The 72,089-nt window shown below is 45.3% G+C and overlaps 1 protein-coding gene across 2 annotated transcripts; it reads right to left on the reverse strand.

Annotated features, from left to right (window-relative positions):
- Positions 1-16,629: 16,629 nt before the first annotated feature.
- Positions 16,630-36,913, reverse strand: LOC137327006 (claudin-14-like). 2 transcript variants are annotated; one of them, XM_067992380.1, is made up of 3 exons: positions 36,780-36,913; positions 24,081-24,254; positions 16,630-19,296 (listed from the first exon to the last, which is right to left on the reverse strand). In XM_067992380.1, exon 3 carries the CDS (start codon positions 19,165-19,167, stop codon positions 18,460-18,462), a length of 708 nt encoding a protein of 235 aa, XP_067848481.1. In that variant the 5' UTR covers positions 19,168-19,296; positions 24,081-24,254; positions 36,780-36,913; the 3' UTR covers positions 16,630-18,459. The 2 variants fall into 2 exon arrangements, with proteins under 2 accessions (XP_067848481.1, XP_067848482.1); XM_067992381.1 differs by lacking the exon at positions 36,780-36,913 and adding an exon at positions 25,200-25,230.
- Positions 36,914-72,089: the final 35,176 nt, after the last annotated feature.

Consider the following 72,089-nt stretch of genomic DNA (forward strand, 5'->3'; position numbering starts at 1 on the left):
AACTCCTTTCCTAACAGCACTGTTGGAGAACCTTCACCATACGGATTGCAGCGGTTCAAGAAGGCGGCTCACCACCACCTTCTCAAGGGCAATTAGGGATGGGCAATAAATGCCGGCCTCGCCAGCGACGCCCACATCCCATGAACGAATAAATAAAAAAAACTTTAAAGTAAGCTTGGTGTAACTACCCAAATACACTGCAATTACTCAGGGATATAGAGGGATTACAGGATTAATGTGAAAGTACTGACCAATTGCATCAGGAAAGGAATCTTGGGAGTCAAAGTAGAAAGATTCTTCAAGACATCAAGCCAAAGTCTAACTGCTGTCAAAAAAAAGCTAATGGGATGTTAGGTTGCATACAAAGAGGAATGGAGTGTAAATGAGAGGAAGCAATCCTCTTTATAGAGTCTTGGTCAAAGCCCATCTAGAATATTGTATGCAGTTCTAGAACACACACCACAGAAAGGATGTAGATGAGCTGGACATGGTATAGAGAAGAGCCACTAAGATGATAAAGGGACTAGGGAATAAAGCATGAGGACAGGCTCAAAGAACTGAGGATCTTCTCATTGGAGAGGAAAAGACTGAGGGGAGAATATGATTGAGGTTTTCAAATTAATAAGGCTCAGAAATATAGAAAACCAATCAGAACTGTTTGTATTGGTGCAAGATAGCAGAACAAGGGTCATGAATATAAACTGAGAAGAGATAGATTCAGGTGGGATGTAAGGAAATATTACTGAGAAGGTGGTTGGTTTCTGCCAAGGGACGTTTTTAGAAGCAAGCCGCTTAGATGTTTTCAAGGTAAAATTGGACAAGTAGCTTGAAGAGAAATACATTGTTGGACACAATTGCTAGGACAACAAGAAGGCAGACTAAACAGTCCTATCTACAATTAACTTCAGAGGCTCTGCTCCCAGTGTGTAGCCTCGCCAGCAGTCAGTGTAGTTCAGAAAATCATGGCTATGTTTCTGCAACCCTATCTCCTGCTGCTAACGAGGCCTTGCACTGGGAGTCACCCGAAGGTCTCACCCAGCTGTGAGATTTTCCGCTGGGTAAAAATTTTACTCTGCACTCCTGGAGCACGCTGGGAGCACACTCACGAAATTGCACACATCCAATCTGCATTTTTTGTCAATTAAAATTAATGAATAGAAAACTGGGGGAGCTGAGAGGATGTAACTTCACAAACAGGCAGTGCAGACGCACATTTCATAACCCCATGTTATATGTTTGTATAAAAATTAAAATAGGAAGCTTTATTAAATAACCTCTAAATGTGCAAAGCAACTGACAGGGTTTCTAACTCTGTTCTGCAAATTGTAAAACAAACATAATTATTATTTTGCACTTAGATAACATGATTTCATTGCTTTTTTCAGGTACTAATGTACCTTAAATAAGTTTGCTCAATGGAACAATCTAATAAATGGGGTAAAACAATTTCACCAGGATATCCCCGGTAATAGGCTTAAATAGCATCATTATGCAAATATACAGCATCAGTACATACAATCTTTGTCCACTAACTTAGATGAAATAATATTTGCATTTTAATCAAGAGTAAAGAGGAAAATGTAGAATTTCCTTTTCTAAAACGAGCTTTTCTAAAAGTGCACTTTTCCTTTTGAGGCTTAGAGATGTTCACAAGTTATTTAATTATGTGAAAATAAGAACAAGAGATTCTCAGCAAGAGTGAAAAATAAAGGGAGCAGAATCCAGCTTTCAGAGCCTGTGAGAAGGAACGACCTTGTTTGCTACATACCAATGTCATCAGTGTTCAATTAAAGTCATTCGGTGCTCTCTGGACCCAAAGTGGTTGCAGGCATGCTTGGGTGTAAAATGTTGCAATAAAACTTCATAGAGGTTTGATTGAGGGCTTGCTAACCTGAACCATAAGCTGATAGACTGACAACTCGGCCCCTAGTGAATTTCTGTCTTGCAGCCAGAGACCACGCAGACGTGCCCCGAGTTTTGCTCAATGAATTTGGACCTTCTAATTGCCAGAGCTGCGAACTTGTGTAACCTTATGACTGTAGCTGTCATTTTATGTTAGTGTGACTTGAAACACGGTCAGCTATTTAAACCACGCAATTACTAATTAACCTTGCACTTTATCAAAATAGTCACAATCACTGGGCAATGATTATTTAACTAATCCCACTCTTTTATCAGTGACACACTCTGTATTACACCCTTAGTATCAGATTCAAAACAGAGCCCTCCAATACATCAGCTGACTGAAAATCATTTTGATAAACTCAGTCCCAGTGTAACTTCAGCATGGCAGAAAGAGATGATTCATAAAGAAAATTATGACCGTTTAGATCCTGTGATTGTATTCACAATGACAATTACACTGTTAGCCATGGAACTACAATGCAATTCTATGCCATTGTATTAATTTCTGATGAAGGGTCACAGCCAATACATTAACCTATCTTTCTCTTTCAGATGCTGACTAACCTGTTGTACATTTCCTGGGGGAGCTGGGGATTAACTGGGGTAGTCGGGTGGCCAGAGACGAAAATGGCGTTGGGGTCTAATTTGACCCCTATTTTCATGCATTCATCAGGTTCCCTCCTGTTTCGGATAGGAGCCCCGGCTGCTTGGATTCAAGTTTGCCCGAAAATCGGAATAGTGGAATGGATGTCAAAGAAAGCAAGACTAGCAGTTCCACTACCGCCCCATTTTTAAGCACAAAAGGGACAGTAGCGAGATGAAAAATCATCCCATAATGAATTAGAAACAGAGAACAAAAAAAATTGCAAATGGGGACATGGATTAAACAAGTGGATGCAACTGATGATAGATGACATTCAATGTGACAAAACGTGAGGTGGCACACTTTGACACAAGAACGGAAAAGAAAATCATGCGGAGTGTAAAACGGGTGGGCGTTTCACTATCGCATATTTTGCACTACTGTCCAAGACAAATTTGACGCTCAGTGTGCTTAAAAAAAATGACGGGAACTGACAAGGTAGATAGGAAAGGACTCTTCCCTCTAGTAGGGGAACCTGGAAGAAGAACATAATCTTAAAATTAGTACTAAGCCAGTTAAAGTGAACCCAGGGGAAATATCTTTACACAAAGGATTATTACATAGAATGTACAGCACAGAAACAGGCCATTCGGCCCAACAGGTCTATGCCAGTGTTTATGCTCCACACGAGCCTCCTCCCTCCCTACTTCATCTAACCCTATCAGCAAATTCTTCTATTCCTTTCTCCCTCTAGTGTTTATCTAGCATCTATTTGCCTTAACTACTCCATGTGCTAGCAAGTTCCACATTCTAAACACTCTCTGAGTAAAGAAGTTTCTCCTAAATTCATTATTGGATTTATTAGTGACTATCTTATATTTATGGCCCCTAGTTCTGGCTTCTCTCGCAAGCGGAAACATTTTCTCTATATCTATGAGAACGTGGAATGCACTGTCTCAGAAAGTCATAGATACGGAATCAATTGAAGTGTTTAAAGTGAGATAGATACTTACTTCAGAAGTTAGAGTACTAAGGATTATGGTGAAAGGGCAGGAAATTGGAACTAACGACATAGGCCTAGATTATGTTACAGCTATTTAATCCTTGGTGCACTATGCATGAGTTATCTCATCCAGGAAAGATTGGTCTGCCAGCACAATCGATGATGAAGCTCATTGAATGGTAGCATTTGACCCAGAAAAATCACATCAAAAATTGGATGCAACCACGTCAACCTTCAGAGATTTAGGCATCAATTGGCTGAAGAACTAACTGGTTTTCAGAAATCCTGATGTTGATTTTTTAATGTTACGTCTGTCTCTAAAATGAACAAATAGGACCTGTGAGATCCAGATCAAAAGGTCAAGTGAAGTATTTTGTGGGTTTTTGCAGGTGGGTGATGTACAAGGCAGATGGTTTTATAGACAGATAGAAACAGATACTAGATGCAGAATCCTGAATCACTCTAGAGCTGTAGTTATGGCGGATGTAGAAAGTGCATTGTTAGTGACCGTGGAGTTTGCAATGTAGTCCACAATGATTGAACAAGGAAAAAATGCACAAGTGGGCAATGTGGTGGTTAGATTATCATGGAATATTTTTTGTACTTTATGGTCACACACCATGTGTTCTGAAGGTGTTACATGATTTTTAAGTCGCTTATTTACTTACTGGTACTCATGTCTGCAAAGGCACAGAGAAGAAGACACATGCACGCAAGTAAATTCCACAGCGTGCTAATAACAGATTATTATCCCCCATGCATAAAAGAATCTTCATCACAAAATATATGCACCTGTCACAAATATCATTTCAAAGAAGAACTGCAAATGCTGGAAATCTGAAATAAGAACTGAAAATTCTGGAAAGACGCAACAGGTCAGTCAGCATCTGTAAAGAGAAAAGGCAGGTTATGATGTTTCAGAGTACACACCTGAAAGGTCAATGACCTGCCTATTCTTATTACGTGATGTGGAGATGCCGGTGATGGACTGGGGTGGACAAATGTAAGGAGTCTTACAACACCAGGTTATAGTCCAACAGCTTTATTTGAAATCACAAGCTTTCGGAGCTTTCCTCCTTCGTCAGGTGAGTGCAGGGTTCCATAAAGGCACAGCATATATAGTCAGAGAACAATGCCTGGTGATTCCAGATAATCTTTCCAACTGCCCGTTATCACACCTCGGCAGAGGGATAATCACAGCAATCAAAGGAGTGGATGGTGTTCAGACAGGGGAACATTACATCCAAGACTACTGAATACACAAGCGCTCAGATCACAACGACAGAGAGAGAGAGAGAGACACCCGAAAGGCAGAGAGAGAGAGAGAGAGAGAGAATGACCAGTTATGAATGACCAGAGAGAATGACTCTCTCTCTCTCTCTGCCTTTCGGGTGTCTCTCTCTCTCTCTCTCTCTGTCGTTGTGATCTGACCGCTTGTGTATTCAGTAGTCTTGGGTGTAATGTTCCCCTGTCTGAACACCATCCACTCCTTTGATTGCTGTGATTATCTCTCTGCCGAGGTGTGGTAACAGGCAGTTGGAAAGATTATCTGTAATCACCAGGCATTGTTCTCTGATTATATATGCTGTGCCTTTATGTAACCCTGCACTCACCTGACGAAGGAGGAAAGCTCCGAAAGCTTGTGATTTCAAATAAAGCTGTTGGACTATAACCTGGTGTTGTAAGACTCCTTACATTTATTCTTATTACAGAAGCCGACTGACCTGCTGTCTACTCCCAGCATTTTCTGTCTTTATTGCAGGTACCGTCTCATCTGTCTAGTAACGAGTTACTAATGAAGTCAGACACTTTCCTTAAAGTCAGCATCGTTACTACAAGAAATTGTCCCATGACTTACATTTACACTAGCAAGATGGAACCTCCCCGTCCAGCTCTGGTAAGGGGAAACCTTTCTGCGTCCAGGCTGTAACACACATCTAGTGTACTGCACCAAAATGCTAGCAAGCTCACTAGGCATAAAACAGTACCTTTGAGTAAGGAGACATGCAGGGATACCATGATAGCCAACATATTGGGCTCAATTTTGAAATGGTGACAGGTTGGCGGTGGGTGGGGGGTGAAGGTGCACGTGGCAAACCCGAATAAAAAAAGTTACCGTTTCCAATGTGATTGCAATGTAATTGATTAAAGTTCTTTCTGGGTTTCGCGCCGGGCATCCAGCCTGATTGACAGGCTGGCTGCTGACAGGAGCTGCAACACCGAGATGGGGGAAGAGAAAGACAGAGAGCGAGATGTCATTTGGCACTGGAATGGGAGATTGGGGTGGGGTGTGGGGAGAGTGGAAGATCGGGGTGGGGGGGAGAGAGGGGAAGATCGGTGGGGAGGAGAGAGTGGAAGATCGGGTGGACATGGGGGGGTGGGGGGAAGAGACGGAGATTGGGGGGACATCGGGGGGGGGAAGAGGGGGAGATCGGAGAGGGAGACATTGGCATTGGAGCAGGGTGGAAAGGTAGGTTGATTTTGTGTTTTAACTTTGTGCAATGGTTTTTTATTTAATTTATTTTGTTTCTTTTTGCCTGATCCGGCCCCTCACGTCTGGTTTCACCAGGCATGAATCAGAAGCTGTGGGAAAGCCACCCAGTTAAGTTAAAAATCGTTCTAACTACCTAATATGTCACAAGTAAAGTGCCTTAAGTACCTCAATGAGATACATTTGGTTCTTTAACTATCATCCTGCCGGCTTTAATTGTCAGCGGGACTTCCGGATTACGGACTCCTGCGCGCACACAGGTGCGTCTGTGGGAAACTTGGAAGTCGGCGGGTTGGAGCCGGCTTCCGAACCCGGTCTGCATTACTGCAATTTTCGCAGCCCCCCCGCCCCCAACAACCCGCAATTTAAGTTTAAAATTGAGCCCATTACATCATTTGAAACAAACTTTACTCATAATTGCAGGGGTGACAATTTTGCCAATTATGCATTTTTGGTAAATTTCATTTATTGACTATTTTTTGCTAGCCATAGGCAATTGATTTTTTTTAAAAATGCAGTTAAATGCTGGTATTAGTTAATGAATGCTAACGGCATTGCTGGTCTCAGTTTAAACTGAAGCGCATCTTAATTTATGAGTGTTTTCCACTTGCTCCCAATATACTGCTCAATTAATCTGAAGCACTTTGCAATAAATTCCACTAGAGTACTGAAGGGAAAAAAAGTTCACAGCACACTGCCAAATATAGTTCACCAGTTGTATTTACCAGTCTACTCTTCAACCTAGTACTATATATAGTACCAGTGTACTCTCCTATCTAAAACTATATTCAAGTCTATTTTTCTATCTGATACTATGTACCATCTACTCTTCTATCTAATACTATATATAATATCAGCCTACTCTTCTATCTAGCACTGCATACCAGTTTAATCTTCTATGCGATGCTATGTACCGGTATGCTCTTCTATTTAATGTTATGGGCTCGTTTTTAGCAGGCCTGCGGGTTCCCAGCGGGTGGTCCTCTGGGAGCGTGGAAAACGCGGACGGCTAATTGCGTACGTCCCCCGCGCGATCGCGGGATAATTGAACTGCTTAAGCCCTGCTTCCGGGTTCTCCGCTCCCCAGCTGCGTGCCGGCGGGCTGCGCATGCGCAGTACCGTCGACGCGATGTAGGAGCTCCACTTAAAGGGGCAGTCTCCCAAAGCCCCTCCTGCTGCAATCAGTCGGCTAGAGATGATGGCTCACCCGAGGGGAAAGGCTGCGCCACGTTTTTCGGACCTTGCGCTGCAGCTGATGCTGGAGGGCGTGAGGAGGAGGAGGGACACGCTGTTCCCTGCGGATGGACGCAAGTGCCCTGCCGCCGCCACCAGGAAGGCATGGGCAGAGGTGGCGGCGGAGGTCAGCAGCAGGGCCAACACCCCAAGGACATGGGAGCAGTGCCGCAAGCGGTTCAATGACCTCACTAGGTCCGGCAAGGTGAGTACACCAACGCACCCTCCCACAACCCGTCCCCACCATCACGCCAAACAGATCACAACCCCTCCTGCAGAGCCACCACAGCGCTCCCGCAGCAATCCTCACAGCCACTCACTCACCATCCTCGCCGTGCCCGCAAGTACCCACCGTCCCTGTCCCCACCCGAACACTACCACACACCCCAATCCCCATGCAATGGGATGGGCATGTGGCACACGCATCCTCCCATCCATCTGCCCCACGCTCAACCCACCCACACCGATGCTCGATGCGTCTCACTATGCAATACGCACCCACTCACGCATCTGTGTTTTGCCTTGACAGGAGAAGAGGAGCAAGAACAACAGGGAAAGGGCACGCACCGGAGGGGGCCCGCCGCACCTGGTAGACCTCACAGAAGCAGAGGTGGAGGCGCTCGACCTCGCCCGCACGCCACATTGCCTGTCGGTCGCAGATGGCGAGTCTGTCGCTGCAGAAACGGCCGGTAAGGGAAAGCTGACACTCAACACCCATGATCGCGAGTGACCGTATCATCACCTGCCATCAGGCGCACCGTAACGTTGGTGCACATGCCTCATAGTGCCCTCTGTTCTCTTGCAGGGCCGTCTGCGAGCGCTGCGATTGAGGAGGGCGATTCCTCAGAGGACATGGCGGTCTCTGAGGGTGCATCGTCACATATGAGCCAACCATCCACCAGCGCAGAGACACGCACCTCGGTGGGTCCCCCTCGCCAACTAGTTGGGGTTGCACTTGGTGATTCACCGCGCACGAGTGAGCATGAGCAGACCCTGGTGGCAGGGGCAGCCGCGGAGGGTCCGCGTCGGTGGGAGCACTCATCTCCAGGCTCTGCTCAGCCGGACCCAGATGCTGAACCCAGGGGGCCACCAGTGAAAAGGAGAATCGTCGAGGGGCACCAGCTAATTGCTGAGGTACTGGGAGAGGTGCCGCGTGCATTGTCCACAATTGCGCAGGCGATGGAGGAGTCCAACTCCTGCATGCGGGCATTGGTGGCGCAGGTACAGGAGGGTACCGGCGACACAGTGTCGCGGGTAGGTGCGGGAGCGTCTGCGGTGGAGGACAGGCTGGCCTCCCTCGAGCGTCACGCACAGCTCCACATCGAGTCCGTGCAGGCCCTGACAACGGCTGTACGGATTCAGGGTGAGCAACATTCCGCCGCCATAAACAGGCTGACGGATACACTAGGGGTGGCCTTGCAAGGCCTCACACATGCCATCCAAACTGCCGTCCAGCAGGGTGGAAGGGGTGATGTGGGCTGAGGCCACGAGAGGGATGATGGTGACCGGGGACATGGAAGCGGGGACGCTTCTCAAGGCGCCCACACGTCCCACCCGTTGCCCCCCTCTCAACCAGTACCCGCAATGGTGCCTCCTCTCCAGGTGGCCGAGTCTGCCCCTGCACAGGTGCAGGAGGAGCAGTCTGTGGAGGTGCTCTCACGGGCACCGAAACCCAGGGGCCGTCCGCCCAAAGCATCTACCCGGTCAGGGCGAGAACAGGAGCAACCTGCCACTACCTCTGCTGGAGCCACAGGGGTAGCACCACGTAGGGGTACCCGCAAAAGAAATCCAAAGGCGTTATAAGCACAAAGGGAATGCACCAGGGTGTATATTAATTTGTACACTTTTTGTTTATATTATCTCACATTGTACATATTAAACACTATATTCTCACCACTCCTGCCACCTCTCGTCCATTCTTCCGCGGCCTGTGCAATAGGTGCGTTCCGTGCAGCCCATCATGACGGCGAACACCTGCTGCCGCCCATTGGGCACACTACAGTGGGTGCAGGAGTACTGGCAACAGTCTTCAGTGGAGGGGGCTGGTATGGCCCCTTGCATGTGCAGGTGAGGAGATGCGAGCGCCTCGCACTGTCTGACTCTAGGAGAACCGTTGACGTATGAGTGCCTCCCTGGCCCGGCGAGCATCCCGGTGAGTCGTGGTTCGGCGCATGGGTCGTCCACCATCCTCTGGCGCGTCCGCGTCCTCCTCCTCCTCCTCCTCCTCCTCCTCCTCATCGCCGTCCTCAATGTGGGTGGCGGGTGTGGATTGGGCCTCCTCCAGCGGCACCCCTCTCTGTAGTGCCATGTTATGCAGGGCACAGCAGACAACTATAATTCGTCCCACTCTGAGTGGCGTGTATTGGAGCGCTCCCCCAGAACGATCAAGGCACCTGAAGCGCATCTTGAGCAGCCCTATGGTCTGCTCAATTGTAGACCTGGTAGCAGTGTGGCTGTCATTGTACCGACGCTCCGGCTCGGTGATGGGGTTCCTCAGAGGCGTCATGAGCCACGTGTGTAGGGGATACCCCTTGTCGCCGAGGAGCCAGCCGTTGCCGGCGTTGGGTGCCTGGAGGATGGGCGGGACGGTGGACTCCCTGAGGACGAAGGCATCGTGGCAGCTGCCGGGGTATCTGGCGCACATGTGTAGGAATCTCTGGCGGTGGTCACAGATGAGCAGGGCGTTCATGGAGTGATACCCCTTCCTGTTGATGAACAGCCCTGGCTCGTGCGGAGGTGCCCGTATTGCGATGTGGGTGCAGTCGATTACACCCTGCACCCGTGGGAATCCAGCCATGGCATGGAATCCAACCGCCCTCTCCATCTGGCTGCGCTCGTCCATGGCGAAGTTGATGTAGTGCGAGGCCCTGCGGAACAACCCATCGGTGACCTGCCTTATGCACTTGTGTGCAGACGACTGACAGACCCCGGTGATGTCCCCGGTGGCACCCTGGAAGGATCCGGAGGCGAAGAAGTTGAGGGCAGTGGTGACTTTGACGGTGACAGGTAAGAAGATGCTGCTTGGTCCATCAGGGAGCAGCTCGTCGTTAAGGAGGCTGCAGATGTCGGCGACTACCTGGCGATTGACTCTGAGCCGACGTATGCACTGCTCCTCGGAGAGGTCCATGAAGCTGAGCCTCGGTCTGTACACCCTGTGCGGAGGGTAGTGCCTCCTGCGACGCATCTCTCTCTGCGGTTGCCCTCCCTCCTGCTGTGCAGGTGGGTGTGCCACAGCACCGTGTTGGGGGGCTCCACGTCTCCGAGGCGGACGGCGTGGACTGCGAGGCTGCTGGGGCTGGTCATGCTGTTCGTCCTCCGAGGATGTCAACGCACCACCCATCTGGCAGGTGTTGGTCTGAGGGGTTGTGCAGGGTAGGTAGGTGGTTCCTCGCACTGGGGCTGCGGTTTCACGTCGGTCTGTCCTCTGGCTTGGAGGGGGGTGGTGGAGGGCAGGGGTTGCCCTACGTGACGCGGTGGCCTCCTGCGTGGGTGAGGGCTCTCCCACCCGCTGTGGAGTGCACCTTGGCAGCTGCCACAGGCTGCTGGCTGGAACACGACCGGTTGAAGGGAGACTGTTTCCCCCACACTGCGTTGAAGCTAAAATCCCACACTTCCTGTTTTGACAGCTGCTTCAGCTCATTTAATGACCTCAACAAGCAAGGTAAGTACACTCAAGTGGAACCCCGCTGGCTTTAATTGCCTGTGGGATTCCCACCAGTGGGGCCTGCGCGCGCAGCCCCGCACGTCAGCGCGGCACCCGGAAGTGGCCGGTCACGTGACTGGATATCGGGATTTTCGGGGCCCCCCCGCTGGAAACCCACAGGAAACCCGACGGTAAAATCGATCCCAATATGTCAGTCTACTCTTCTATTAGGCACTATATACCAGTCCATTCTTTGATCCAGTACTATATATTAATCTTCTCTTCATCCAGTGCTATACACCACTCCACCCTTCTATCCATTACTATATATCAATCTACTCTTCTAAACATTCTTCTGGGAAGCACAGTTTGTATAAAAAAAACTTCTTTGAGAACTTCAACTCATATCGCACAGAATTCGGCAGAATGTATTGGACTTATAATCTTCCAAACATCTTTAGATACGGGGGTAGTGCCAGAGGACTGGGGAATTGCAAATGTTACACTCTTGTTCAAAAAAGAGTGTAAGGATAAACCCAGCAACTACAGGCCTGTCAGTTTAACCTCGGTGAAACTTTTAGAAATGATAATTCAGGACAGAATTAACAGTCACTTGGACAAGTGTGAATTCATTAGGGAAAGCCAGCACGGATTTGTTAAAGGCAAATCGTGTTTAACTAATTTGATAGAGTTTTTTGATGAGGTAACAGAGTCGGTCGATGAGGGCAATGCAGTTGATGTGGTGTATGTGGACTTTCAAAAGGCATTTGATAAAGTGCCGCTTAATAGGCTTGTCATCAAGATTGAAGCCCATGGAATAAAAGGGGTAGTAGCAGCATGGATACAGAATTGGCTAAGTAACAGGAAACAGAAGGTTGTGGTGAACGACTGTTTTTCAGACTGGAGGGAGGTATACAGTGGTGTTCCCCAGGGGTCGGTACTAAGACCACTGTTTTTCTTGATATCCATTACTGACTTGGACTTGGGTGTACAGGGCACAATTTCCAAATTTGGAGATGACATAGAACTTGGAAGTGTAGTGAACAGTGAGGAGGATAGTGATAGACTTCAAGAGGATATAGACAGGCTGGTGGAATGGGCGGACACCTGGCAGATGTAATTTAAAGCAGAAAAATGTGAAGTGATACATTTCAGTAGGGAGAATGAGGAGAGGCAATATAAAATAAAGGGCTCAATTCTAAAAGGGGGTACAGGAACAGAGAGATCTGGGGGTATATGTACACAAATCGCTGAAGGTGGCAGGGCAGGTTGAGAAAGCGTTTAAAAAAGCATACGGGATCCTGGGCTTTATAAATAGAAGCATAGAGTACAAAAGCAAGGAAGTCATAATGAACCTTTATAAAACACTGGTTCGGCCACAACTGGAGTATTGTGTCCATTTCTGGGCGCCACACTTTGGGAAAGATGTGAAGGCCTTAGAGAGGGTGCAGAAGAGATTTACGAGGATGATTCCACGGAGGTGGATAGACTGGAGAAGCTGGGGTTGTTCTCCTTAGAACAGAGAAGGTTGAGAGGAGATTTGATAGAGGTATTCAAAATCATGAAGGGTCCAGACAGAGTAGATAGAGAGAAACTGTTCCTATTGGTGGAAGGGTCAAGAACCAGAGGATTTAAGGTGACTGGCAAAAGAAGCAAAGGCGACATGAGGAAAATCTTTTTTACACAGCGAGTGGTTAGGATCTGGAATGCACTGCCTGAGGGGGCGGTGGAGGCAGATTCAAAAGGGAATTGGATAAGTACTTGAAAGGAAAAAATTTGCAGGGCTACAGGGATAGGGCGGGGGAGTGGGACTAGCTGGATTGCTCTTGCATAGAGCTGGCGCGAACTCGATGGGCCGAATGGCCTTCTTCCCGCTGTAACTTTTCTATGATTCTATGATTCTATGACAGGTGTTGCTACAACTGCCATTCTGTTGGGCACTGTTCTGAAGAGGAGAATTGATTTGTTATATGTAAAAATATTCAAAAATTCTGAGGGAATGGGTTGGATTTGAATAAATAGTTTCTAAGTTATCTCGTTGTTGTAGCAGTTCTTACTTAATTTCTTGACAGATTAATTCAATTATACGGTGGGGGGGGGAAACTTTCAACAGCTGGCAACTTGTTTTTCACCAGAAAGGTGCGAAGTGATACATTTTGGTAGAAAGAACAAGGAGAGGCAACATAAACTAAAGGGTACAATTCTAAAAGGGGTGCAGGAACAGAGACATCTGGAGGTATATATGCACAAATCTTTGAAGGCGGCAGGGCAGGTTGAGAAGGCGGTTAAAAAAGCGTAAGGGACCCTGGGCTTTATAAATAGAGGCATAGAATACAAAAGCAAGGAAGTTAGAATTAACCTTTATAAAACACTGGTTGGCACTATTAATCACAGGTACTGTTGCAGCACTAGAAAGGGATGATGCACTTGTAGGTTCAAAGACAGAATCTATTTGCTTAGAATTAAGGAACAATAGAGGAGATATTAGCTGCTGGATGCATACTGAAGGAGATAGAGCAGCAAATTGGCAGGCAAATTGCAGAAAGGTGCAAGAATTTTAGAATAGTGACAATAGGGGACTTCATTTATTCTAATATAGACTGGGAAAATAGCAGTGTAAAGGGCAAAGAGTGGGAGCAATTCCTGATATGTGTAGAGGAGAACTTTCTTGATCAATATGTTTTCAGCGCAACGAGGAAGGGAGCAGTGCTGGATTTAATTCTGGGGAATGAAGTGGGGCAAGTGGAGCATGATTCAGAGGGGAAGCACTTGGGAAACAATAGTCACAATATCATTAATTAGTTATGGAAAATTCAACATATTAGATGGGCCAAATGGCCTCTTTCCATGCTATAACCATTCTACGATTCTATGATTCCATGTGGGCAGCGGACAATTGAAAATCGGGGGTGGGGGGGGCACCTTGGCTGCCCATTGATGCCCAAGGCACGGCTGATGCAGTTTTCAGATGAGTCTGTAAATAAACAAGCATGTCCACCTGCCTGTTTTGGGCATAAAGCTACTTAATTATGCAAATTGGGATCATACTCCAGTTGTATGCCCCCAATTGCAACTTCAGCTTACAACAGAGAAGTAATTTTTAAAAACTTAAAGATACAATATAAAAGTTAATTATATTATAACATGGCTTTAGTTTGTCATAATTTCAAATGTCATATCTGAATAAAGAGATATGAAAAATAATAAATCCGAAGGTGAAGGGCTTTATAAAAACACTCAAGAAGAAAAAGTAACATATTTTTGCCTCAAAATTTATTGACCTTTTTAAAAAAAAATTGTGTATATAAAATCCAAAATATATAAATATTGTAACCTTTATTTAACAATCATAATGAATCTGTGTTTATGAATTTAGAGAAAAAATCTATGCAAAGAATGAGCATTTGAAGAAAAAGTGGAGATATGTAAATTGACAATAATTCGCACTATGGACATTAATGTCATTTTCAAAGTCCTCCCATATTATTATTCCACACTAGTGAAAATAAGCATCTTGATTTATAGGAATGACATAGGAATAATTGCAAACAGGATCTCAGTCTGTATCATCCATACACCTTCTACATGGAAGATACTTGTTATTTATTTACTTTTTAAAAAAGTACATTAAATGCTTCCCCTGCAGCTCAGTTAATATCTGTACAATCCAATGTGAAACTGAGGTACAAAGGCCAGGAAGTTTCCAGGTACGATTCCTGGTTTGTGTAGTTAGCCAATCTTGGCCGCACCAGAAGAGCTTTAGTTAACCTTAGCCCTGGAGTAGAGAAGGGAAAATAATTCATTCAATGCACCCATTCCAGATCACTACCTTGTGATCACTGCTGGAAAATGCGTGATTGAGCAGGTGTGTGTGTGTGTGTGTGTGTGTGTATATATGTATATGGATATTGGGTAAGGACAGTATCGGGCTTGACTATAGTGCTCACGCATAGAAAATGGTCAACTGGGCAAGGGACCGGAGAAGTGTGAGATAATACATTTGGGGAGGGCAAAGGAGTACACAATAAAGGGGACGATACTGAGAGGTGTAGAGGAACAGAGGGACCTTGGAGTGCATGTCCACAGATCCCTGAAGGTGGCAGGACAGCTGGATAAGGTGGTTAAAAAGACATACGGGATACTTTCCTTTATTAGCCGAGGCATAGAATGTAAGAGCAGGTAGGTTATGCTAGAACTGTATAAAACACTAGTTAGGCCACAGCTTGAGTACTGTGTGCTGGACCAGTTCTGGTCACCACATTACAGGAAAGATGTGATTGCACTAGAGAGGGTGCAGAGGTGATTTATGAGGATTTTGCCAGCACTGGAGAAATTTTAGCTACGAGGTAAGATTGGATAGGCTGGGATTCTTTTCATTGGAACAGAGGCGGCCAAGAGGAGATTTAATTGAGGAGTATAAAATTATGAGGGGCCTAGATAGCGTGGATAGGGAAGACCAATTTCCCTCAGCAGAGGGAGTCAGTGGCCAGGAGGCACAGATTTAAAGTAATTGGTAGAAGTATTAGAGGAGAGCTGAGGAGAATTTTTTTCACCCAGAGGGTGGTGGGGGTCTGGAACTCACTGCCTGAAAGGATGGTAGAGGCAGAAACCCTCAACTCATTTAAAAAGTACTTGGATATGCACTTGAAGTGCTGTAACCTACAGGGCTACGGACCAAGTGCTGGAAAGTGGGATTAAGCTGGATAGCTCTTTATCGGCTAGCACGGACACGATGGGCCGAATGTCCTCCTTCCGTGCCGTAACATTCTATGATTCTATGATTCTATGACCAGACGACAGCCAGTTCCTGTGGAGTCTTACCCAGCAAGGAGTCAGAGCCTTTAGAAAAGTGGAGACATAATCAGGGAGCAAATTGATTTGTCTCTTATTTAAAAAATAAGAACTTCCATAGAATAAAGCAAATATCTTACCAGAATCAGTGCATTACAGGATGGTTTTAGTTATGAAAATGCTTCATAATTCACTCATGAATCTTTCAAAGCTTATGAGATGAACCCAGAATGTACTAACTATGTCTGTGACGTCATATACAGGCTTGTTTCACAGAGAAAAAGAATGCTCTCTTTCACTTTGCAATCTTATATTTTCAGATGCTCAAATAATCCACAGGATTTTCTGTGCCATCACCACCCGATCAGAGTCAGGAGATGGAGCCTTCCACCAGCTCCCCGGCATGCACCATCACTACCAGGATTTCCTGGCAGAAGTTACGGCAGATGGTGAATAGGATTGTCCAAGTATGGGCAGAAATATTCAAATCATGTGTTAATAGTGGGAATACATCATACAATGTACATCCCATCATTAACACCGTAGCAATGCAGGGCATCAGGAATGCTGCTATATTTCAGGCGTCAAACATTGGGGTGGTGGGGGGCTTTCAATTGAAAGAGCCACCTTGTCTAGTGCAACCGATTTCAGAGTGATCATTTGGACAAGAAAAAGCAGGGGAATTTTTTTTTAAAAAGGAAAGTTAACTGGAAAGTCAGGTCACAGAGAATTTCCCTCTGCGTATTAGCGGTACTATATGAAGATCTGCAGTTTCTGAAGCTCGTGATAGAAGTGTGCAAGCTGTAGGTGTGAGGGAAGACTGCCAAAAAACAGAAAAGCTTAAAAACAACTAATCATTTTCAAAAGGTATTCAGAGGGCACAGGAAGCCCGAGATGGTGGGAAACAGGTCACACGTGGGAGGGGAAGTGGCAGGAACAACCTGAAGAATTAATCTCTCAGAGAAAAAAAAGCACACAGGAAAGTTTCACGAATTGTTTATTTAAACACAGGAAGGAGGGAAACTGAAGCAAGGAAATAAAACAAAACAATGAGTAGTTATTCCAAACTTACTGTTATCCAGGAAGAAAGTTAGGAATGTTGGCAGTATCCTGGAGATGGGAGACTATCCGAATAGTGCAGTGGTAGATATAGTCATAGGTATCTGCAACTTATGGAGCGAATGTAGTTTCTTCTAGTGGTAGAAGTGTGTAGCTGCATGTGTCACGGTGATGATGCCCAAATAGGGAGTGTGTGACATATGTAGAATGGCAGCCATTTCCCTCCCACCCCCCACCTGAGGTAGGTGGTGCAAATACCACCAGGACCCTGCCACAATTATGTTAATGAGCTTGAACCCAGAAGATCTGCTGGATACAGCACTACAAAGCCCACCCCGAAACTCATCCAGCAGGTTTCCCACTGGATCGGGAAAATTCATCCTATGTTGCCTCCAAGTGAGATGCGCAAGAAATAATCAACTAACCTTGAAAGGAGGGAACTCAGAGACAACCTCGTGGAAGTATACAAGGTAGTAAACAGTGCAGATAAAGTAAACCCAGAATACTAAACTAACCTGTTATTGTATGACAAGGGGGCACAGGTTTAAAATAGTGAAAGGCAAATTTCAGGACTAGTGTCAGGAAGTTTTTCACACAAAAAACATGACATGGAGTTCCATGTAGAATACTGGAAGGAAAAACCCTGGAATCATTGAAGAAGCAGCTACTTGCTGTGATGGGACTGTAGGGTCTTTCTGGATGAATAAGCTGATGGGCTGAAAGATCTTGTTAGAAACCAAACATAAGTTCTTTCACACCTAGTTCATTGTTTTTTCCTCTATCACCCACCTGACCTCTCTTGACCCTTAACTCAAAAAGTTGCAGCTGACTTGGGTTTTGGATGCTCATATGTTTTTGTAGTACAGATACGTGAAATATAAATATTACTATGTTCATAAAGTAGTCTTATCAATTTTTAAATGAGACTTTTGAGAAAACAAATTACCTTATCTCAAATTCTAAATGACTCGTTCAGACAGAAAAGTATCACAAAAGCAAGCTTAGAAATCAGTGTGTGACCTGTTGAACTGTGCCGAACAAAATTAACACCGCAAGGCAACATATTCCTTTTGATACCCTTCTAGTTTCATGCAAACTGAAAATCTGGGTTGAAATTTGGATTAAAAAAATTAACCTTCAAATCTGATTTTTCTAATAAGCACCAAAAGCCAATTTAAAAATAAAATACATTTTCTATTCACAAACTTTGCACAAATTTTACACAGAACCTACTTTTAAGTTAATAAAATATACATAGACTCTGAAACCTTTTAAGTTAATAATTAAATACATATACTTGTTTTAGTTTCCAGAAAATCTGTACAGCAAAGCAATATGTTTCCTGTTAATCTGGCATAAATATTACTTAATTAGCTATAACCAAGAATGCATTATGGGCACTTATACCCAAAGACCAGGTCAGATCACAAACCAAATGTCAACATTGCATTCAATGCCAGTAATTTACAGTTGTACAGTATAGTCATAGCTATATTGAAATGTATTTTTTTACACAAGGTAGGATCAATGAAAACATGCTACTCTTACGAAACCCACTGCCAAATGAAGTGATTTGGTTCTTCACTTAAACTAGAACCCTCCAGTACATTTTTTGTTTTTTTCATGAAGTGCAGAACAAATACAATGTAAAATACATTACATCTTGGAGCTTCGAAATAAAGTGTTTCATTTCTAGATCCGGTTTTATAAAAACAAAGGAGGGTTTGAATTAAAGTCTCTCTTTGTTATACTCACACATAGTCATGTATACGATAACCACTATGTGAAGCTGATGTTTGTGAGGTTGGGTGGTTGCCCTTATAAACAGCTGGTAGTCTGCAATGGGGTGCAGTCTGTACGAATGAAGGCTGTTGTCGGTAGGGCCTGTCATTCCTCTGCTGAGGACAAGACAGACAAAGGAGGGCCCCTCCAACAAGAGTCATGCCCGTTGACACAAAGCCAATGTACAAAGCCTCTCCCATTTCATATTTGGTTCCAGGTGGAAGCATTGGGTTGTAGAAATCTTGTATTAGATCATTTGTTGACCAAGACACTGGAATGAGGCACATGATGCCAGCAATGATGTAGCAGACTCCTCCTAATATCGCAATGTGATTCTTGGATGAAGATTCTTTGAAGCACACAGTGCACTTCATACCCATGACAGAAATGCAAGTGGCTAGCGCGGAAAGCAAGCAGGAAATTACCATCATAGCACGTGCTGCCTGGAGGTCTCGGGGCAATGCCAGCTGCGAACGGTGGACTTGACACTGGTACATGCCGGTACTTTGCCAGACACATTCCATCCAAAGTCCTTTCATGAACTCCATGGCCGTGATGATATCGGCGCCCACATGTGCCGTTCTGCGCCAGTGTGGTAAAACAGTGGCGATCAATGTTCCAAATAGGCCAAGGAGGCCGAGAAAAAACCCAATGATCTGAATTCCCATGTTAGCCATTTTGGTCTAAACTTTGCCCCGTTTTCTTTCTTCTTGACAGTAGTTACAGGATACAGCAGCAACACCAGCTTTCCTGAGAATGTGCTGTTTCTGTTGTGTGTAAAACTGATGCCAACCTATTAACAATAACTGGAATAATAAAAGTTAAACATTTACCAAATGCAACCTATCAGAATTGCATACTGCTTAATAATTAGCATATTTGCTTAACTGCTTAATAATTAGCATACTTGCTTATGAATTTGTTTCTACTTATTTGAATAGCAAGGTAGCATTATATCTGAAACCATACTTAAAGTTTTGATAAAAATCTCTTAACAGTGGATGTTGAACATTGGTAAATTGGAGCTCAAAGGTTGATTGTTTTTAAACTAATATGTACTTTCTAATCCTATTAACTAAGCTCAGAAAATATCTAAGCAGAAAAAAAATTAGGAGTAGGAAATGACATAGAAACGTAGCAGAATATAACAACCAGGAAGATGGACTGTCTAAAGAGATTCTTGTAAATATTAAATAAGATGATCAAATCACAGAGAAGCAAGGGAAAAGAACTGTTAGATTTAAGGTTTTACTTTCTTATTGTACTTCTTATCTCAAACAATACCGTGTATGACTGTAACCATGGCTCCTGTAGTTCCTGATCATCCTTGGCCTCTCCGCACCTAAGACAACATTGCCCATTCTGTCCTCCTACAAGGTCTACTTCCAAAGTACTTATTTCTCCTGACTTCTTTCTGACTCAAAGTAGGCCCTACATTGCTGCCAATGGCTTCTTACATAAGAACATAAGAAACACGAGCTGAAGTAGGCCATACGGCCCCTCGAGTCTGCTCCGCCACTCAATAAGATCATGGCTGATTTTTGACCTCAACTCCACTTTCCTGTCCGATCCCCATATCCCTTGATTCCCCTATATTCAATGACTCAGCATCCATAGCCTTATGGGGTAGAGAATTCCAAAGATTCACAATCCTCTGCGTGAAGAAATTTCTCCTCATCTCAGTCTTGAGTGGCCGACCCCTTACCCTGACCCCTAGTTCTAGACTCTCTAGCCAGGGGAAACAATTTCTCTAGTAAGACTTCTTTACTCTTGTACACCAACCCCATTGCAATAAAGACCAACATGCCATTTGATTTCCTAATTGCCTGCTGTAGCTGCATTCTAACTTTTTGCGTTTCTTGTACGAGGACACCCAAGTCTCTCTGAACACCAACATTTAATAGTTTCTCACCACTTAAAAAATATTCTGTTTTTCTATTCTTCCTGCCAAAGTGAGTATCCTCACTTTTCCTCACATTATACTCCATCTGCCACCTCCTTGCCCACTCACTTAATCTGTTTATATTCGTTTGCAAACTCTTTGGGCTCAATTTTGAAATGGTGGCAGGATGGCAGCAGGGTCGGGGTGGTGGGGGGTGGGTGAAGGTGTGTGTGGCAAACCCGAATAAAGAAAACTTACCTTTTTCGAAGCAATCGCAATGTAATTGATGGTGATTAAAGTTGATTCTGGGATTGACAGACTTGCTGCCGACAGGAGCTGCAATGCCGAGGGGGGTGGGGGGGGAGAGAAAGAGAGAGAGAGAGAGACGTCATCCGGCACTGGAACAGAGAGTGGAGGGCGCTGAAGATCGGGGGGAAGGGAGAGGGGAAGATCAGGGGGTGGGGGAGAGGGGGAGATCAGAGATGGAGACATCGGGGGCTGAGAGGGACATCGGAGAGAGAGACAACAGGGGCTGAGAGGGACATCGAAGAGGGAGACATCGGGGGAGAGGGGGACATCAGAGAGGGAGACATCGGACATTGGGGGGGGGGTGCAGGTGACATCGGTGGAAAGTAGGTTTATTTTGTTTTTTAACTTTGTGCAATGGTTTTTTATTTATTTTATTTACTTTGTTTTTGCCTGATCCGGCCCTTCACGCCTGGTTTCAGGCGTGAATCGGAAGCAGTGGGAAAGCCAAAAATCTTTAACTATCATCCCGCCGGCTTTAATTGCTGGCGGTACTTCTGCATTCGGGAAGCACACGCACACACAGGCACATCTGTGGGAAACCCGGAAGTCGGCAGGTTGGGGCCGGCTTCCTCACCCGCTCAGGATTTTCCCGATTTTTGCAGCCCCCCCGGTCCCCAACGCACCCTCAATTTCATTTGAAAATCGAGGCTTTTGTATCCTCCTCACAGATTGAATCCCCGTCTAGCTTTGCATCATCAGCAAACTTGGATACATTACACTCAGTCCCTTCATCTAAGTCATTAATATAGATTGTAAATAGCTGAGGCCCAAGCACTGATCCTTGTGGCACCCCACTAGTTACAACCTGCCAATCTGAAAATGACCCTTTTATCCCTACTCTCTGTTTTCTGTCCTTTAACCAATCCTCTATCCATGCTAACATGTTACCCACAGCTCCATGAGCCCTTACCTTATGTAACAACCTTTTATGTGGCACCTTATTGAATGCCTTTTGAAAATCCAAATATACTACATCCACTGGTTCCCCTTTATCTATCCTGCTAGTTACATCCTTAAAAAACTCTAATAAATTTGTCAAACATGATTTCCCCTTCATAAAACCATGTTGATTCTGCTTAATCATATTATGATTTTCTAAGTGCCCTGATACCACTTCCTTAATAACGGATTCCAGCATTTTCCCGACGACCGATGTCAGGCTAACTGGCCTGTAGTTCCCTGTTTTCTCTCTCCCTCCTTTCTTGAATAGCGGGGTAACATTTGCTACCTTCCAGTCTACTGGGACCGTTCTAGAATCTAGAGAATTTTGGAAGATCATAACCAATGCATCTACTACCTCTTTTAGAACCCTAGGGTGTAGGCCGGCAGTTTCAGGGGATTTGTCAGCTTTTAGTCCCATTAGTTTGTCCAGTACTTTTTCTCTCGTGATATTAATTGTTTTAAGTTCCTCACTCTCATTTACTCCTTGGTTCCCCATTATTTTTGGTATGCTTTTTGTGTCTTCTACTGTGAAGACAGATACAACATATTTGTTTAACACATCTACCATTTCCTGATTTCCCATTATAATTTCTCCTGTCTCAGCCTCTAAGGGACCAGCGTTTACTTTTGCTACTCTCTTCCTTTTTACATACTTGTAGAAGCTCTTGCAATCCGTTTTTATATTTCTTGCTGGTTTACTTTCATATTCTATTTTCTCCTTTTTTATCAATTTTTGATCATCCTTTGTTGGTTTCTAAAACTCTCCCAATCCCCAGGCTTATTACTCTTCTTGGCAACATTATTGGCCTCTTTTTTCAATCTAATGCTATCCTTAACTTCTTTAGTTAGCCATGGGTGGATCACTTTTCTTGTGGAGTTTTTATTTCTCAATGGAATGTATATTTGTTGAGAATATTGAAATATTTCTTTAAATGTTTGCCATTGCTTCTCAACTATCAAACCCTTTAATTCCCCCCAAATCATCTCCTCTGCTTGCGCAGGCACCTCCCATTTACTATAGGGGCCCATTCTTGACACTCTCGTCTTCATTATCTATAGGCAACTCATCGGTGACATTATCCAGAAAGCACGGGGTCAGCTTCCCTGTGTATACTGATGACACACAACTGTAACTTGCTACCTCCTCTATTGACTCAAAGGTTGTTGAGACACCACATGCTTGCTTTCAAAGCCCTCCTATTTGGACATGCCTTCAGTTCTGCATCCTTCGTGTACAATGTGCTCCTTTCTTTCTTATTAGAAAGAGATATCTTCCTGCACGTAAAGAGTGCTGCATAATATAAGTTGCTGCTATTGCTGTTATCTACTTTTTATTTCCACATGTAATTTCTGCCCATTGGAAAATCTCTAGTTGAATATCATTGGGAAAATGCTGTGCTGTTGCAGAGTGGCACAAAAGAACACTAGATGGGGGACTACTGCAAGTCACTTTGTCACATCTCCGAGCAGTCTGATATTGCAACATTGGCAGAGGCCTCAGTGCAAATTATAGGCCTGCCCTTTAAACTGGGTATGGCACAAGCAGACACTACAGAGGGGGAAGTAGGGAAAATAATAAATATTTAGAGAATGCTATGAATAATAAGAAATTCATGATATTTACAACTGAGAGGGGATATATTCTCTCTTCATTAATTGTGGCTAAATCATAAAGGAGAACAAGTTTACAATTTCACTACAAATGAAGAATCGTAGGAAGTTGTCCCTAAGTCTTTGAAATGTTTTTGGACTATTATTCCCAATAATTTTCAATTCAATATTGTGTAATTTAAATGTCCCACTGCTTTCATTGGATAGGGAGCAGGCTTTGCTCAGCAGTTTGAGAAAATTACACTCTTCCCTGCACTGACATTAACTTATCAACGCCTTAAAGTAATAACACGCAGGGGAAAAATGAACAAACATTTTCAAAAGTCCTCAGATGATCGCAGACAGCGACCTCTGCGCCCACTTCTTGCAGACCACTCGTGCTGGGTCCCACATCACAGACCAAAGCCTAGTAAAGTCTTGGAACCCTGTGAAAGTGTAGTGTTCAAAGCATCTATTGAAGTCTTGGTAGCCACCACTCCAGAAGCCACCAATGTCCTTAAACGATCTCCCTATGGTCCTGATGCTGCAGCAATCTCCTGTCACAATCTCCAGGTTGTTCTGTAGACTGTGAGAAACTTCCTGTAATGTGTTGCAGATACGGGTAATGGACCTCTCCCACTCATCCATCATCTCAACCATATGCATGGAAATCAACTCCACTACCTGCTCATGAGATCGATGCTCCTGAATCATTATTCTTTTGAAGACCAGGCCCCTGAGATCTGAGTCCCTGGGGTGCTCAACTGAGGATGGTTGTACTGCCCCCCCCACCCCTCCATGGAGGAACAACACTCTCCTTCTCTTCCATTCCCAGGTTTTCATTCTCATTAGTGCTCAGTGACTTACCCAGTGACAACCCTCCTGACTGTTTAACTAATTCCTTGCAAGTTGATGTCTCTGTGCTGGTGCTTGCGCAGGTAAGATACCAGGATGGAATTGGTGAGAATGTGGCAGCAGTTGTTGGTCTGGAATTCCCCGAGCAGTCATCGGAGTGTTTTTCCTCTTCCTTCAAGGCACTCTCTATAATGCAAAAGACAGAAGAGCTTGTTTAGCTGTGCACACAGTGATATTTGTCCATGAAGAAATAGCAAGTGAGTGTAAGGACATTGCAATACTTTAAGAACAAACAAGAAGCTGAAACTACATGTGATGAGCCTTGTCTAGCCTTTACCAACCGTTTTTTTGCCAGTTCACCTCCAACCTAATCCTCTCCTATAGGCTCTCTTGTCTGTCTGCCTAATAAATTTTACACCTTCTCATCCTGCGGATTAGGGTTTTCAGTGATGATGGTCCATCCTCAGTTGTCCTTCTGTGGCACTGGTTCTATGTCCTTTTTTCCTTTGGGGAGAAGACAATGTTACAGGCCAATGAGTATCATGGAGACTTGCCCCATATGAAGTCAGGCATGCCATGATGATGAGAGGTGAAGGCACCTTGTCCTTTTAAATGAAGTGTCATTGAAAATTAGCAGAAGCCCTTGTGACAGGCTCAGCGAGTTGAGAGAGTGGTTTTGAATAATGAAGATGCTTAAGTGTACCATCCTTGTGAGATCATTGAACCTCTTCCTGTATTGTGTGGCAGTTCTTGGCGTGGTGGAAGTCACTTCTGCCAGCAGCACCTCCACGGATAGATCGGAAACTCTGGGGGTCCTTACAGCTGCTGCTCCTTCTGCCATGTTACTGAGGAGCAATGTTGCTGCCTTTAACTAGCTGCAGACTTTAAAAGGCTGCATCAGAATGGTATCCTCCTTCCTCCCAGTGGCCAGTAAAAAAGGCAATTGAGGGTTCTGTGAGGATATTGTGGTGAGTTAGCAGCGGTTTCACATTGGTGGGTGTTAGGACTGATCTACTGCAAATCTGCCAGTGGGAGGAAAGTCTAGCAACTGTGTTTAGGAATCAGAGCAAGGTCATAATTTAGGGTTAAATACAGATCAAAGCAAAGAGCAAAAGTGTGTAAAAGACATACCTTTGTCGCAGCACATTACCCATAAGAACTGAACTTAGCTGTGTTATTGAGCCAAGGAGCTCCTTAATGTGTGGTATTGCTCTTTGCAATTTATTTTTAGATGCGAATACACATGCTATTTATAGATTTCTGAGCAACTTAAAACCAGCACTTAGAGGGTAATGGTCTCAATTGATTTCTGTACTCTTGACATTTCGCATGTTTAGTCCAGGGTTTTCGTCAGTTCCTACTGCCTCTGGCGATAAATAATTAACTTTCACAGTTTTGCATTTTCCACATCATTATTTTCATTCATAATAAAAACAAAAAGTGCTGGAAATGCCGGAACTGGCTGGTTCTGATGAAAGATCCCACCTGAAATGTTTATCCTCTTTCAGATTCTAATTGATCGGCTGTGCATTTCTGGCATTTTCTGCTTTTAGGAACATAGAATCATAGAAAGGTTACAGCACAGAAGGAGGCCATTCGGCCCATCGAGTCCGTGCCGGCTCTATGCAAGAGCAATTCAGCTCGCCCTACTCCCCTGTCCTATCCCTGTAGCCCTGCAAACTTTTTCCTTTCAAGTGCTTATCCAGTTCCCTTTTGAAAGCCACGATTGAATCTACCTCCACCACCCCCTCATGTCACCTTTGGTTCTTTTGCCAATCACCTTAAATCTATGTCCCCTGGTTCTTGACCCTTCCGCCAATGGGAACAGTTTCTTTCTATCTATTCTGTCTAGACCTTTTATGATTTTAAATGCCTCTATCAAATCTCCTCTCAACCTTCGCTGTTCCAAGGAGAACAACCCCAGCTTATCAAACACCTTTTGAAAGTCCATATACACCACATGAACCATATTGCCCTCATCGATTTTCTCTGTTACCTCATCAAAAAACTCTATCAGGATAGTTAAAGTTAAACACGATTTGCCTTTAACAAATCTGTGCTGGCTTTCCCTAATGAATCCACACTTGTCCAAGTGACTGTTAATTCTGTCCCGGATATCATTTCTAAAAGTTTCCCCACCACCGAGGTTAAACTGACTGGCCTATAGTTGCTGGGTTTATCCTTACACCCTTTTTTGAACAAGGGTGTAACTTTTGAAGTTCTCCAGTCCTCTGGCACCACCCCCGTATCTAAGGATGTTTGGAAGACTATGGCCAGAACTGCCGCAATTTTCACCTTTACTTCCCTCAGCAACCTAGGATGCATCCCATCCGGACCGGGTGACTTATCTACTTTAAGTACAGCTAGTCTTTCTATTATCTCCTCTTTATCAATTATTAGCTCATCCAGTATCTCAACTATATCTTCCTTTACTGAGACTCTGGCAGCATCTTCTTCCTTGGTAAAGACAGATGCAAAATACTCATTTAGTACTTCGGCCGTGCCCTCTGCATCCATGAGTAGATCTCCTTTTTGGTCCCTGATCGGTCCCACCCGTCCTCTTACTACCTGTTTACTGTTTACATTCCTGTAGAAGACTTTTGGATTCCCTTTTATGTTTGCCACCAGTCTATTCTCACACTCTCTCTTTGCCCCTCTTATTTCCATTTTCACTTCCCCTCTGAACTTTCTATATTCAGCTCAACACCATCCAGGACAAAGCAGCCCACTTGATTGGCACCCCATTCACCACCCCAAACATTCACTCCCTTTACCACTGGCACACCGTGGCTACAGTATGTACCATCTACAGGATGCACTGCAGCAACTCACCAAAGCTTCTTTGATAGCACCTCCCAAACCCGCGACCTCTACCACCTAGAAGGACAACGGCAGCAGGCACATGGGAACAACACCACCTGCACATTCCCCTCCAAGTCACATACCATCCCAACTTGGAAATATATCACCGTTCCCTTATCGTCACTGGGTCAAAATCCTGGAACTCCCTTCCTAATAGCACTGTGGGAGGACCTTCACCACCCGGACTGCAGCGGTTCAAGAAGGCGGCTCACCACCACCTTCTCAAGGGCAATTAGGGATGGGCGATAAGTGCTGGCCTCGCCAGCGATGCCCACTTCCCATGAACGAATTTTTAAAAAAGCCTGGTTCTCATTTGTGTTATCAACCTGACATCTTTTCATATGCCCCTTTTTTCTACTTCCTCTTACTCTCTATCTCTTTTGTCATCCAGGGAGCTCTGGCTTTAATTGCCCTATCTTTCTCCCTCGTGGGAATGTACCTAGAATGTATCTGTCAGATATTCACCACTTGAAGGAAAATAGAGGTTTTAACTTTTATTTTAATTACTAATTTGAATAATAATGGTGAAGAAATTATTTGAGTTGACTCAATAGTGACCATGACCTTGGAGGTACATTATGTGTCTCATCTTAATACCTATGCCCTGTTTACAGTCAGAATTTTGTTACCAGTGTATCAGGATTTGAGTTATTGACTGTACTGAAGAGTGAAAAACAACTATAATGTCAGGATACAGCCCTACATTGATGTTTTCTTTTAGTTGAGATATCTAGGTGAAGAATAAAGACCCATAGAACAGACACGGTTAGAAAAAAAGGAAAGCAGATGAGATTGATCAAGAAGGAATGATTAGGTACTAATAAACAGAAAAAATTCACATACTGGAGATCTGAAATAAAAATAGAAAATGCTGGAAATACACAGCAAGTCTGTCAGAAAAGGCAGGTTAACATTTTGGGTGTAGACCATTCATCAGAACAAATTTGATGAAGAGTCTACACTTGAAAGATTAGCCTGTCTTTTCTCTTTACAGCATCTTCTGTTTATATTTTAGTAGTGATGCTCAGCTCGGATGTTAAAAGCCGAGATTGGAGAAGCAAGACTGAGGGAGGTAGGGACATAGGATTATGTGAATAGGCAAGGACTACCTCTCAAATTGTTACAGTACTATCTAAGAACATAAGAACTTAACTTGGTAACTTGCAGCCATGGCAAAAGTAATATTCAACAGATGATCCATTGCAATATTAAAGATGATGTGGAGATGCCGGTGATGGACTGGGGTGGACAAATGTAAGGAATCTTACAACACCAGGTTATAGTCCAACAATTTTATTTTAAAATCACAAGCTTTCGGAGATTATCCCCTTCACCAGGTGACGAAGGGGATAATCTCCGAAAGCTTGTGATTTTAAAATAAAATTGTTGGACTATAACCTGGTGTTGTAATATTAAAGATGATTGACAAGACAAAGACAGATTCCCCGCCTGCTATGTTCCTGATCTTTGGTGATGCCATCAGAAAAGTGGTAGGCCCTTCTTCCCGGAAGGTATGGAAGATTAGCTGGCAAGCCACCCCTTTCCTGCCCCAGCCCTCAGCCCCGTGCTATTCTTGTGTACCTCATAGTAATAGGCTCCTAACTAGCACTGGCGGAAACCTGGGGCCCGATTTTACCAGGCCTGCGGGTTTCCAGCGGGTTGGGTTTCGGGAGCGTGGTCAACACGCTCGGTGAAATTAATGGGTTGCCCGCGCGATCGTAGCAGGCAATTCACTAATGGGATCCAATTACCTGCTCCTCCGGGCTCCGCGCTGCGCATGCGCAGTACGATCTGTCAGCTGGAGGCTCTCTAGTTAAAGGGGCAGTCCTCCACTGATAGATGCTGCAACCAATAGAACACATTACAGCATGGAGCAGCCCAGGGGGAAGGCTGCTCCCAGTTTAATGATGCCTCACCCCAGGTATCACCAGATGGGGTGAGGAGGAGGGGGAGGACAGAGATCTTCCACCTGGCGGGCGGGAGGAAGCGGCCTGCCTCTGCCACCAAGAAGGCCTGACTCGAGGTGGCAGAGGAGGTCACCTGCACCACCAACATATCGTCCACCTGCATACAGTGCAGGAGGCGCTCCAATGACCGCAGTAGGTCAGCCACAGTGAGAACACGTAGTCTTTCCCCTACACTCCGTCTGCCACAACACTTCCCCCACCCCACATCTCCTTCGGCACCGCCAACACCACTCTGTCACATCACCCCTCATACCCACTCAAACCCCATCCTCATCTTACCTGCACCTACTCACCTCGCGAGTACTCACCCCGCCACTAACACGCAACCCAATCCTCATATAATCTCATGGCTCTATCCCATACACACCCTCTCGTGCATCTCCCTCACGGCCAGCCTCACTCAACCTGCCACCACCTGTACTGCAGCCACAGGGCATGCATCACATATGTGCAGTAGGAAGCGTAAGGCAAACGTGTCGTGAGCATGAAGGGGATGCACAAGGGTGTCTGAGGGTTTGTCATGGGTGTTACCTATATTGAATTTCAGAACAACTCACATCACACATTATATTGGCACCACCACTGCCATGTCTCCGCGAATCCTGTCTGGTTTGTGCAATAATGCCCGCTCCTGGGTTTCACTATGAGGACCCACCACTGATGCCACCCATTGTGTCACTGCAGAGTAGGTGCAGGTGTATTTGCAGGGCTCTTCCGCACAGACGACTGAGAGACATCGGCGGTGTACCCGGCTGCACCCTGGAAGGATGCGGAGGAGAAGTTGTGGAGGGCAGTGGTGACTTTGGCAGCGACAGGTAAGCAGATGGTGCTGGGGCCAGCCAGGAGCAGCTCGGCATGAAAGAGGCTGCAGATGTCCACGACTAAATGTCGAGTGAATCTGCGCCTCCGTGTGCACTGCTGCTCGGAGAGGTCCGGGGAGCTGCGCCTCGGTCTGTGGACCCTGTGGCGAGGGTAGTGCCCTCTGCGACGCGTCTCTCTCTGCGGTTGCCCTCCCTCCTGCTGTACAGGTGGATGTGTCACAGCACTCTGTTGTGGAGCTCCACGTGTCAGAGGTGGACGGCGTGGATGGCGAGGCTGGTGATGCTGTTCGCCCTCCGAGGAGGTCATGACTGCAGCTACGACGGCCCCCATCCGCAATATGTACATTTGAGGGGGTCCGCAAGGTAGGCACATGTCTCCGGACCCCGGGGTGAGTGTGCAGGTTGGTGACTTTGACCGTCAGGAGGGGGCTGGTGGAGGCCAAACTTTGTCCCAAGTGACAGAGCAGCCTCCTGCAATGGGTGAGGGTCTCCCCCCCACCACCTGTCAAATGGACCTTTGCAGCTGCCACAGGCTGACGGCTGCAACACGTCCAGTTCAACTAGGACTGTTTCCCCCAGTGTGTGAAACAGTCCCATGTTTCTTCAAAATCACACACAGTCCCTTAATCAGGTCAGTTAATGATCTGAACAAGCAAAATAAATACACTCAAGTGGCATCCCGCTGGCTTTAATTGCCTGCGGGATTCCCACCAGCGGGGGCTACGCACGCACCCCCGCACGTCATCGGGGAACCCGGAAGTGGGCGGGATCGTGGCGCGATCTGGTCACGTGCCTGGATATCGGGATTTTCGGGGCCTCCCCGCTGGAAACGCACAGGAAACCCGCCGGTAAAATCGAGCCCTTGGTAACAGTGTGAAATGATGCTCTCATTAAGTAGGTGCAAGTTCTGTTTGTCCCTATTCAGCATTGCTCTGATTATTCCTACCTTTCCAACAATAGGTTCCTTAAATATTAGCAAAAAGGTAGGGAAAATGCTGCTATGTGCTCGTTAAGACCCTGTTAAAATCATGGGAAGCTTGTGGACAACTAATGATCGTCAAGAAGCAAGCATTTAATTCCAGGACAAACCTGGTGTTAGTCATTGTAACAAAGGGGAAGATTTGAAAATAGCATAATAAAAATGGAGAGCTTTCGATAGAGTGAGACTATCCTCTTGGTTCTTGTTCAAACTAACGAAATTTCTGTTAAAAATCTTGCTAAAATTCCTGTTAATTTACACCTGGTTTATCAACCACTGTCGATTCAGAATGTCACACAGACATGAAATGTTATCAATCGATGCAAAAGTTAAAAGTGGTACTTTAAAGAGATACCAAGGCCAATCGGTTTTGCAGCACAGTTTGTTCAAATCAGACCTGTATTGCTGAAAGTGTGGAAGTACTCAGAATGCTCCGTGTCTGTAAATACTGATGAAGCATCTCCAATTGAAAGAGTCATGCTCCCAAAGAGAGAACTGGGGATCAGATAATTCATCAAAGGAATTGGAAATGTGAAAAAAAATTCAGAATTCCCAAACAATGGGAAATTGTTTGGGAAATGGGAAAAGTCGAGAAATTCTCGAACTCAGGGTGCAGTTCCGACGGAGTGGGACTTCGGTCCGCCCCTCTGTATCCACCCCACCCATGACCCATTTTCCTGGGTTGAAGCTCATTAAGTATGTGCGGAAGACTCCCAGCAGGATTCCCGCCATCAGGAAAGAGTCCACCAATGCAAAGGAAGAATCTTTGGTGGAGCTGCAGCAGGGCACCAGATGATCTAATGAAGGGCCTTAAAGGGACAGAAGGGTCTTGAAGATCTGAGATGTAGAACCATTGAAGGCCTTGGCGGATTCAAGGGTCTTCAACGGGCAAGACACTGGGGACAAAATGGAGGGAGAAGATGCCACTAAAAGGCTCTCTCTCTCTCCATGGGGGCATTTCAGGGCAGGTACTGCTGCTTTCTGGGCCCACTGCCACCTTTCCCACTCTGGCCCCAAAGATCAGTGGTACTTGGGGCAGAACAATTACCTCTGGGGACCTCCTAGGATCTATTCTCAGCCTCTTCCTGTTCCTTATCTGCATGCACGGGATGACCGTTCACATATATGCTGATAATACCCACCTAACCTATCCACCACTTCTACACCCCTCAACTGCCTCGGTGTTGTCTGACACCAAGGGCATGATTTTAACTTGGAAAAACGGGTGGGTTGGGGGCGGGGGACAGTAAAAGTTTTAAAAATCTAAAACCCACCCCCAACCCGCCTCCAACCTGCCCATTTCCGGTTTTAACACTGGCGGGATGAGGGCGGGTGACCAACCTGCTCTTAGGAGGTGGGTCGGTCACTGAAAGCTTTCAAGGAGGCTGCTCCATTTTAACAGATTTTTTGTTTTTAACCCCTGGGGGCTGGGATTCCCGCGGGGGCCACCTTCACGCCACGTGAGAGGAGGCAAGAAAGCCCAAAACTGCAGGTAAGTGCCTTTATAGCACAGCTTGTGGGCCCAGAGGAGCAGGAGTGCTTCTCCCAGGCCAAACAAGCCTACCTGCAGCTGCCCAACCCCCCACGATCTCTGACCCGCTCCCCCATGATCTCTGCCCTCCTCGATCTCCGACACCCCTGCGATCCCCGACATCCCCCATGATCTCCGACCCTCCCATGATCTTCAAGTCCCCTACAATCTCCGACCCCGCGATGACCCCCAACACCCCTGATGACTGACCCCCTGATGACTGAGCCCCCCGATGACTGATGCCCCCGATGACTGACCCACTGATGACTGAGTCCCCCCCGGTGACCCCCCAATGACTGCGCCCCCAATGACTGATCCCCCCAATGACTGAGCTCCCCTGATGTCCCCTGATGACTGAGCCCCCGATGACTGAGCCCCCTCGATGACTGAGACTCCTGATGACTGAGCCGCCATTGACCCCCGATGACTGAGCCCCCGATGACTGAGCCCCCCCGATGACCCCCGATGACTGAGACTCCTGATGACTGAGCCCCCATTGACCCCCGATGACTGAGCTCCCGATGACTGAGCCCCCCCGATGACCCACGGTGACTGAGACTCCTGATGACTGAGCTGCCATTGACCCCCGATGACTGAGCCCCCAATGACTGAGCCCCCCCAATGACCCCCGATGACTAAGACTCCTGATGACTGAGCCCCCATTGACCCCTGATGACTGAGCCCCCTGATGACTGAACCCCCCCAATGGCCCCTGATGACTGAGGCCCCCGATGACTGAGTCCCCCAATCGCCCCTGATGACTGAGCCCCCCCGATGACTGAGCCCCCCATTGACCCCTGATGACTGAGCCCCCTGATGACTGAACCCCCCAATGGCCCCTGATGACTGAGCCCCGAACATGCTAATCTCTAATCCATGTATTATACAATTATATCAATACAGCTACAGGTATAAGATCAAATGACAATGATGACTGAGAATGGCATGGGTGCAGGAGAGATTTTAAAATTAGTGCTGAGAAATTGTATTAATCTACACTGTGCAAACAGCTCAGTGAGGGTCCTAAACCACATCAAATTAAAATCTAAAATAACAGCAGAACATGAAGTGTACAATTCTCAGGTTGGATCAATGAAATGACAAAAACCAAAAATAAGGCACACTGTCCCAACACACAGGTTTACTGTTAGTGAACTAGCATCATTGGCTCTTTTCTGATAGTATTGCTGTGGATATGAAAGAAAGAAAGAAAGAAATTAAGAAAGAAAACAAAAACGAAAGACTTGCATTTATATAGCACCTTTCACGACCTCAGGATTTCCTAAAGCGTTCTACAGCCAATGAAGTACTTTTTGAAGTGTAGTCACTGTTGTAATGTAGGAAAGGTGGCAGCCAATTTGTGCACAGCAAGGTCCCACAAACAGCAATGTGATAATGACCAGATCATCTGTTTTTTAGTGATGTTGGTTGAGGAATAAATATTAGCCAGGACAAGGGGAGAACATCCCTGCTCTTCTTTGAAATAGTGCCATGGGATCATTTAGATCCACCGAAAAGGGCAGACACTGCGATACGATACTGCAGAAGATTTTCTTCTGTGCACTCGAGACCCATTTAAGTAATTGTGAGGCATGAGCATATTTTTTTTTATTCGTTCATGGGATGTGGGCGTCACTGGCAAGGCCAACATTTGTTGCCCATCCCTAATTGCCCTTGAGAAGGTGGTGGTGAGCCGCCTTCTTGAACCGTTGCAGTCCGTGTGGTGAAGGTTCTCCCACAATACTGTTAGGAAGGGAGTTCCAGGATTTTGACTCAGTGACGATGAAGGAACGGCGATATATTTCCAAGTCAGGATGGTGTGTGACTTGGAGGGGAATGTGCAGGTGTTGTTGTTCCCATGTGCCTGTTGCTCTTGTCCTTCTAGGCGGTAGAGGTCGTGGGTTTGGGAGGTGCTGTTGAAGAAGCCTTGGCGAGTTGCTGTAGTGCATCCTGTGGATGGTACACTCTGTAGCCACGGTGCGCCGGTGGTGAAGGGAGTGAATGTTTAGGGTGGTGGATGGGGTGCCAATCAAGCAGACTGCTTTGTCCTGGATGATGTCGAGCTTCTTGAGTGTTGTTGGAGCTGCACTCATCCAGGCAAGTGGAGAGTATTTCATCACACTCCTGACTTGTGCCTTGTAGATGGTGGAAAGGCTTTGGGGAGTCATGAGGTGAGTCACTCAACGCAGAATACCCAGCCTCTGACCTGCTCTTGTAGCCACAGAATTTATATGGCTGGTCCAGTTAGGTTTCTGGTCAATGGTGACCCCCAGGATGTTGATGGTGGGGGATTTGGCCATGGTAATGCCGTTGAATGTCAAGGGGAGGTGGTTGGACTCTCTCTTGATGGAGATGGTTATAGCCTGGCACTTGACTGGTGCGAATGTTACTTGCCACTTATCAGCCCAAGCCTGGATGTCGTCCAGGTCTTGCTGCATGCGGGCACGGACTGCTTCATTATCTGAAGGGTTGCGAATGGAACTAAACACTGTGCAATCATCAGCGAACATCCCCATTTCTGACCTTATGATGGAGGGAAGGTCATTGATGAAGCAGCTGAAGATGGTTGGGCCTAGGACGCTGCCCTGAGGAACTCCTGCAGCAATGTCCTGGGGCTGAGATGATTGGCCTCCAACAACCACTACCATCTTCCTTTGTGCTAGGTATGACTCCACCCACTGGAGAGTTTTCCCCCGATTCCCAATGACTTCAATTTTACTAGGGCTCCTTGGTGCCCTTAATGTCAAGGGCAGTCACTCTCACCTCACCTCTGGAATTCAGCTCTTTGATCCATGTTTGGACCAAGGCTGTAATGAGGTCTGGAGCCGAGTGGTTCTGGTGGAACCCAAACTGAGCATCGGTGAGCAGGTTATTGGTGAGTAAGTGCCGCTTGATAGCACTGTCAATGACACCTTCCATCACTTTGCTGATGATTGAGAGTAGACTGATAGGGCGGTAATTAGCTGGATTGGATTTGTCCTGCTTTTTGTGGACAGGATATACCTGGGCAATTTTCCACATTGTTGGGTAGATGCCAGTGTTGTAGCTGTACTGGAACAGTTTGGCTAGAGGCGCGGCTAGTGCTGGAGCACAAGTCTTCAGCGCTGCAGCTGGGATGTTTTCGGGGCCCGTAGCCTTTGCTGTATCCAGTGCACTCAGCCGTTTCTTGATATCACGTGGAGTGAATCGAATTGGCTGAAGACTGGCTCCTGTGATGGTGGGGATATCAGGAGGGGGCCGAGATGGATCATCCACTCGGCACTTCTGGCTGAGGATGGTTGCAAACGCTTCAGCCTTGTCTTTTGCACTCACGTGCTGAACTCCGCCATCATTGAGGATGGGGATGTTTACAGAGCCTCCTCCTCCCGTTAGTTGTTTAATTGTCCACCACCATTCATGACTGGATGTGGCAGGACTGCAGAGCTTTGATCTGATCCATTGGTTGTGGAATCGTTTAGCTCTGTCTACAGCATGTTGCTTCCACTGTTTAGCATGCATGTAGTCCTGTGTTGTAGCTTCACCAGGTTGGCACCTCATTTTTAGGTACGCCTGGTGCTGCTCCTGGCATGCTCTTCTACACTCCTCATTGAACCAGGGTTGATCCCCTGGCTTGTTGGTAATGGTAGAGTGAGGAATATGGCGGGCCATGAGGTTACAGATTTTGCTGGAATACAATTCTGCTGCTGCTGATGGCCCACAGCGCCTCATGGATGTCCAGTTTTGAGCTGCGAGATCTGTTCTGAATCTATTACATTTAGCACGGTGATAGTGCCACACAACACGTTGGATGGTGTCCTCAGTGCGAAGACCGGACTTCGTCTCCACGAGGACTGTGCAGTCGTCACTCCTACCAATACTGTCATGGACAGATGCATCTGGGACAAACATGATGGGAAATTGAATAACACAAATAGATTGACCAATGTAGAGGGGGCCATTAACAGTATTCATGGAAATGTCCATTGTCTCCCCAGCTGATGATGAGAAGACAGCAATGGGATGGGAAAATGCAATTGGGATGTTGGAGAATACAGCAGAGAGCAGGGGGATGCAGCGAGGGATGGGAATTTTCAGGAAAGGAATGGGAAGATGAGATAAGAAGGCAAGAATATTACATAGAATTACATCGAATTTACAGCACAGAAACAGACCATTCGGCCTAACTGATCTATGCCGGTGTTTTTGCTCTGCATGAGCCTCCTCCCACATTACTTTATCTCAACATATCCTTCTATTCCTTTCTCCCTCATGTACTTATCCAGCTTCCCCTGAAATGCATCTATGCTGTTTGCCTCAACTACTCCGAGTTACACATTCTCACCACTCTCTAAGTAAATAATTCTATGTATTTCTATGTAAAATGTATTATCCTAGAGAAGATACTGTGAGGGACACAGGAAGTGGCCCAGCAATGTTCATAAAGGTGCAGCAAAAGAGCAGGAAGATAACATGAGGGGAGATTTTTTTTTTGTCAAAGCAGTACTCAATTTAGAACATAAATAACACCATAGCTGTTTCACATGAAAGACACTGTTATAGAAAGTCACTTACCAATGCCTCAGACTCTTTAGAAATGCTGACGTGTTAGTACCTGACCATCACGAGGACCGTTTAGCCCCATGTCCTAAATGAAAAGTCAGTGTATTCGAATAAACTACCAGATCCTGTTGATGGAAAAGCAGAACATTATGTTCTGTTTCAGGCAAACATGTGCAACTGACAGAAGGAGCTCGCTCTTGATTTGCAAGAAGAATCTGCTGGCAGATTTCACCTTAGCCGACAGAAACTGGCAGCTGCTAAATTATGGACAACATTGAAACAGCATAAACAAATCCTTTTGACACTTGCCCTGTTCATTGCCCTGTTGGTTGAATAATGTTGATAAGAGTCAATATTATGAACTAATTAGTTACATCGAAGGTGGAATTTATTTTTATTTATGATAGGAGTATGATAACTCTTTTGTATAATACGCTGTGATACCATGATTGTGAGAATCTGTGATAAAGGGCGCTAAATTGGGCCATGTAGCGCCCGTTATTTCGGTGCTACACGGCCTCTCTGACATCCAAGATGCTGTCTTGGATGCGCACGCACGTTTCCAGCATGATGTCCGCCAGACGCCATCTTGGTATAGGAGTTAGCACAGGCGCAAATACCGAACGCTGGAAGCATGTAAAGTAGGGAGAAAATGCGTGGAATCAGTGTGCAACCCTGATTTAAAGTGATAGACATCATTTTCGACCTTAACGCTCAAGTCAACGCACAGTCTTAACCCCAACCATCTGAATGTGTCTTACAGTGCCTGAAGGACCTCCCGCCAGTGCTATTTAAAGGGGCCATGCAGGTGTTGCAGGTTTGTTCCTGGATTATTGCTTCTGGCTGCTGGAGGAGTAGGAAGTGTTTTTTGAAGCTCCCTATTGTTACTGAGAGTTCCTGGACTACATTTGAGAGTGGTTTGGCAGGTACTGCCTTATGGTTCGGAAAGTTACAATCGTGGTTGAACAACATTCCTGCCAACCATGGGCAGTCTGCTAGGGCTCCCACTGGGCATTGAGCATGACTGGGAGCATGCAAAGAGGCCACGCAGAGCAGGTCAAGCTGCGAGGAGACGGAGGACGAGGAGGCGCAGGGCACTGAGCAGGAGGCCCTACCCAATGAGGGTCTTCCGGGACCAATTCTCTTACCTCAACATGACCGAGGAGAATTGCTTCCGACGCCTGAGGTTCACCAAGGAAGCCGTCACCGAGATTGTCAACTAGCGTAGCCACAACTGCAGCCTCAGAGCAGGGCGAGGACAGCATTGCCTGTGGCTGTGAAGGTCACCATGGTGCTGAATTTCCACGGCTCAGGAGCATTTCAGGCCTCTGCTGGCGACTGGAGCAACATCTCACAGTATGCAGTGCACTGCTGCATAAGGGAGGTCACAGACGCACTGTACCAGATGAGGAACATCACCTTCCCTCTCCACAGAGACAAGCAGAACGAGCAAGCACAGGGGTTTGCTCGCATTGCTGGCATCCCCATGGTGCGGGGTGCTATTGACGGCAAGCATATTGCCCTGCGTGCCCCGCACATCAACTCAGCCGTCTTCGTCAACCGAAAGAGTTTTCACTCCCTCAACGTGCAGCTGGTGTGTGACCACACGCATCGAATCATGGAGGTCGATGCCTGCTATCCTGGGAGCAGTCACGATGCCTTCGTCATGCGGCAGTCCAATGTGCCAGCTATCTTTCACCTGACTTGGCAAGTCAAAGGCTGGCTACTGGGCAACAAGAGCTATCCCCTCACGCCATGGCTCATGATACTGGTCAGGAATCCACGCGCACGTGCACAGTAGGCCTATGATGAGAGCCATGCTGCCACACGCAACATCGTGGAGCACACCATAGGCCTCCTGAAACAACGCTTCCGCTGCCTAGACCGGTCTGGAGGAGCCCTGCAGTACTCCCCTGAGCGGGTGGGAAGATTTGTGGTGGTCTGCTGCATGCTGCACAACCTCGCCATCATGAGGGACCAGCCTTTGCCACCAATGACTGGAGAAGACCCTAGCCAAAGGAGGAGGAGGAGGCTGAGAAGGAGGAGGAGGAAGAGGCTGAGGAGAAGCAGGAGGAGGAGGAGGAGGGGGTGGAGCCGGAAGAGGAAGTGGAGGAAGACGCAAGGGTGCAAAAGGAACCACACGCCTTGTCTGCAAGGGCTCTGTGTGCTCGCCTGATCCGTGCCCGCTATCAATAATTTTAACTACATCCCCCAACTCACCAACAGTCCTACACTCCCCACCTTTCCCCTCCCACAAGACAATCAAATCGCCCTTCATCTGATTACTGATTGGTGTCCCTCTCAGCTCATTGCATAAATAAAACCCACCACCTAATGCAAAATCAAAGTCTCATTTATTAATGAATAAATGAAATTATGCAAACATAACAGAACTATTCACCCTTGTGCATTCCCTTAGTGCCTTTTGTTTGTGTGCCTTTACCTACCCTAGTGCTCCTACGAGGTGCTTCCCCAGTGGCTGGAGCATGGGTGGTGGGAGGCTGCTGGCCTTCAATGGAGGAGCATGCAGATGGCCTTGGGGGACGACCTCGAGCAGCTCTGGGTCGGGAGGGCCCGGCTTCAGACTGCACCATCGCAGCATGGGCTGCAGCAGTCTGGCCTGGCTGGCCGATAGGCAACAACAGGAGCACTGACGGAGTGGCAGGGGTGGGAGCAGGAATGCTGTCGTCCTGAGAGCGGACAGCAGATCCGATTGCCATGGCACCACTGCCACGCTCCTGGGGCAGCGCCTCAGCACTCCTGATGATCAGCTGGAGAACGGACTGCTGGAGTGCTGTGAAGCTCTGGAAGCCCCGTTCCACAGTGGTCCCCAGACCCACGATAACAGCAGTCTGAGCTTCCAATGTAGCAGTTGGACCTTGGATGGCAGATGTTTGTGCTGCATTGGAAGCTGTGACATCAGTCATCAGACGCTGCATCATGGTGGGTTCCACAGGGCGCTGATGGAGGTGACCACCTGTTCCATGTTGGAAAGACTGGGCTCCAAGCTCTGCGCAAAGCACTGTGCCAAGTTGGAGCTGGACTCCTCCATGCCCCCTCTCATTGTGCGTAGGCTTTCTGGCAGGCTTTCCAGTGCCCCAAACATTTGGTGGTGTACGCCCATCGGCCGTCTTCTGTAGCCTGGCCCATCGAAGTCCTCATCTGACTCCTCCGGAGCAGAACTAGTGAGCGACCTCGCCCTCTGGCGAGCTGGCACCTGTGGTATCTGTTCCCCCCGCTCCGGCTCCTGCGCACTTGTGTTCGGTGTCTCAACACGTGCAGATCCCTCCTCTAATCTAGCCTCTAAAGGACGCGCAGTGTCAGTCTCTGAGCTGGTGGAAGCAAGTGTCAGATCGAGTGACGGTGTGGCTTCACTATCCTCCTCCTCCTCCCCCTCGGACGGTGCCGTCACATGTTCTTGGGTATCTGCAATGACAAGGAGAAACAGGTTGAGTTGTGGAGTGGGGAGAGGTGCAAGTAAGACGTGCGTGCTGACAGCATCTGCAACACGTGAGTCAGAAAAGATTATGGGAGGAGGGAGATGTGGAAAAGGAGAAGGCGCAATAGATCTGCAGAGACCCCCTTCATCGGGACCTCCAGCATGCCATGTTGTGACGGCTGCAGCGATGGCCCGCCCAATGATCCGAAGCACTGTCTCCTCTAGGGGGTGAGGACGTGTATGCGTTCCCGTCCACCCTCAGGTCCCTCCTGCTGCTGGCTGTTATGCGCCACCTTCTCCTGCAAGACAGAGGACAGTGTGTCAGTGAGTCTCCTGCAAGGTGTGTGGGTGATGTGCCTGTCGTGGTCGAATAGCTGCCAGTTTGTGTGACTTGTGAGTGGTGGTTGTGCGGCCCGCAATTGTGGTACTATGTGCGGGTGAGATGCAGCATGCAGAGTGCAGCATTGCGTATGGATGGGTAGTGTTTGTTGGTGGGTGGGTGATGGGGAGTGTGATGCATGGAGCAGTGGTGCAGTTGGTCGGATGTGCCACTTGACACTTGCTTTCACTCACCTTGACCACTCATGTCAAATCATTGAACTTCTTTCGGCACTGCACCCACGTGCGTGGTGCAATGCTCCTGGTGTTTACTTCCTGCGCCACAGCCTGCCAATGCCTGCGGAGCTGCAGTCTGGAGGGTCTCCGGCCATCCTGCGGGCACATGTTGGCCTTCCTTTCATCCACGCCTTCCACCAGGACCTCCAGACCATCATTGGAGAAATGTGGAACCTTCTCTCGTGCCGGCCCTTCTATCCTCGTGGCCATCTTTTCCTCCTCCAAGTAAGCTGTGTACCTGCCATTTGAAATGCGGACCTGCACCTTTAAGGGGTGCAGGCTGCTGATGACGTGCACTGCGCACGCCCCATTTCCAACTTCCTCATTCTACGTGCAGCCTCTCAGCAGCGCGGGTAGCACTGGCTGCATGGAGATATCATGATAATTAGCAGGCAGCACAAAGTTCACGTGCTGCCTGCGTAGGGGCCATCGGGCGTGGGATACTAGCGCATCACGCTACCCCTGCCCGAAAACAACCCTTAAAGAATTTTTCCCCCAAAGTTTTTCTATCCAATGTGTGTTGCCCAATGTGTATTGAATATATTTTTATAACATATTTTGTCTCTTGTTCCCCTCTCCCTGCCTCAGCAACTTTTTGGCCACTGTTTTGTGGGGATAAAGAATGAAATTCATCCAGCCCAGACGTATATGATGATAATCTCCTCTGTCTCCCGGCTGTAAGGGTCCTATGTGAAATTAGTCTGGGCAATCTCAACCCAGCTCCTAGTGAGCATGGGCCCACAGAACAACATTTGTCCTAATCTGTCTCTAACAAGGGTAAAAACTCTTCCGCTTTGCTGCTCCTGGACACACTCCAGGAGTGCAAATCACAAAACTGCGCACTCCCTGCCTGTGATTTTCAAACCATTAGACTTAAAGGATGGACGATCACGGGCTGGGAGTCTGGAATTTTGCAATTTGCACTCCTGGCATACCCCAGGAAGCAATGCAGTGGAATTTTGATCCCTTAATTGGCAATCTCAGTCAGACAGGTCCCAGAATGGCTGATGGGAGAAATGGAAAATGTCACTTTGCTGCATGTACTTCTTCTGAGGTACATGGTTGGGGCCGAGTAGAGGGAGCTTTACTCCTATTTTAACCCTGTCATACTTGACCTGTATACTTGATGCTGATACTGAATGAGATTTTAGATTCACGACTTGATAGCAATTCCCGCACAGGTTTAAACCTGCAATTACATAAATGGTACGATGAATTATATTTCTCCATAGCAGCACAAATAAACTCTGAGTTAAAAAAAAATTACTTTTTGTTGTTTTTGTATTTTGTCATGAAGTAAAACCACATCCCCACTTCTGTGGCTCATTGCTGCAAGTCAGAGCATTTTGAGGCAAGAAGGAATCTTTCTCCTCCCTCCAAAATGACGGCCCCTTAATTCTGACCAGAACTAAGAGGCAGCTCATATTCTTTATTGACCCGTTTAAAGTATTTTCCATGCTTGTAATTGTCATCATTATGGGTAGATAAATATAATGTAGAATATATTATTTTCAAGGCTACTGGTTGACAGCCAATAAGTCACTTTTTATTACATGGGATTTGGGAGTTTTGTCAGTGTTTTGGAGATTATACTCTGCTATTTATCTCTTTAGCATTAGCTCCACTAGTTTATAGTGACTGAATAGGAGTAACTTTATGAAATTACACTGCAAGCAGTTGGCCTCACCCACTGGGAGAACGTCGAGAAATCAGGCTCATGCACAAATTCCAAAATATGTTGGCCTGTGGGAAAGGCTCTGTGCTCAGATTACACACTTGTCAAATCCCATTTTAACACATTGGTTTCTGTGATTTTTACTGGAGTTTTGGAGATCGCATTCCATAATTATACCTATTTTTTTTAATGAAAACCGCAAACCAAGGCCTTAATTATCTTATACGCAATACTCAGCGTGGAGCTTAAATATTTGCTGCACTTGTGAGGTAGATCTTAAAATCAAAGCATAGTTTGTCTCCCTCAGGTCTACCTCACTTACAGAATAAACTCTTTTCCACAGTTAATTGTTGAATATCACCTACACAGTTACAACCACAGCCAAAGAAACTTGAGTTAATACATGTTGAAGCGATTGACCTGTTATCCGTATTTAAAAACGTTGGAGAAATTAAAATCCCAAATTGAAAACATTTTAAAATACAATTAGTTATGAACTTTGACTGCCCATTTCACATTGGCACAATATTGACAGAAACTTTGCCTGTCTTACACACACCTAATTATGACAGACCACTGAAAGTAGAAATCTCTACTTACCTGCTTTATCTACATTTTACTTGGTCTAATGAATAGCCAGCTCCCTGCAGCAGAATGCTGTATTTAAAATATGGACCTAGCCGACTATGGAAAGCTTGCTTTGTCAACAGCAGCAGTTACTCACACGTGTAAGCTTCTGCCTTGCCTACCCTAAAGGCAAAAAGGTCAATAGAAATGAATAAAACTATGTACAATAGCAATATTTTTCTGCTCTACTTGTTTTGAAACACAAATGCCAACCAGTCATTGTGGTACAACTTGATTTAGAATACTCTCCTGTCACACAATAGCTAGAGGTTGGCTGAGCTACCACTGTCATCTGTTGCTATGTATTATATGCGGATCAATGCACAATGAGAGGGGAGAAATCATACGTTGTGTTACAATTTAAATAGATGATGGGGTTAGAAGAAGGTGTTACTCCCTATTATCGAAGCCATTAGAAAAGGATAGGGTTGTTAGACCAAATAGTCCTTTCAAGTTCCTAAATATTCCAAATATTTTGCTGCATACAATTGGTGAAATTAGTATTAGTTATTAGCATTTGTGGGAAGAATACAAGGTACTTTTTATCTTGTACCAATTAAATAGATATGTACAATAGAAAAAAACACATGCTAAAGTCATACAAACAGAAAAAACTGGTTCAAACAGGTGTTGATCACATTGTTTTTATTCATTCTCATTCTCAGGATGTGAGCGTCACTGGCAAGGTCGGCATTTATTGTTCATTCCTAGTTGCTCTGAGAAGGTGGTGGTGGGCTTTCTTCTTATACAATGGTTGTGAAATACTTTTCAAAGTTTCGTTCAGTTCGGTATAGGACATTTTACCAAAATATACTCCGCTATCTATCTCTTTATAATTAGATCCACTAGTTTATGATAACTGAATAGTAGTACCTTTATGAAATTGCACTGCGAGGGATACAATGTAGTCAACCACTCACAGCAAGGCACATCCATTTTGTTGCTACACCATCTTGGAGGTCCCAGTGGGAGCTGCTTATTGACTATTTTGGCATGACGCGGTGTGAACAGACACAGTAATTATGCTCCATTCTGGGACTTGAGCATACATTCCATACTGAGAAAGTGCTGCACTTTCGGAGGTTCCATTCTTCAACTGAGACATTAAAACTGAGGTTCTTTCCATCGGTTCTGATGGTTCAGATTGTTAAAAGATCCCATGGCATTATTCATTCGAAAGAGTACGGAGTTCTCCCACTATCCTGCACACCTTCTTCCCTCAACCATTATAGACAGTAATTGGCCATACATCTCATTGTTGTTTGCGGGATCTTGCTGTGTGCAAAATGGCTGCTATGTTTGCCTACATGACTACAGTGATTTCACTTCAAAGTAATCCATGGGGGTAAATTGTTCATCTTCACCACTTGGGGGTAATCTAGCGAAGGAAGTGGATCGCCTACCCCTTAGAGAACCTGCCCATTTCCATTCTATTGAAATCAGACATTTTCTCACTTATTAACCCTCTGCCTCTTGCCCAGGTGCCAACTAAATGAATGACAGCTTTGCCTCTACAACTGTGCTCCCTTTACTAGATATATATGTCATTATGTAATATTCTAAAAGGAGATCATTCTGGCATGGCTCCATTGAATAAAATGATACTTTCTCTTTCAATGGTCATGTTTCTCATGATCTTGAGGTAAACATTTTACTAGATGTTCTCTGCAGAAGTCAATGTGAACCTGGTCTGACAATGGAGTCAACTCTGGCAAATTGACAAACAATGCACTGGTATAGCATGAGTATTGAAATTAAATTGCCACTATATCTGTATGGTATGCAGTTCACCATAGGAACATAGCAATGTACAGGATTGGGAAAGACTATCGTGGTCCATCTCCCTGGTCCCAGTGTCTCGGAAATATATCCCGCAATACCGATCATACCACTCCATGAATTCTTTTCCAGGTACTTAGATATCTAACTCTTTCCCCTGAATTTGCTGATACAATCAGCCCCCACGGCAGTCCATTCCATTTCATTCACCACCCTCTGCATATAGTTAAGTTTAGTTTAATCTGTCATATCACCCTCCCTCTTTTAAGATTAAGGCTATGTCCTCCTATTGTAGGACCTAGGCCTATGTTAACCATACTGGCATTTATCTTGTCCATGCCTTTTATGATCATAAGTACTTCTATAAGATTACCCCTGAGCTTTCTCTTCCCCAGTGTAAACATTCGCAGCTTCCCCAGCCTCAAGTGCCTAATCCCAACTATCAATTAAATATTAAAAAAAAGGTTGACTTCAACGCAGTTTACAGTATAGTCCCTAGAAGAAAGCTGTCATTTGTAAGAACACTTATACTCCCACCTGCTTGATTCAGTCCAGTTGGAGCAATGGCAGCATTATGATGACAAAAACCAAAGCTTGGTTCTGAGTGAACTAACTATGCCAGCATTGGCTTTGCTTTTTGTGATCAATGCTAACTTCTGGTAAACTCTGCTGAAAGTAGAATTTCAATACAACCATTGTGTATGCAATGTGAAGAAAAATGTTACTTTTGGCAGTATAAAAGTCATTCATTCCATGACAATTTTTTTCTCTTTCTCATGAGTGACTGCTATTTTAGAAGGGATATGCAGTATTTGTGTAGAGTAAAATGTAATATTTTACCTCTTAATTTGTAATTTAAAGAATGTCTCCTGGTACTAGAAGGAGAAATCCAGTAGCTATTTAATTTTTGCAGGATGACTGCCAAAGACTCATTGTTACATTTTTGCACGATTATAAATTAAGCTGAAAGTTTATCTCTTGATTAAATTTTGCAGGACTCAGTACAACGTCTCATAAGTTAGTGTGAGTTCTCAGACTGTCAGAAACTAGAACTACCGAGCAACACAGGAACAAACATGTTAAAAGTGATATTCTCACAAGGAGACAAGCAGAACACAACACCAGAGGATCTTTTATTGCCAGTGTGGTACCAGTAAATAGTGTTAGCGTCCTAATGTTCATTTCACAAGCAAAGCGTCATATGTGAATTCCCTTGTTAGAGGTGGCACAGAATTTGACCTGCTGTGCCATTATTAATGGGACAGATAAATAGCAACTAATGTGGCATCTGAATATATTTTCTATGACATACTAGCCCTGGCCCAGCAGCAACATTAACATCCATTCAGGTAATGATTGAGATATATCTGAATTATCATTAAAAAAATAAAATATACACAAACTCTTTCACAAGAAGTTAATTAAAATAATACTATCAAGGCATCTTCTTGCTCCATATTCAGTGCTCAGTTGCTCTCCTGGGTACTAACTGTAAAATGGGGTGCAGGTTAGGAGGTGGCTTTGCATTTGGGCTCAGGGCTCTGGGTACCATAAGCATTTTTAAAGAAGACATCTATAACGCCGTGTTCAGCCAGTGAAGCTTGAGTGATAATTTGATCAAGTTATTTATTATATTCTTTCACTTACATTTGTTCTCACTCTCACTCTAACAGTACTTGTGAAGAACAGTTGCTGCCACTGTTGCTATGGTACTACTCACAGATGTTTTCCACATCCACCCAAAATGAAAGGGATAAATTGCTTCACTCATGTTGTATGAAGATCCAGCCCATTGTCAATCCACATAATTTCGCACACAGTCATCCCTTGTACTGAACAGCCCTCAGTGTTGGATCTCACTTACAGCAGAGATCAGCTCTTCATGGGTTGCAATAAAATATATAACCCTATTAAATATGTACATTTTGTACTGGTATCAGCATAGACTGATCTCAAGTATGTCCAAGAGGAGGAACAAGAGCCAATTGGGTTTCTTCCCATTAGGTCTTCACATATTATTGGATTGAAGAAGGACAAAAGTAAACTCTGCACAGATTAAACCACCCCACACTTACAATACACATATCCTGTTTCAGTATCACTGATCAATGCTGGACGGACTATGACAAACAGGATATTATATTCCTGAGATTTTAGACTTATGCCAAGGCCTGCAAATCATCTAATACTGTCTTAGCGGGATTTAAAATAATTAGGAACAGGAAAAAGTCTGTTGGCCCAACAAAACCATCCCTTTTTGACAGATTACCCTACCTGCCCATCATCACACAATGCTCCTCACTTTCATCTCTCCAGAAACATGCTGAATTACCTATTGAGCCCAATTTTACTTCAGTGGTCTGCTTCAGTCATCTCTTCAATAGTCTCTTCTGTCTTCTTCAATGGCCTTCAGGAAGCCAAAGTTGCAATCAAAATCCTGGGAGACCTGGCAGGTTTGTATTCTGGTTCTATCCATTGACTTGGCCCTGCATGAGGCATGTCAAACATCCTCCACAGATCTATCTAAACTTTACCGTTATGGAAACTGACACAGAACCTCAAAAATATTAAAAATTGTAAAAAATGCTAGTTACTGAGTGGATTGCACACCATCTGAAACTTACCTCAGATAAATTCCTGCTGTTTTGTCCCCCTTTCCTCTACAGAAACAAAGCCCACCTCCTCCTCTATCCCCCCATTCTTTGGAGAGACTACATATAATGGATTCCCTTGTTCATTCTTCCATTTCTATCTTTTCTCTCACTGGTACTAAACACCACTAATTATGACCAGTTTATTTTATATCATGCAAAAGGGAGAATTTTTTTAGTGTCCAAGATTTTCAAATGAGGCAAGGGGAAATCTTATTGGAAAATAAAACATGGAACAGAATGTTTTATTGAAAAATAACACCCTCTCTTTCAGTGGGTTATAATACTCTTGTATACAATATGTCATTATATATTTTCCACTGAGTGAATTGCCCTTTTTTCTTGGCAGTAAAAATAACATTCAAAACCATGGAGTGAATCAGAATTAAAGAGGAAACTTATTAATTTATCAATTTTCTTTTTTCTGGAAGGACATGAAAAGAATAAATGAAATTCCACAGAGCGTTGGTGAACAGTAACTAGATGAATACAAACTGCGAAATAAAGATTTTGAAAATTCTATGTCCTTTCATTGTGGCAATTTTATCTGACTTTACTGTTAAAGTTCCCCACATAAAAACACCCACTATACCAGAATCAGAGCTCAAATCGCTCCTAGTCACGCTCTTCATAATGTTCCAGTGTAATACCAGCGCAAGTCATTTCTGACGTTCTTCCAAGACACAGTAAATTACATTCAGCTAGCAGCATAAAATTACATTAGTAATCTCTTTATTGAGGTTGCATAAATGCCAGACAACCATCCTGTGGTAAGATAGATTCATTATTACTTCAAGGTGAATTTGCTGCCAACACGACAATTATGTCAAGGTCATAAAAAAGAGTTATGACAGGCGGGTTAGTCAACTTTAGAGCAATGAACATTACAACGTGGAGTGTTTTTTCTGGATATTTTCACACTTGCAATGCCACTCAAACATCAATTTGTTTAACTATGTGGCTGCAAATAGAATGTATCATGGCCAGGGGTGAAACGTGATTCATATCTCCACTCCTGAGGGCGACCATAACTCACTCATGACTTTATCTGATTACAGGAGAAGTTTGTTATGTTTCGCTGTCGACCATAACATATCCTCAGTGTATTAGCAGCCGACTTCTGCTTGTATCAAACTGCTAAGAATGTTATTCTTTCATCTCAAATGTACAGACACAGATCACAAGACACCCATAAAAGGTAGGAAGAATTATGGCTGACAGATGCAAATGAGATCCATTGTACGTCCAGGATGTTTCTTATGAGATTAAAAAGCGAGTAATGTTATTGAGGTAAGAATTTAAGTGGTATTTATTAAGAATGAGTCTACTTGATTTGAACTTGCTTTGCCCATGGGCAGATTTCATTTCCATTTTTAGAAAGTTGTTGTATTTCCATTTTTGTGGTTTCTTAACGTAAAGATTTTTCATTGAAAAGGTGGGAATCTGATAATTTCGTGAGTCGGTCCATAGATTGTGAAAATGCAGCTGTTTTCAAGTAGAGAAAAGACTAGGACCCCGATTTTAACTGGGGGCCAGTTTTCAGTGGGTGAGTTGAAAACTCATCCGCTGCAGCAAAAATGAAGCCCGGGTTATTTTAACTCCCTGACCTCATTTAAATGCCACCAGCCAACGTCTCACCCATTCCAGTCGGGAAGTTGGTGGGAAATTGCCGAGATTCGCACAGCTCGGAGGCCGCTCGCCGAGGCCAGGTAAGTAGTGAGATCGGCTGCTGGGCCATCCCACGTGGGGCCCCGCACTCCGGCGGGGGGGGATGGGCAACATCGCGCTAGGCGAGGCCTAGGATTTCCTTGTGCTCCTCTTAGCCCCACATGGAAAGTAAAACAAAAGCATTAAATGTACCTTTTTAGGCCTCTTTTGGCTCGGACCTACTTCCTCGCTGGGTTGGCCTGGCAGGAAACTCACTGCCGCTTCCCGTTCAAGCCGCCCAGTAAAAATTGCAGTTGGATCCTGATGACGTCATCGGGATTTCTTCGGGCTTTCCAAATATGTGTAACTGGTGCTGTGACTGTAGCAAAGGCTAGCCCATTGTAGCAATTTTAATGAGGCAGCAAGGGCGTTGCTGTCTCATCTTTCTGTGAATCCGGTGGTTGGGCACCCAGCGCAGAGATGCCAATTAAAAGCTGGTATTTTGGTCTGATCTTGTATCCCCGCTAACAGTCTGTTCAGTTGGGGTCCCTGGGACAGGTTAACGGCAATGTAGGTCCAAAAATAAAATTCAGGAAATCCACAGGATGATTTGAAACACATGGGGTCTTTTGGTTGCTGATCTTCATCCTGGCAACCTTGAGCTCATCGCAGTAGTCGGTATGTTATGGGTATTTGGAACAGAGCATTGTTTGGCGATCAGGATTTTTTATTAAAGGTTCCAATGGTTTGGCTGGATCAGGGTCTTACCAATAAGGCAATGGGCCTTGTAGGGTTGGGACATTTTTCTTTGCCGAGCACTTGGAGGAAGCTGTTAGCTTGTCACTCCATTCAGCCTTTCATGGGGCTGATCATGGTCTATGCGGGAGGTGCCTGGGTTGTATGGGCCTCCAGGAACGAATTCCAGACTGCTTGGTACTTCCCAGATTCCAGACCAGGGAAGGGCCATACATCACATTCTCCGATTGGCATGTGTCCACAGATACTTCACCCACCATTCTGCTGTGGGAAGGTTGCCGCTCGCAATGACAGTTATGCTAACCTGCATATTGCAGGAAGGATTTGCTGTGTGGTGAGTAGACCCAACAGGCATCAGATCTGCAGGAATTGTGAGGCATATCGCACACTCTGCAGCATTCAGGATTGTTGTCCAGGACTTGCTGAATGAAGGGACAGGACCAGGATGTGTGAAGTAGTGTACTCGTTTAGTCACAGCCCCTCCAGGAAGAGGTGGAATTTGTGGATGGGATATGAGGTGTGGTATACTTGATATATCATTGAGCTGGCCCCTTTAGTATTCTGTTGCATAGTCCACTTCTATATTTATCTTCATTGCTTCTCTGTTGTCTGGCAGCCTAGGTCTTCCTCCTGGGGTAGGCAGTTGGAGTTTTTTGAGCATGGCTGATAAAATAGTTAGACAGTAGCAAGAGCAAGCAGCAGGTTTACAATAGTCACAGACTTAACTATTCTTCCTTGAAATATAAAAAATAACAAACACTAAAATTGCATTAAAATTCAATGTAAAACTAGACCTGAAACAAGGGGGTTAGATTTTGATTTTGTGCAATGGTGTGAAGCAGGTGACAGTGAATCAGCCGCCTGTTTTATATCTCTCCTGATTTTTAGTTCCATTGAAGTCAATGGAAATATAAATCGAGAGCGATGTATAATGGGGCTGTCGATTCACTATCACCTGCTTTATATTATCGCACAAAATCAAAACTACCCACAAGGTCTCTAACTATAACCTTACATGATGATTCACTACTAACCTTCATGGAGATTCTTGACCATCTCGGTCTCTAATGCTTTCAGAAGGACTGCCAGAAGCCCTTGGACCTCCTGAGATGTATTTTCAAAATCCTTTGAAGGAAATTAAAAATGCATCTCTCAGACTCAAAAAGAATTACCAATCAAATATAATTTAAAAGACCCATAAGATACTTGTGTTCAAATTGAATGGTTTGACCTTTTCTTAGGAACAAATTAATCTGCCCTAAACATTTTGGAAGAACTGTAAGACATTCCTTCAACTAAGAACAATGATAGCAGTAAACATTTACATATCAACATCTTTGACATGGCCTTTTGCATAATAAACTGTAAATATATTCTCTGCTGCCTGAGCAAGCAGCTAGGAGTAACTAACGTCTAAAGTGATTGCCAGCCTCCTACAGAAGATATAAAGACTCTCTTATTATTCAAAATATGACTGAAACTCCTGATTTGTCACACCCTCTGTGCTTGGGGAGCGCTGGCAGGCGTCCAAGATATATTTGCAGTTCCTTGCCTGCCTATAGGTCCCTGCAGATGTAGATGCTGAGGTCTTGGATTAGTCACATTGGGACCCTGACTGGTGGGGCAGTGTATTCATTTGTGATGCTTTCCCTTCCTAGGATTGATATGGCCAGGTTGTTCCATCTGTCCAGGGTGCGGGGTGGGGGGTGGGTGTAATGTTGTATAGGTCAGTGATTTTGGAAGTTACCTCTAGGTATTGAAGCCAGATCCTGAACTTACAATAAAGTAGTTCTCATGAATATGTTGAAGGATGTCCTGTGTGAGGGACATTCCCCCTATTTTGGAGAAGGTAAGCTAGTATCCTAAAAGTTGGCCAAATTACTTGTTCTTTTAGAAGATGTTGAGGGACAAAGCTGAGGGGTTTAGTTATATAAAGTATCAGCATATAGTAATATTTTGCTTTCAACTCTTCTAGCTACCGCACCATGGATGACTGAGCTCACTCTGATCGTTACTGGCTGAAGCTCTACGAGTAAGGGAAAAATGAGGAGAGATAAGGAACATCCTTATCTGGTCCCTTAGTGGAGGATGAATGCAGGAGATCCGAGGCCACTGTTGCAATAATTGCTGCTTTTTACAGATAACCAGTTAACTTGTGTCAAATCTAGCAGCTCTCATGTAGTCCACTAGAGGGCACTTTTACTATAATATTACCAGTTTTGAGTACTATCTTCAGTTCATAGGTCATCACTGCATTGTAAATATTGTTTTCATTATTTTACAATAACACTTTTGTTCTCCATAGACAGTAATGGTGCAGACTTTAGCTCGTTCTCAGATTTAAGAGTTTCTTGTCTAAAAATATTATTTCTTAGACATTCGAGCTAATGGCAAAACAGGAACCAGGCACAGGCAGAGAGTGAGACAACTGATTGGATAATGAGCCAGAGGGTGAGGGAAGTTTTGTGGGAAGCTGTTTTAAAGCTGCTGCTCAGAGGGAGCAGAAATTTTCATTTACGAGGAAAAGTCCTTTGAGATGCATTTTTTAATGCTTTGTGTTATTGTAACTTTGCAAGTTAGAATAAATTTTAAATTGTAATTTTGGAAACTATTCTATCTTTTTTCTCTTAGTCCTGCAGTGCATTTCTAGCATCTTCTGATCTAATCTTTGATTAGGGATGATGGCAAAATTTTAACCTGGAAAAAAAATATTATTGAAAATTCTTACTACATTAAATGATATATGTTATACAAAAATGAATAGTAAGACCTTACTGTTTTGCCATTTCATGATTATACCTGTGATACCAAATCAGTGTGCTATGCAAATTACTGCCACCAGGGGTCAGTGCAGTAATGCACTTCATACCCACATTGAGCACTGTGATACCAAATTGCAGAGTGTGATTGGCAGTTGCTATTTTTCAATATGGCACTAGCATTTGAGTTTTGTTGGAAGCAGGAATGCAAAGCTTCTGTAATTTACGCTAAAATAAGAAAGCCACCAAGAACCTACACTGCGCTGCTCTGCTTATGACTTGATGTGGAGATGCCGGTGATGGACTGGGGTTGACAATTGTAAACAATTTTACAACACCAAGTTATAGTCCAACAAATTTATTTTAAATTTCACAAGCTTTCGGAGGCTTCCTCCTTCCTCAGGTGAACGGTGTGGAAATGAAATCTTCGAATCCTTCGCATTTATAAATCACAGAACAATGCCTGGTGATTACTGCCCGTTGCCAAGGCAATCACAGTGAGCAGACAGAGAGATGTCGCCTACAAGGCCACTGAATATACAAACCCCCAAAAAATAAATGAGAGAGAGAGGCAGAGACATGGAGACATCCGGAAGGAAGACAGCAAATGACCCGTTATATTAAAAACAGATAACATTTGTTCGCTGGTGGGGTTACGTGTAGCGTGACATGAACCCAAGAACCCGGTTGAGGCTGTCCTCATGGGTGCAGAACTTGGCTATCAATTTCTGCTCGGCGATTTTGCGTTGTCGTGTGTCTTGAAGGCCGCCTTGGAGTACGCTTACCCGAAGGTCGGTGGCTGAATGTCCCTGACTGCTGAAGTGTTCCCCGACTGGGAGGGAACCCTCCTGTCTGGCGATTGTTGCGCGGTGTCCGTTCATCCATTGTCGCAGCGTCTGCATGGTCTCACCAATGTACCATGCTCTGGGGCATCCTTTCCTGCAACGTATGAGGTAGACAACGTTGGCCGAGTCACAGGAGTATGAACCGTGCACCTGGTGGGTGGTGTCCTCTTGTGTGATGGTGGTATCTGTGTCGATGATCTGGCATGTCTTGCAGAGGTTACCATGGCAGGGTTTTGTGGTGTCGTGGACGCTGTTCTCCTGAAGGCTGGGTAATTTGCTGCGAACGATGGTTTGTTTGAGGTTGGGTGGCTGTTTAAAGGCGAGTAGTGGAGGTGTGGGGATGGCCATAGCGAGGTGTTCGTCATCATTGATGACATGTTGAAGGCTGCGGAGAACATGGCGTAGTTTCTCCGCTCCGGGGAAGTACTGGATGACGAAGGGTACTCCGTTGGTTGCATCCCGTGTTAGTCTTCTGAGGAGGTCTACGCGATTTTTCGCTGTGGCCCGTCGGAACTGTCGATCGATGAGTCGAGCGTCATATCCCGTTCTTACTAGGGCGTCTTTCAGCGTCTGTAGGTGTCCATCGCGTTCCTCCTCGTCTGAGCAGACCCTGTGTATTCGCAGGGCCTGTCCATAGGGGATGGCCTCTTTGACGTGGTTAGGGTGGAAGCTGGAAAAGTGGAGCATTGTGAGATTGTCCGTGGGCTTGCGGTAGAGTGAGGTGCTGAGCTGCCCGTCTTTGATGGAGATTCGTGTGTCCAAGAAAGAAACTGATTCTGAGGAGTAGTCCATGGTGAGCTTGATGGTGGGATGGAACTTGTTGATGTTATCGTGTAGCCTCTTTAGTGATTCCTCGACCGTGGGTCCATAGTAAGAAAATGTCGTCGATGTATCTGGTGTATAGTGTTGGTTGGAGGTCCTATGCAGTGAAGAAGTCCTGCTCGAACTTGTGCATGAAAATGTTGACGTATTGGGGTGCGAATTTGGTCCCCATGGCTGTTCCGTGTGTTTGGGTAAAGAACTGGTTATTGAAGGTGAAGACATTGTGATCCAGGATGAAGTGGATGAGTTGTAGGATGGCGTCCGGAGATTGGCTGTTGTTGGTGTTGAGTATTGATGCTGTCGCAGCGATGCTGTCATCGTGGGGGATACTGGTGTAGAGTGCCGAGACGTCCATCGTGGTGAGAAGTGTTCCTGGTTCAACAGGTCCGTGGGTACTGAGTATTTGTAGAAAGTCTGTAGTGTCGCGACAGAAGCTGGGGGTTCCCTGCACGATGGGTTTCAGGATGCCCTCGATGTATCCAGAGAGGTTCTCACACAGGGTTCCATTGCCTGATACGATAGGACGTCCGGGTGTGTTGGCTTTGTGTATCTTTGGGAGGCAGTAGAAGTCTCCCACGCGGGGAGTACGTGGGATGAGAGTGCGTAGGATGTTTTGAAGGTCTGGATCGAAGGTCTTGATCAGTTTGTTGAGCTGATGGGTGTGTTCTTTGGTCGGGTCTGCGGGTAACCGTCTGTAGTGTTCCTGGTTGTCCAGTTGTCGGTATGCTCCTTTGCAATAGTCCGTTCTGTTCTGTATGACGATGGCTCCTCCTTTGTCCACTGGTTTGATGACGATGTTGCGGTTGGTCTTGAGAGCTTTGATGGCGTTGCGTTGTGCTCGGGTGACATTCTGGACTGTCTTCCGAGTGCGGCTGATGAATCTGGTATTGACGCATTTCCTGACAGCTTGAGCATACATGTCAAGCTGAGGGCAGCGACCCTCTGGAGGAGTCCAGTGAGACTCTTTCCTCTTCGGTTGCTGTATCGCGGATCCCTCTGTCTGCTGTTCCGGATCGTTGATTGTCTCATTGGGTTCGCTGCTGAAATTTTGTGGTTTGTGGTAGAATTCCCGGAGCCTCATTCTCCTGATGAATTCCTCTGTGTCCGCCGCGAGACTAGTGGGGTCCATTTTGGTAGTGGGGCAGAAATTGATTGTACTGGCATTGCTCCTGCTGTGCTGATGACTGTACTGGTATTGCTCCTGCTCTGCTGATGACTGTACTGGTATTGCTCCTGCTCTGCTGATGACTGTACTGGTATTGCTCCTGCTCTGCTGATGACTGTACTGGTATTGCTCCTGCTCTGCTGATGACTGTACTGGTATTGCCCCTGCTGTGCTGATGACTGTACTGGTATTGCTCCTGCTCTGCTGATGACTGTACTGGTATTGCTCCTGCTCTGTTGCTACCGCCCAGAATCCTTGAAATTTGAAAATTACACACGCAGTGATTCATTGAAGTAATTGTTTGGTTTGTCGACTTTTTCTTCAATATCAATAACACTACTTCTGCACATATCATTTTATCTGAAGAATAGTCTCATTTATGCCCTTCAAAGTCTTAGCATTTTCTTAATAATTTGTTCAAATAAATCCACGTACGAACCATTTTTTCCCCCCTTTCTGTGGTTTGACAAATGGCACAGATAGTATGAGGTGGGGCCCAGCACACAAGGTTCATTTTACTTTTATTTATATAAAATAGCACAAGAAACTCTCCAGAGACTGAGAAATCAGTCCCAACATGCCAAGCAACACCTCCTAAACGACAGCTGTATATAATACTGGCTAAGATTTAGGAAATATGGACTGTGGACCAATGCGCCAGTGTTTATACGGTAGGCTTTGCCTGAATAGACTGTATTGTAATGTGCTGAATAGAAAACCTCCACTTCCAATGGACACAATTGCCATTTTACATCCCAAATTCATTTTACCCGAGCAAATGTGCTGCACCTCTCCACATGAAAACCGCTGGAATGCTGAAATGGAAGTTTATGACAGCCATGATTTTAGAAATTAGGCTTCCACAGTTTAAGGAATTAAAGGGTTACATTCGGGCACAGCTGGATCCGGTTTGTATCGTAGCAATATTGAGAGTCTCTCGAAATTAGTATTAAACGCCATCACAAAAAAAAAGTATTAAATACACAGTTTTCATGTTAACATACAGATTAGGCAATGGTAAATTGGTGGAGGAGTGTAGAGGGCCTAGTATTTGAGTTTGGTATAATCAGGTGCTACCATGCCAGTGCTATTGGCCTGGCATCCTTAATTGCACTCCTGAATTTATGACACAATACAAGAACTACACCGTCATGTGTTCACATTTCTTGTAGTCCATGCCTATTAGTTTGCATAAACTGATAAAAAGCAAGTGGCAGACAGGGAGGAAATTGCTGAGCTCCTAGTTCCCTGTCTTGGTATTCATCTCCCTCCACTATTTAATGTACTCCATGCTGCTAAATTAAAGTTAATACTGAACAGGTGGGAAAATAAGCCAAAGTTTAGTAAGTTGAAACAATGAATTACTATAAAAAGGGAGAAGAATAACGTACTGCAAGGCACCTGATGCCACTTTGACGTAGGAGAAGTTGTTTATGGGAAGCTGCCGGCTGTGATATTCTGGAGAAAGTCTGCAGGAGGTAGATGGTGACCTTGAGCGATAGTGTAAATCAGGTGATAGCGAATCTGCAGCCAGTTTTACATCTCTCCCGATTTTTCAATGAAAATAATAATCGGGAGAGGTGTAAAATGGGCTTCTGATTCGCTATCACTTATTTTACACTATTGCACAAAGTCAAAATCTACCCCTGGAGTTTTACTTCTGGGGAGGAGCATCATCATTTGTAGATTAAATAAATGGGGTAGAACCTCTAATTTGGCGGGTTGCGTACCGCCTAAGGAGGGAGTGGGATCAATGGAGTGAATGGCCTTTTCTTGTTCCTTCTTTTATTACATTCTTACAGTGTATTGTGTGCCATACAGAGCAGGAAGGATCCAGCTGGGCAGCTAATTGGCACTCTCACCGTTGAGTCAGAAGGTCTTCGATTCGAACCCCCCTCGAGGACTGCAGCACGCAATCTACAATTGACGCCCCAATGCAGCCCTGAAGGATTGCTACATGTTGATGGTGCCATCTTTTAGATGAAGCATTAAACTGAGGCCCCATCTGCTTATTGCAGTGATTCAGACGAATGTTAAAGATTCCAGAGAGTCTAGAATTTCTGGGTGTGGTAAGAGACCATTGCATGAATCAAAATGTTACAGTAGGGATTAGAAATGAATTTGTACTTACCTAAAGGCATAGGGAGTGCCACCCCAACCCACCCCCAATGACATTTACCCTATCAGGGGCATACAGAGGTTCTGCCCCTTACAGAACATGTCGAAAAGTCTCAGAAGTAGCGGAGACCCAGGGCAAGTGGGTTCTTGCCATTTTGTGTTTGGTTCTGCTGGTTTCCTGCCAGAGTTATGGCACAAGACATATTAATTGGATTTTTGGGGCCTAAATGTTTATATATGCAGAATAGCTTGTCTCTTGTGAACTGGTTTCTTCCCAATGGCAATTTCCTGGTGATGTTTGCATAATTTTTGCAGACTGGTAGCTGCCAAATATAATTAAAGTGACTGTCAGGACCTCATACACAGCTATTAAAAGTATACAGACTTATGATGTGGTATGTGACAGCACTCCCCATCCCTCACACTAAGTCCTTGACCTTTTAGCCATGAACACTGATCAGGTTTTTCATAAACAGATGAGGTATAACTGGCATGTTTGAGTCCATTATGAAGGAGTTTAGTCAGACAGATTTACACCCTTTTATTACTTAAAGGAAAACTGCCGTTGGAGGTGGACTAATGGCTTCAGTCCTTGGTTACTTAAAATACAATAACAAAATGGCTGGTGGCCATTGTGCTGTTGCATGTTGGGTACCGGGTCCTCATATTATCGGGCACAAAGGCGACTTCACACAATGTGTCTAGCGTATCTCAGTGTAGTAGGCATGCACAGTGCGCACTTGGAACCTATGCTCTGATTCTGCATAAAGCTCATTATCGTCCCCAAATTTATTTAAATGAGGGGGCCTCCCCATAATACGATCGGGAAGCGGGAGCAACATCTGATTGGCTAAATGACTCTTTAACTGAAGCATTGCTAGGGAGGCCTGTTCCCTTTAGTTGGTTCCTTTGTGTTCAAGGGACATTGCTATTATTGCTGCATCTCTGAGCAACTGATTGATTCTGTACTGTTTTCGGTCTATAGCACAAAGGATGTTATTGAAACTTGTTGGAGCTTTCCTGATAGCTACTTAAAGCTGCACTGCATCTTTTGTCATTAACTGTTTGTACAGCTGTAGTTGTTAGAGGGCTCATTAGAGTCCAGCTATGGGTATTCCTGTGGGCATAACTCTCTATTTGCAAGTTCTGTTAAAGGAAAACAAGGCTACACCTTAGAACCTCCATTTGTGCAGAACTTTACACTGACACTCATGCATGTTGGGCCAGGATTTCTTACCTGGACATGTCTGAAGAAACTTGCCAGCACTGACCAAAGAACAGGGGAGTTTCCCCCCCGATGTCCAGACTAATATTTATCCCTCAACCAACATATACTAAACAAAAACAGATTATCTGGTCAGTATCTCATTGCTGTTTGTGGGACCTTGCTGTGTGCAAATTGGCTGTCGGATTTTCCTACATTACATCAGTGACTACACTTCAAAAGTACTTCATTGGCTATAAAGTGCTTTGGGATGTCCTGAGGTCATGAAAGGTGCTATATAAATGCAAGTTTGTTTGTTCGAAGAAAGCCATCACCAAACTCCACAAACTCCTGCAGCCAGAATTGGAGACAAGTTCTAATGCAGGGATGGCTTTTGTTACCAGCCGCAGGATTAGAGCTGCTTTAAACTTCTTGGCGACAGGCTCCTTCCAAGTGTGGGAGATTTCTGTCACATCTCCCAACTTTTAGTTCACAATTGTCGCAGGCATCCTGTTTCCTGTGCAAAGTACCCACTCCAAGAAAGAGCCCTGCACTTCTATCATGTGGCCAGGATGTCCACAAGTGCAGAGTATCATTGACTGAACTGAAATGGCCATATGTACCCCTATCCCGAATGCAGCATGAATAGAAAGGGCTACCATTCCATCAATGGGCAGGTGGTCTGCAACCACAGGAAAGGAATCATGCACACGAATGCAAGTTAGAATCGTAGAATTATAGAATGGTTACAGAACAGAAGGAGGCCATTTGGCCCATCGAGCCCGTGTCGGCTCTTTTTAAGTGCAATCCAGTAAGTCCCATTCCCCTGCTCATTCCCCATAGCCGTGCAAATTTTTTCCCTTCAAGTATTTATCCAATTCCTTTTTGAAAGCCATGATTGAATCTGCTTCAGAATCTGCTTCACCCTTTCAGGCAGCGTTTTCCAGATCATAACTACTCGCTGCGTGAAAAAGTTTTTCCTCATGTTGCCTTTAGTTCTTTTGCCAATCACCTTAAATCTGTGTCCTCTGGTTCTTGACCCTTCCACCAATGGGAACAGTTTCTCTTTATTTACATTATCTAAACCCTTCATGATTTGGAACATTTTTATCAAATTTCATCTCAACCTTATCTGCGTTGAGAACAACCCTAGCTCCTCCAGTCTATCCAGTTACCTTAGCAGTTCCCATGATTCTTTCATTCTGTGGCAGTCAATGGTGCCAATCTTATTTGAAGTGCCGAGAAGGCTTCAGAGACGACTTTTGGACATCCAAGGATATGCCCTGCAGCCGTAATTCATGCCTCCAGTTTGGTATGGTAGGATAAGAGCTCAGGAGAGTACAATGAGAGCTCAGGAGAGGCAGTACAAAGAAGGTTCACTCGGTTAATCCCGGGGATGAGGGGGCGGACATATGAGGAGAGGTTGAGTAGATTGGGACTCTACTCATTGGAGTTCCGAAGAATGAGAGGCGATCTTATTGAAACATATAAGATTGTGAAGGGGCTTGATCGGGTGGATGCGGTGAGGATGTTCCCAAGGATGGGTGAAACTAGAACTAGGGGGCATAATCTTAGAATAAGGGGCTGCTCTTTCAAAACTGAGATGAGGAGAAACTTCTTCACTCAGAGGGTGGTAGGTCTGTGGAATTTGCTGCCCCAGGAAGCTGTGGAAGCTACATCATTGAATAAATTTAAAACAGAAATAGACAGTTTCCTAGAAGTAAAGGGAATTAGGGGTTACGGGGAGCGGGCAGGAAATTGGACATGAATTTAGATTTGAGGTTAGGATCAGATCAGCCATGATCTTATTAAATGGCGGAGCAGGCTCGAGGGGCCGATTGGCCTACTCCTGCTCCTATTTCTTATGTTCTTATGTTCTTATAACTACTCGCTGCGTAAAAAAGTTTTTCCTCATGTTGCCTTTGGTTCTTTTGCCAATCACCTTAAATCTGTGTCCTCTGGTTCTTGACCCTTCCACCAATGGGAACAGTTTCTCTTTATTACATTATCTAAACCCTTCATGATTTGGAACATTTTTATCAAATTTCATCTCAACCTTATCTGCATTGAGAACAACCCTAGCTCCTCCAGTCTATCCAGTTACCTTAGCAGTTCCCATGATTCTTTCATCCTGTGGCGGTCAATGGTGCCAATCTTATTTGAAGTGCCGAGAAGGCTTCAGAGACGACTTTTGGACATCCAAGGATATGCCCTGCAGCCGTAATTCATGCCTCCAGTTTGGTATGGTAGGATAAGAGCTCAGGAGAGTACAATGTACCCAGGGTCATAACAGATCTTATCTTCACCATCTTGAAAGAGCATTTCCATTGAAAGGAGATCTATAGTATAACCCAGTCAAGGTCTGTAAGATTGCCTGCTGTGTCCGCCACAACTTTGCCCAACAATAGAGGAGCCAGGAGAAGAAAGACAGCAAAAAGATTTTTCTAAAAAGTGGCTAAGCACAAGGGAGCAGGTGACCCTGTTGACTGAGCTGATGACACTGCTGTGGTCATCAGAGAAGATCTAGTTGCCCAAACCTTTCATTAATTCTTTCTGCCAATACACAACAGTCCTCCCCACGTATGCTCAGTCCCCATGCCAAATAAAGATTTCCTTCTTTGGGCCAACTGCACTTACATGATTGCAGCCTCATATCCCCCCAACAAACTGAATCAAAATAATTGCCAGGACACATTCCATGATAAATCAATGCAACGGTTGTTAACCCTTTCAGCATGTGGTGCTGCTGTGTTCAGTGTTTCTGCCATGGTGTTTCCCTTTAGTCAAAGTGTATAGTGTTTGACATTTACTTCCTAACCTTATGCGGATCATAATTCCTTCTGCTTGGTCAGAAGATAGCCCAGCAAGTGATGGTGTCATGGCTACTGGTGAAGTGGTTGAGTATTGGGTAATTCTCCTGTTGTTATTTGAGTGAAGCTGCATGGAAACTGGGATGTAGCATGGTCCCGAGAGACAACTCCATCATATGTGCCAACTTCCGTCATTCCCTGCTGCTCTGCACTCCTCAGCAATGCCAACAACCTATTGGCCTAGCAATGAGCTAGTTAAAAGCCGACATCATAGCCGTCTCAATTAAATTCCCCAACATGGCTAATCCAGGGAAAACATAGAAACATAGAAACAAAGAAAATAGGAGCAGGACGAGGACATTCGGCCCTTCGGGCCTGCTCTGCCATTCAAAATGATCATGGCTGATCGTCTAACTCAGTACCCTTTTCCTGCTTTTTCCCCATATCCCTTGATCCCTTTAGTATTAAGAAATATATCTATCTCCTTCTTGAATACATCTACTGACTTGGCCTCCACTGTCTTCTGTGGTAGAGAATTCCACAGGTTCACCACCCTCTGAGTGAAGAAATTTCTCCTCATCTCGGTTCTAAATGGCATACCCCATATCCTGAGACTGTGACCCCTGGTTCTGGACTCTCCAGCCATCGGGAACATCCTCCCTGCATCTAGTCTGTCTAGTCCTGTTAGAATTTTATATGTTTCGATGAGATCACCTCTCATTCTTCTAAACTCTAGTGAATATAAGCCTAGTCAACCCAATCTCTCCTCATACGTCAGTCCTGCCATCCCAGGAATCAATCTGGTAAACCTTCGTTGCACTCCCTCCATGGCAAGGACATCCTTCCTCAGATAAGGAGACCAAAACTGCACACAATACTCCAGATGTGGTCTTACAAGGCCCTGTATAACTGCAGTAAGACATCCCTGTTCCTGTACTCAAATCCTCTTGCAATGAAGGCCAACATACCATTCGCCTTCCTAACTGCTTGCTGCACCTGTATACTCGCTTTCAATGACTGGTGTACAAGGACAGCCAGGTCACGTCACACCTCCCCTTTTCCCAGTCTATCATCATTCAGATAATAATCTGCCTTTCTGCTTTTATAACCAAAGTGGATAACCTCACATTTATCCACGTTATACTGCATCTGCCATGTTCTTGCCCACACACCCAACTTGTCTAAATCACATTGGAGCCTCTTTGCATCCTCCTCACAGCTCACATTCCACCCCAGCTTTGTGTCATCTGCAAACTTGGAAATGTTACATTTAGTTCCCTCATCCAAATCATTGATATATATTGTGAATAGCTGGGGCCCAAGCACTGATCCCTGTGGTAACCCACTAGTCACTGCCTGCCACCCAGAAATAGACTCGTTTATTCTTACTCTCTGTTTCCTGTCTGTCAACCAATTCTCAATCCATGCCAGTATATTCCCTCCAATCCCATGTGCTTTAATTTTGCACACTAACCTCTTGTGTGGGACCTTATCAAAAGCTTTCTTAAAATCCAAATACACCACATCCACTGGTTCTCCCCTATCTATTCTACTAGTTACATCCTCAAAAAACTCCAGTAGATTTGTTAAGCATGATATCTCTTTCATAAATCCATGCTGACTTTGTCCAATCCCATTAATGCCCTCCAAGTGTTCTGTTATCACATCTTTTATAATAGACTCTAACATTTTTCCCACTACTGATGTGAGGCTAACTGGTCTGTAATTCCCCGTTTTTTCTCTCCCTTTTTTAAATAGTGGGGTTACATTTGCCACCCTCCAATCTGTAGGAACTGTTCCAGAGTCTATAGAATTTTGGAAGATGATCACCAATGTATCCACTATTTCCAGGGCCACTTCCTTTAGTACTCTGGGATGTAGATTATCAGGTCCTGGGGATTTGTCAGCCTTTAGCCCCATTAATTTCCCTAGCACTATTTTTTTTTTACTAATACTGGTTTCCTTCAGTTCCTCCCTCCCACTAGACCCTTGGTTCCCTAACATTTCCGGGAGGTTATTTGTATCCTCCTTTGTGAAGACAGAACCAAAGTATGTGTTTAATTGTTCTGCCATTTCTTTGTTCCCCATTATAATTTCCCCCATTTCTGACTGTAAGGGACCCACATTTGTCCTCACTAATCTTTTTCTCTTGACATATTTATAGAAGCTTTTACAGTCAGTTTTTATGTTCCCTGCTAGTTTACTCTCATACTCTATTTTTTCCCTGTTAATCAATCTCTTTGTCCTCCTTTGCTGAATTCTGAACTGCTCCCATTCCTCAGGCTTGCCGCTTTTTCTGGCAATTTTATATGTCTCCTCTTTGGATCCAATACTGTCGCTAATTTCTTTTGTAAGCCACGGTTGAGCCACCTTTCCTGTTTTATTTTTGCGCCAGACAGGAATGAATAATTGCTGTAATTCCTGCACACGTTCTTTAAATATTAGCCATTGCCTATCCACCGTCATCCATTTTAGTAAAGTTCCCCAATCTATCATAGCCAACTCGCACCTCATACTTTGGTAATTTCCTTTATTTAGATTCAGGATCCTAGTTTTGGATTCAACTACTTCACTCTCCATCTTAATGAGGAATTCTATCAAGTTATAGTCACTCTTCCCTAAGGGACCCCGCTCAACAAGATTGTTAATTAATCCTTTCTCATTGCACAATACCCAGTCTAGGATCGCCTGTTCTCTAGTTGGTTCCTCAACGTATTGGTCTAGAAAACCATCACGTACACATTCCAGGAATTCCTCCCCCACAGTATTATTGCTAATTTGGTTTGACCAATCTATATGTAGATTAAAGTCACCCATGATTATAGTTGTACCCTTCTTGCATGCGTCTCTAATTTCCTGTTTAATGCCCTCCCCTACATCTCCACTACTGTTTTGGGGCCGATAGACAACCCCCACCAACGTTTTCTGCCCCTTGGTGTTTCTTAGCTCCACCCATACAGATTCCACATCGTGCTTTTCTGAGCCAATATCCTTCTTCACTATTGCATTGATTTCCTCCTTTACTAACAACGCTACCCCACCTCCTTTCCCTTTTTGCCTGACCTTCCTAAATATTGAATACCCCTGGATGTTCAGTTCCCATCTTTGGTCACCCTGCAGCCATAATCGCAACTATATCATAACTGTTAATATCTATCTGCGCTGTTAATTCATCTACCTTATTACGAATGCTCCGCACATTAAGACAATGCCTTTAGACTTGTCTTTTAAAGATTGCTAGTCATCTTAGTTTTATTTTGCACTATGGCCCTATTTGTTTTTTGCCTTTGTTTTCTCTGCCTTCCACTATTGCTTCTTCCCTTTCTGTCTTTTGTTTCTATCCTTGTTTCCCCCTCCTCTGTCTCCCTGCTCAGGTTCCCATCTCCCTGCCATTCTAGTTTAAACCTTCCCCAACAGCACTAGCAAACACCCCCGCGAGGACATCAGTCCTGGTCCTGCTTGGGTGTAACCCGTCTCGCTTGTACAGGTCCCACCTTCCCCTGATCCGGTCCCAATGTCCCAGGAATCTAAATCCCTCCCTTCTACACCAGCCCTGCAGCCACGCATTCATCTGGTCTATTCTCCTGTTCCTATACTCACTAGCACGTGGCACTGGTAGTAATCCTGAGATCACTACCTTTGCGGTCCTGCTTTTTAATTTATCTCCTAACTCTTTAAATTCACCTTGCAGGACCTCATCCCTTTTTTTACCTATGTCGTTGGTATCGATATGGACCACGACTACTGGCTGTTCACCCTCCCCCTCCAGAATGCCCTGCAGCCACTCCGTGACATCCTTGACCCTAGCACCAGGGAGGCAACATACCATCCTGGAGTCACGTTTGTGGCCACAGAAATGCCTATCTGTTCCCCTTACAATTGAATCCCCCATCACTATAGCCCTGCCACTCTTATTCTTCCCCTCCTGCGCAGCAGAGCCATCCGTGGTGCCACGAACTTGGCTCTTGCTGCTTTCCCCTGATAAGCCATCTCCCCCAACAGTATCCAAAGCAGTTTATCTGTTTGAGAGGGGGATGGCCCCAGGGGACTCCTGCTCTACCTGCCTAGTCCTTTTACTCTGCCTGGTGGTCGCCCATTTCCTTCCTGCCTGCGTAATCTTTACCTGCAGTGTGACCACCTCACTAAACGTGCTAGCCATGATAATCTCAGTATCGTGGATGCTCCACAGTGAATTCACCCACAGCTCCAGCTCCGAAAAGTGGTTAGCCAGTAGCTGCAGCTGGTCACACTTCCTGCACACATGGTCGACAGGGACACCGGTCATGTCCATGACTTCCCACATAGTGCAGGAGGAGCATATCACGGGTGCGAGCTCTGCTGCCATGACTTGCCTTAGATTTACACTGCATTCACCTCTCGGACTCTCTTCCCGCTCTCTAGACTCTCCTTTTACACTGCGTTCACCTCTCGGACTCTCCTTTTGCACTGCGCTCACCTCTCGGACTCTCCTTTTGCACTGCGCTCACCTCTCGGACTCTCCTTTTGCACTGCGCTCACCTCTCGGACTCTCCTTTTAAATTGCACTCACCTCTTGGACTTTCTTCACGCTCTCGGACTGTCCTTTTACACTGCGCTCACCTCTCGGGCTCTCCTCTCGCTCTCGGACTCTCCTTTCACACTGCGTTCACTTCTCGGACTCTCCTCCTGCTCTTGGACTCTCCTTTCACACGGCACTCACCTTTTGAACTGTCCCCTCGCTCTCGGACTCTCCTTTCACACTGCGCTGACCTCTCGGACTCCCTGAGACAGACTCTATAGACTCTAGCTCAAGGTCTCCATAGAGCGAGTCCAAGCATTCCTGAGGGAAACTAGGTCTGAGCGTAGAACAGTAGCCAAGCTGTGCTCCACTGCAGAGGACCCTGGAGTGGTTACATTCTCCATGGTGCTCTGGAGCTCAGTCAGGCAATGTGGGTTGTGGACTCCTCCAATGGATGCCCCCAAACTGTGCACATTGTATGGCACAGTCTCAAATGACTACATGAATGCTCACGTTGAGCAACCAAATAACGTTTGTAGGCAGATCCTCTGAGACCCGTATCCCCGATAACAGCAGCTGAAGGAGGCCTGGCGTAGCAGGTTGAGGACGTTCCAGATCCATCTGTAATTTCTCCTCCTCAATCATGCTCACTGCTTCGCCAGATACTTGATCATGCAACTCATTAGTTGACCCCACTGGAGGGGATAGAACTTTGCTAGTGTTTGCAACTGTAAGAGGGGGTGACATTGGCTTCTGTGAGGTGCTAAGTCAATGCTGATGGCTGGCTGGGCTGGTCCTGCCTCTTGGAGTAGAACATATGTTACAATGCTTGCAGTATTACAGCCCTTGAAACATAGCTGCACATGGCAAGATATTGCAGTGTGATACATTGAAATGCTGCAATGTGGGCCTGTGTGTGAGGGGAATCAATGAGTGAATAAATAAGGAGATAAGCAATGAAAAGGAAAGGATACAAACCATGGGCTTGGGTGAAGTCTCTGGATTCAGCTTCCCTCACTTCTTCTATTGCTTCCACGGCCTTACTCTCGATGGCCCTCTCTTGATAAGGAACTTCAGTGAAACGACGAAGGGTACTCTGTTAGTTGTGTCCTGTGTTTGTCTTCTGAGGAGGTTTATGCGATTTTTCGCTGTGGCCCGTCCAGTACTTCCCCGGAGCGGTGAAACTACGCCATGTTCTTCGCAGCCTTCAACATGTCGACATGATGACGACGAACACCTCGCTAAGGCCATCCCCACGCCTCCACTACTCGCCTTCAAACAGCCACCCAACCTCAAACAGACCATCGTTCGCAGCAAATTACCCAGCCTTCAGGAGAACAGCGTCCACGACACCACACAACCCTGCCACAGCAACCTTTGCAAGACATGCCAGATCATCGACACAGATACCACCATCACACGAGAGGACACCACCCACCAGGTACATGGTTCATACTCCTGTGACTCGGCCAACGTTGTCTACCTCATACATTGCAGGAAAGGATGCCCCGGAGCATGGTACATCAGCGAGACCATGCAGACACTGCGACAACGGATGAACGGACACCGCGCAACAATCGCCAGACAGGAGGGTTCCCTCCCAGTCGGGGAACACTCCAAGGTGGCCTTCGAGACACAGGACAACGCAAAATCGTCGAGCAGAAATTGATAGCCAAGTTCCGCACCCATGAGGACGGCCTCAACCAGGATCTTGGGTTCATGTCACGCTACATGTAACCCCACCAGCGAAAAAAAGTTATCTGTTTTTAATACAACTGGTCATTCTATCTCTTTCTCTGCCTTTCGGGTGAGAGAGACAGTCTCTCTCTCTCTCTCTCTGTCTTTGTGTTGTGACTGTTTGTGTATTCGGTAGTCTTGTATGTAATGTTTCCCTGTCTGAACACCATTCAAGTCCTTTGATTGCTTTGATAACGGGCAGTTGGAAAGATTATCTGTAATCACCAGGCATTGTTCTCTGACTATATATGCTGTACTTTTATGGAATCCCACACTCACCTGACAAAGGAGGAAGCCTCCGAAAGCTTGTGATTTCAAATAAAACTGTTGGACTATAACCTGATGTTGTAAGACTCCTTACATTAGAATAAATAGACATCTTTCAGATATGTGTATCTTTCAGAATCTCTCAAACACCTGAGCAATTTCACAGAATGCTTCACAAAGTATTTCTTTGCTTCACAAACTAGAATCCCCAAGGATACAATGCCAACAAAAAGGTATAAAACCGAAAAGGATAAAATGAAGTTCAAAGACGGAGAAGTGAAATATATTGTGCCATCGACTCTCTGAAAATGGACTAAAACCAGATGCTGCTAAAGCTGAAGTGTTGCTTAAGGCACCTTCTCCCACCAACAAAAAGTATCTAGAGCATTCTTGGCCTAGAAATTGCACATGCTGCATGCGCCTAATGGGGCCGCTGGCAGGACCACAGGTAATTGGTCCACTGGCCTCTTTTGTTTATTACCGGCGAGTTGAAGGTGCCTAAAATCGACGCGGTGCCATAAAATTTCTAGGCCCGTAACGTCACATGGGACTGTCATCATTAGAAAAGTCTGGACAAGTTAACAGTCATTTCTGAAACACCAGGGCTGGATTTCTCTCCCCTCCTATCAGAGAAGGGTCAGGGTGGGACTTCTGTCCAGTGCTTGTGCATGCTGCACTCATCTAATGAGACAGGTGGCAGAACCAGTGGAAATTGGTCTGCCGGTCTCATTTGTTTACCGGCAAGTTGAAGGTGCCAGTTGCAGCCCCAGAGGCAGCTCACTGGTCCCAAGAGGCACCAAGATCGAAGGCATCTGATCCGGTCGAGATCAAAAGTAAAGTCTAGGGTGGGAGTGGGTTTGCGGGGAAGGAGAGGCAATAGGGAGGGGGGGCCAGTGGTGCCCAGCAGCTGCCCGCAAATTTAATGTGGATCCAGAATTAGCACTGCTGCTCCTCCTGTCTCCACAATAAAGGTAAGTAAAATAGCTACTTCAAAGTCCCCTGGTTTTGGCTGCCAAGCGTCTGAGAATACTGACCGCAGTGTGCATGGTGCATGTTACAGTCAGTGACAAAGGGGGCCTCTATTCTACTGAACAGTGCAGCCTAGCAACCCTGGATGCAAATGTAACATCACTATTCAAGAAAGGAGGGAGAGAGAAAACAGGGAACCACAGGCCAGTTAGTCTGACATTGGTCGTCGGGATAATGCTGGAATCCATTATTAAGGAAACGGTACCAGGGCACTTAGAAAGTCATAATATGATTTGGCAGAGTTAACATGGTTTTATGAAAGGGAAATAGTGTTTGACAAATTTAATAGAGTTTTTTGAGGATGTAACTAGCAGGGTAGATAAAGGGGAACCGGTGGATGTAGTATATTTGGATTTTCAAAAGGCATTCGATAAGGCGCCACATAAAAGGTTGTTACACAAGATAAGGGCTCATGGGGTGGGGGGGTGATATATTAGCATGGATAGAGGATTGGTTAACAGACAGAAAACAAAGAGTAAGGTTAAACAGGTCATTTTCAGGTTGGCAGGCTGTAACTAGTGGGTGCCGCAAGGATCGGTGCTTGGGCCTCAGCTATTTACAATCTATATTAATGACTTAGATGAAGGGACCAAGTGTAATGTATTCAACTTTGCTGACGATACAAAGTTAGGTAGGAAAGTTAGCTGTGAGGAGGACACGAACGGTACGATTTGAAAAGGGAAAAATGGGTGGTTTGGGGTGGAGGGGTGGGGCATTCAAAATCACAACCATTTTGTAACCGCCCCAACCCACCCCCATCCTGCCTCCAACTTTTGGTTTTAACCAGGGTGGGGCGAGGAGCAGGCAACCAACCCATTCCCAGGAGGTGGGTTGGTGATTAAAACCTTTCAAGGAGTCTGCGGGCCTCCATTTTTCCAGCGACCCCGCAACGATCACGGACCCTTACTTCCGAGTTTCCCGTCTGCAATTTGACCCCCCTCCCTCCCGCCCCCTTCCCGTCTCGAGGTCAAAATCATGCCCAAAGAGACTGCAAAAGGATATAGACAGGCTAAGTAAGTGGGCAAGAAGGTGGCAGATGGAGTATAATGTGGGGAAACGTGAGGTTATTCACTTTGGTAGGGTAAATAGAAAAACAGAATATTTTTTAAATAGTAAAAAACTATTAAATGTTGGTGTTCAGAGAGATTTGGGTGTCCTCGTACATGAAACACAGGTACACCAAGCAATTAGGGAGGCAAATGGCATGTTGGCCTTTATTGCAAGGAAGTTGGAGTACAAGAGTATGGAATCTTGCTACAATTGTACAGAGCTTTGGTGAGACCTCACCCTGGAGTACTGTGTACAGTTTTGGTCTCCTTATCTAAGGAAGGATATATTTGTCTTAGAGGTGGTGCATCGAAGGTTCACTAGATTGATTCCTGGGATGAGAGGTTTGTCCTATGAGGAGAGGTTAAGTAGAATGGTCTATACTCTCTGGAGTTTAAAGGAATGAGAGGTGATCTCATTGAAACACATAAGATTCTGAGGGGGCTTGACAGGGTAGATGCTGAGAGGTTGTTTCCCCTGGCTGGAGAGTCTACTACAAGAGGGCATAGTCGCAGGATAAGGGGTCAGCCATTTAAGACTGAGATGAGGAGGAATTTCTTTACTCACAGGGTTGTGAATCTTTGGAATTCTCTACCCCAGAGGGCTGTGGATACTGAGACATTGAATTTATTCAAGGCTGAGCTAGATAGATTTTTGGAGTCTAGTGGAATCAAGGGATATGGAGATTGGGCGGGAAAGTGACATTGAGGTTGAAGATCAGCCATGATCTTATTGAATGGAGGAGCAGACTCGAGGGGCCATATGGCCTACTCCTGCTCCTATTTCTTATGTTCTTATGATGCCCAATTTATGGTGAAATGAAAAACTGGTGTACTTTCAAGGTACAGAATGGAAAATGACATATGTGATGTCACAGCCTGACTTACTTAAATATTGTGGGGTAGATGTTCAACGTGCCAGTTGGGTGTAAAACTGTCATCATGGATTGCTGAAATGAAAATCGAACGGTCTTGATAACAGATGGCTGATCCGTAACACCAGTTTTATGCCCAGGCAACAAATTGAAAATGTCTCCCTATATTGACGCTTCTACTAACTTCAGGCAAAGTACAAGACTGGAAATGTGGGTCATGTGCAAAGTAGGCGAAGATTGGGCAATCACTGATAGAATCATAGAATCATAGAAAGGATACAGCATGGAAGGAAGCCATTCTGTCCTTCGAGTCCATGCCGACTCTGTGCAACAGCAATCCAGCTAGTCGCACTCCCTCGCCCTATCCCTGTAGCCCTGAATTTGTTTTCCTTTCAAGTACCTATCCAGTTCCCTTTTGAAAGCCATGATTGAATCTGCCTCCACCATCCCCTCGGGCAGTGCATTCCAGATCCTAACCTCATGTCACCTTCAGTTCTTTTGCCAATCACCTTAAATCTATATCCTCTGGTCCTTGACCCTTCTGCCAATGGGAACAGTTTCTCTCTATCTACTCTGTCTAGACCCTTCATGATCTTGAATACCTCTATCAAATCTCCTCGCAACCATCTCTGTTCCAAGGAGAACAACCCCAGCTTCTCCAGTCTATCCACGTAACTAAAGTCCCTCATCACTGGAATCATTCTAGTAAATCTCTTCTGTATCCTCTCTAAAGCTTTCACATCTTTCCTAAAGTGCAGTGCCCAGAACTGGGCACAATATTCCAGTTGTGGCCGAACCAGTGTTTTATAAAGGTTCATCATGACTTCCATACTCTTGTACTCTATGCCTCTATTTATAAAGCCCAGGATCCCATATGCTTTTTTAACCACTTTCTCAACCTGCCCTGCAACCTTCAACGATTTGTGCATATATACCACCAGATCTCTCTGTTCCTGTA

Source organism: Heptranchias perlo, chromosome 11, assembly GCF_035084215.1.
Source record: "Heptranchias perlo isolate sHepPer1 chromosome 11, sHepPer1.hap1, whole genome shotgun sequence".
NCBI classification, from domain to species: Eukaryota; Metazoa; Chordata; class Chondrichthyes; order Hexanchiformes; family Hexanchidae; genus Heptranchias; species Heptranchias perlo.

Bases quoted from the DNA above. Each gene is read 5' to 3' on its own strand.
- LOC137327006 (XM_067992380.1), bottom strand. From the start codon at position 19,167: ATGGCTAACATGGGAATTCAGATCATTGGGTTTTTTCTCGGCCTCCTT.